The sequence below is a fragment of the Dioscorea cayenensis genome, chromosome 19, assembly GCF_009730915.1.
Source record: "Dioscorea cayenensis subsp. rotundata cultivar TDr96_F1 chromosome 19, TDr96_F1_v2_PseudoChromosome.rev07_lg8_w22 25.fasta, whole genome shotgun sequence".
NCBI classification, from domain to species: Eukaryota; Viridiplantae; Streptophyta; class Magnoliopsida; order Dioscoreales; family Dioscoreaceae; genus Dioscorea; species Dioscorea cayenensis.
In genome coordinates, this window is record NC_052489.1 from 14188160 (window position 1) to 14251994 (window position 63835).

The window sequence follows — 63835 nt, forward strand, 5'->3', positions numbered from 1 at the left end:
GTAAACCTCATTTTTAAAACTGAGACCATATCAAATGAAAGGGGAATTGTACATTATAAATATCACACAAATCATAACAATCGAAAAAACTATTCCGATAGTGTATACAGACGAAAGCGCAAAACAACACAAAACCCTAGCCGAGAAATCTTCCAGCAGACTAACAAAACCCCAGCAGAGAAATCCCACCGCAGACTTCAATATCTTCCAACAAAAACAGGAGCACAAAACAAAACCAAAAAATCTTTCTTTGTAACAGAATAGTTAACATAAAACCATACTCAATACCTTAGTTTGCAAACTGATGAGATGCCAACTACGTGCGCGGGGGACTTCTCCTTCGAGATGCTGGTGGAAACGGAAAAGCTGCAATTATAGAGGCTGCGCCGGTAGAGACAACCTCGGAGACAGCTTCGGAAATGGTTTAACTGAAGACTCTAGTTGAGAAAAAATAACTACAAGGCTCCAGTAAATTCCTCTCTTGGGGTTACCCTACGGAAACCCCCCCTCCCCCCACTTCCCCTCATACCGCCGAAATTACTGCAGTCACGACTCCCCATGCAAGGGCATTTTTGACTATAAAATTTTAAAATAACACCGTTGACATCCGTTACATACTTTGGGGGGTTGAAAAGCATGGAAATAAAAAGGAAGGGGTTTTTGGGGAGTGCAAAACTAAAGGGGTGTTTTTGGCAATAATGCAAACTTAGAGGGTGTTTTTGGCAATTTCCACTAATAATAATAATAACAATAACAACAACAACAACAACAACAATAATAATAATAATAATAATAATAATAATAATAATAATAATAAAAGAAACCAATAGTTTTTAATAAAGGAAAGTCCTAAAATAAATGCCCCCCCAACACACAATCTCAAAGTCCAAGTGTCAGAATAGAATATATTAAATCCTTTCATAATCCTCTTCCTTGTGAAACCCATGACTTTAACCTACTCTTTGTCTTATTCGTTGTAACTCTCTTTTGAGTGATGTGACCATGATGTTGAACAGGTAAAGGTCTCATGAGAAAGATGGAGGACGAGGATGCATAGAAGAGCCGAGAGAAAATGATGGAGGCTGGCATGCTTCTGCACTCGGTCTTGAGGGGAGACTTTCCCTTCAGCCAAATGCTGGTTAGGGCAGCCTCACCGGAGCCAAGTGGGTCTGAAGTCCCCACTAGCCCCCCTTGGTTCTACCACTGACTTTTATCATCTCCGACTTACAATAATTTTTATATCCAATAAAATCAAGGTAAAATAATAATAATAATTAAATTACATTAAATATAAAACATATATGATATATTGGAATCAATAATACTAATTTGAAATACTTTTTCTAATAGCCCAATACTATGGGAGCCAAGATATGTTAAAATTAGTTCGCGAAGCAAAGCAACTTCCTTTGTTAATCCTCCAAATTTATCTTCAAGATATTTATTTTTTCACTCAATTATTCATTCTCCTTTAGGCTTTGCAAATTTGAATTTGCAAACATCTTTGGCGTCACTCCAAAACCCTCTAATGACAAGTGATTTTTTAAAACCAAAAACTATATTAAGAAATAATTACATATTTCCAGAGTATATAAACAATTGCATATTGAATATTTTGCATTCAAGACAAATGTTTAATAGTGATTATATATTCATATGCATTAATAACAACTAAATCAAATTTTAGGATATACTTATATCTTTACTAACCAAAGATAACTTAAAAGTATATATGATGTCATAGGATGCTTGAAATTTTTATAACATTAAAGAATGTCAGAGCATTTTAAAAACAAATGTTTGAACATATGAATAAAAATGTCCTCACATGAAATAAAATTAAATTTTGAATTACTCTTTTTCTAACATCAACATCAATGAACTTTGAAATATAAATTAAAATAAGAAAATCAACCAAACAAATTCTTTAGTTTTCCTCCCAAAGATAAGAATAAAACTTTGAAGCATCCTAAAAGAAGTTATTTAGATTTCATTGTATTTATTTTAAAGTTAATTAGATTAATTAGGATAGCATTTTTTTTCCTAAAAAGATGTTATTTAGATTTCATAGGTTTATCTTATATTTTTTATAATTTAATTAGAGTAAAAAATGTTAAAGTTTATGTATCATAAGAAATGTCAAATATGTCAGCCCGATTGAGCATGACATAGGCCTAGAGTGGCATGGACACTATATGGGCTTGGGCTGGTATGTCTTCTAATCTTGAAGCTCCGGCATACCCACTCGCCCTATGGTCAGCTTTGTATAGCCCATGGCCTATTTAATTTTTAAATTTATTTAAAAATAAAAATCCAAAAAAATCTTAAAATTTTTTTTTAAAAAAATTCTAAATAATAAATAGTGGAAATTGCCAAAAAAGACCCCCTAACTTTACAATATTGCCAAAAACACCCCCTTAATTTGCAATCCCTAAAAACACCATTCTGTTAAAGTCAATGATTTTCAAACCCCCAAAAGTTGTAACCGGCTATAACAGAATTACTTTTGAATTTTATGGATGAAATTGCCCCTCGCATAGGAAGTTGTGGCAGTGCAATCATGTGTCCGGTTTGAGAGGAAGTGGGATGTTATTATTTTGGGTAATCCCTAGAAACAACCATTACTGGCGCCGGTTATACTTTTTTTTCTCTCTTCGCCTCTTCAGCTTTTCCATTTCCAAAATTGTCTTTGCCTGGGCATCCTTGTCTCGAAGAACTTGGCGTTCCGCCATTGTTCGGAGAAGAATTCCAGCTCAAGTATTCGGCATTTCATCAGCTCGCAGTCTAAGATATTGAGCCGAAGTGGACACCGTTGAAGAAGTTATGTTTATGGTTTTTTTAAACAATTTTGTTAGAAAAAGAGATTTTTTGGTGTTGTTTTGTGGTTCTGCTTTTATTGGATGATATTGAAGTCTACAGTGAAATTCATCGGCTAGGGTTTTGTTTTGGTTTTCATTTTCGTCTGTGTACATGATCGAAAGAGATTTTTCGATTGTTATGTTGTGTAATGTTTACAATGTAGGTTTTCCCTTTACGTTGATATGATTGCAGTTTTAAAATGAGGTTTTCATTTAAGTAATGAAATTGTATTTAAACATTTGATGTATCTGTTCAACAATTGTTGTTTTTGTTTAAAATATGAGTTTTCTGTTTAAATATTTATGTCTCCATTTAAGAATTTAGTTTACCATTTAAACAAGTTTACTTTCCGCTTAAATTTGTCTGAATACTGTTTCATATATGGTTATTATCGCAGGCTTGTGATTATGGCGGTCAACCTAGTTAATGGGCGTTGCTATAGAGACGCCGGAGAGATGGTAAGTGCTTTGATAACTAGAGTTTTATAAATAGTGCTCTTTTAGTCAGGATTCTAACATCAAATTTTGAATTTCGACAGCAAAGACTATTTGACTATTGTGTCGATATAGACCTCGGCGAATCAGTGACTCTAGCCTAACCCCTTGTTCACGACACTGACACCCCAAGGCAGAAACGAGGAAGTATTGACTGTGCCGTCTACATCATGCGGTTTATCGAACAGTTGCTCGACGGTGGAAATCTACGGCTACCGCAAGCGGACGTCCCTTACTTGCGCTTAAAGTATGTTACTCGCATATTTAAGAAAGGGAGCGCTACCGGCATCACTGAAAAGGGGGATTCGTCGATAAGGGAGAGAAAAGATTGATATATAATATTGTACAATAGAGTTACCATGTAAATAATATTGTATATCATTTACATATCATAGTTTTTGTTTAAATATCTTTGTCTCTGTTTAAATTCTTAATTTTATGTTTATTTTCGAAGTTAACGTTTAAATAAAAGTGTCTCCATGTTTAAAAAATCATTATCTTTATTTAAATATCTTTGTTATTGTTTAAATATCGTTGTCACTGTGTAAATTATTACAGCTTCTGTATAACTTTTTATTTATTTACAATACCGCTTTTGATTCTCAAAATGTTTAAGTAAAATGTTTAAACGGCAATATCTCTGATTAAATATCAAAAGTTGACACTCAAATAAGTTATTTTCTTTTTAAATAATTATTTATTTACAATGCCTAGTCGGCGACAGTTTCATTGAAAGATCTATGGTTGAAAACACCTTAAAAACGTTGTCCACTATCCAACGAAAACACTTTAGATTGATCTGACGAGGAAGGAAGGCATGCCACACCGTCAAGGTCGCTATGAGATGGAACGGGAGCGCTCGCAGAATCCGAATTTCTGCCAACACTTCAGTTTCAATGGAAAAATGTCAATGTTTTAAACAGAAACATAAAATGTTTAAACGGTAACTAAACATGTTTTTAACGGTAACAAAAATATTTAAATGGTAAGTAAATAATTTAAACAATAAAGCAAATATTTAAACAGAAACAAAATAATTTAAGCGGAGAAAGTAACATGTAAATGGTAACATTATATATTTAAAAGGTAAATGAGATAATTAAACAATAATTAACTTCTACGACTACATAAACATAAAAGAGAAGAACTTTACAACGAGGAAAAATTATTTTCAGTAGGATACGACGATGGTACATCATCTGTCTTAACAATAAGATCAACTACAGCGCATTTGAAGATGAAGTACACGTGACACATGCGCTAGAAGTCAACCTCATTTTCTACAGGACAAACTGTTTTATGTCTATCGGTTGTGATAAACTTCACCCTGACACGGGAAATATCGAGACCCCATCACTCACATATCTCACTAACACTGATTCCCAAGAAGTTAGCGCCGTGAACATTAGCACTCGTCCCTCCCCGTTGTATCTAGCAATAGCACAAAAACTCTCCATAATAGCCATGCATTTTTATAAATTGTTACTCCCTTCACGCAAAATGATCAAACTGAGAGCAACGAAGAAATTATCATCTTATCGAGAAACCGAAAGAACTCAAATCGAACAAATCAAATGAGGTGAAGAACAAGAACAAGAACAAGAACAAGATGTAATGAGCCTTCTAAACTTTGTTTGACAAAAAGCAAGTAGGAAGGCAAAAAAAATGCACAATTGTATGCATAAAGGTCAGACATGATGTGATTGGGCGTTATTTTTCCCACCATTTGCAAGGGCAAAAATGGAATTTCATAACATGGACCCACTTCAAGTGACTGATAAGAGGTAAAAGAGAATTTAAACTATAACAGAAGCGTTGTCTGGGATGTGCAAAAGTTGGAGGGAATTTTTAAGGACTTTTGCATATCATGAGGGGCAAATAGTAATTTTCCCAATAATAAATACTTAAAATTATAGAGTATTTAAAAATTGTCTAAAATAATTATGAAAATAGAACTACTTCAGTAATAAAATAACCTATTAACGAGTGAGAGAGAGAGAGAGAAAAAAAATTCATTAATAAATAACCTATTAATGTGAGAGAGAGAGAGAGAGAGAAGAGGGGTTGGAGGCATGCCATTATTGCCACCTGTACCTATATACTGCCCAACATGGCCCAAGCATGGCATTGTAGCTTGTGCCTAACACAAACTATTTGATATCTCTAGTACCACGTAATAACTTACATTATAAAAGCATCATAAAAAAGTTTTCTGTTTAATACAACCAATGAACAAAATTACTTATTAATTTGTTTTAATGAAAAACCCAAATTCAAAATTGTTTCTAGAAAAGAAATGTAAAGAATGCTTTAATTTGAATGCATTTTAATCTATTTGTTACTTTTATCACCTCAAATTATTTATTGTTGTTATTTATTAATAAACATGGCCAAGTTATAATGGATTTTGTTAGAAAAATTTCAACAACATATTGGAAATATATTGCTTAGTAAATGATGTATCAGTTATCAATAAAAAGATTTCAGGAGTAAGAATGGTAGTTTTCCGCTGGCCTTAAACCTTACATTGAGTATTTTTTCCTCTTCTAACAAAATATGAAAGAGTTTGTTGGGGTTCAACTTAACTTTCACCATTCTAACCAATTCATTGTTAAGCCAATAAAACCAATAAGTAGAATATGAATCCCAATACTAGTCATTGTTTTGATTTATGGAGACTTAATTATTATTATTAATCATGATGATCATCAACAACAACAACAACCTTCCAAATGTTTTTGAGAAGTTACTCAAGAACATCATTAGACACAAAGTCATGACAATACATGTACTTTCATGTCATTTCATTTTTACAAAATGATCTATCTAAACTAAAATTTAGTAGTGAACTCAATCCATCCAAAAGAGAATATTTACTCAAAAAATTAAGCACTACCTGCGTTCAATCTTCTAGGATATTTCAAACAAATGTAGTAAGGTGTCTAATAAACTTTTTAGTTTCACAATTTTTTTTGCACTTTGAGCAAAGCCCTTATGAGTTTTACTCCAAATTTTTGTAAATTCTGCAGAATACATGCTCGGTTTTTTACACCTGTAGCATTTTTCTCCATCTCATAATAAAGAATAATTTCCCTCCCTTACTAATATTCTGGCGTTTGCCCTACATTAATGGGTTTCTTTATCACCGAGGAAAGAAATAATGCCACCAATTCGAAGATTTGGCACAAGGAAAAAAAATGATAATTACTTACTCAGTGGAGAAGCGTTGCTAGTGCATGAGACAAGTTCCCTAAAATCATGAGAAACTTTCTCACTCATTCAAACAAGTAGAAACTACAAAAAAGTGGCCACAAACAATAATTGTGGTAACATCATTGATAAAAATGTGTAAACTTTGTTAACAAATAGTGCATTAGCGTAGATCAGTGCGAATGAACAAAGAACCAATAGTCATCTTTACTCTTCTTTCTTTGCCAATTGCTACTTTGATGGCATTGAAAGTGAAACGAACTACAACAAATAGACAATTGAGCATGTGTTCAGTGATACTCCTAGAGGTTGAATACTCATCTTCATAACCATCACTACTTGTGGTCATATTTACTATCGAGGCATTATTTCTTAAGCCACATGGCTCAAGTATGCATTCAACTAGATGAAATAAATTAGTCTTGGATCTATTACTTTTGCAACACTAACATGCTTAGTGTCTAGAGTAAAGTATGAGGTCCTTCTTGTCAAGAATTGGACTATTTTCTACAAATTTAGCAAAGCCCTTGTGAATTTTACTTGTAACTTTTAAAAATTTAGTGGAATACAAGATCAGTTTTTATACTTGTGGTACTTCTTTTTCTTTCACATAATGAGTGATAAGTTTGCTCGCTTACTCATTTTCTAGTGTTCAATTGCACTAACGGGTTTTTTTCATTCATTGGTGAAGGGAAAATGCCAATAAGAAACCAACTAAAAAATTTGGCACATTGGAAAGAAGGCTGATAATTACTTGCTTAGTGAAGAAACACTACTAGCACATGAGACAATCTGGTTTCTTTGAAATCATGAGAAACTCTCTCACCCATTCAAACAATCAAAAACTATGGAAAAAAAATAGCCAAATAATAATGGTGGTAACATCATTGACAAGAATTTTCAACCTTTGTTGACAAATGGTGCATTGGAGTAGATCAATACGACCAAACAAAGAATCAGTAGTCATCTTTACTCTCCTCCCTTTGTGGGTTGCTACTTTGCAGCATTGAAAGATAAAAGAACTACAATAGATGCATAGTTGAGCATGTGTTTATTTATACTCCTAGAAGTTGAATAATCATCTCCACAAGCATTATTTTTTATGGTCATATTTACCATAGAGGCATCATAATTTAAGCCACATAAGTAGCTCATATAAGTATTCGATTGGATGCCATAAATTAGTTGTGGATCTATTACTTAAGAAACAATGACATGCCTAGTTCCCATGGTGAAGTAGTTACCTACAAAGTCCTTCTTATCAACCACTATTGCCGTTGTTGCTACTATTTATTTATTTATTTATTTACCACTTGATACTTGAGTTTAATTTCAAGCATTTCAGCTAACATTAAACTTCCAATATGTTGAGAACTTGCCCAAGAACATCATTGGACACAAAATCATGACAACCCATATACTTCTATGTCATTCCATTTTTGCAAAACAACCTATTAATGACAAAACAACCCATTGACAAGAGAACTGAGCAGCGAACTCAATCCATCCAAAAGACAACATTTACTAAAAATTGATTATCTGACTGAATTCAATCTTCTCGGTTATTTCCCACCCGTTGTAGCATGGTATCCCAACACCTTTATATTTTTATGATTTTTTCAACACTTTTAGCAAAGCCCTTGTGAGTTTTACTTCAATTTTTTGCAAATTCAGCAAAGTCCAAGCTTAATTTTTTACATCTACGGCACTTGTTTTTTTCAATCACATCGTAAACAATAATTTTTCTCACTTACTCATTTCCTTGGGTATACTTTGCATAATGGTTGTTTTTTCTATTACTAGGGAAGGAAGTAATGCAAACAAGGAACCAATTCGATGATTTGGCATATTGGGAAAGAGATTGACAATTGCTTGCTTAGTAGAGAACACTACTAACACATGGAACAAGCTGATTTCTTTGAAATCAAGAGAAACTCTCTCACCCATTCAAACAAGCAAAAATTATGTGATCAATGACCACAAATAATAATGGTGGTAACATCATTGACAAGACTGTTTAAGCTGTATTGACAAATGGTGCATTTGGGTAGATCATTGTGAACAAACAAAGACTCAATAGCCATCTTTACACCCTTTCCTTTGTATGTTGCTACTTTCATGGCACTAGAAAGTGAACTAAAATAGATGCATAGTTGAGCATGTGTTCATTTATACTCCTAGAAGTTTAATAATCATCTCCACAAGCATCACTACTTGTGGTCATATTTATCATAGAGGCATTATAGCTTAAGCCACATAAATAGCTCAAATATGCATTCTATTGGATGCCATAAATTAGTCTTGGGTCTATTGCTTTAGCAACATTGATATGCTTAGTGCCTATGGTGAAGTAGTTACCTACAAGGTCCTTCTTATCAAGAATTGGACCCCTAATGTTTTACCACTACTACTATGAAACCCGGTCCTAATTTTGGACCTTGGTTCTCATTAGGCATTCATGCATGTTCTAAGGGTAGATTGGTCATTTTGCATTAGTAGCCTTTTTACACGTTGATATAGTGGTCTTCATGTGAATTTTTGGCTAAAGCCGAGGGTAATTGGTTCTTTGGTGCTACAGTCAAGATGTATAGTAACCCGAACCGATATTTTCTTTTCAATTTTTTTGGGCATGGAAATGTTTTATTTTACTTGAAAATGAGTTTGCCATTTATTTTCTTGATTCGACATGTCATTTGACAAGTTTGACCATCTTTGACTATGTTTGACTAGTCAAAACCCAAGTTTGACCAGGTTTGACCAGGTCGAACCTGAGTTTTGACCAAGTTAGAAGAGCTTGACCGGTTTTGTAGGAATGATGACTGCTTGAAACATTAATTCAGCCATTCTTCGGATGTGAATTGAGATTTCAATTCACAAAAACTATTTACTATAGTTATGATAAGTTAACCTTGATTAGTGAGTGTTAAGCTTGGTTTGGTTCTTTGTCTTGGCCGATTCTTTTCCTCTTTTCATCTTCTTCCTTGCACCACCATGCTTAATCCTTTCATCTCCTTCTTCTTCTTGGCATTGAGTTCTCCATCTCTCCTTCATCTTTTCTTGGTGGTAAGTTGAATTTCATGGAGCTTGATTTTGTGTTCATGCTAGATGTATGTTTAGGAAGCCCTAGAAGTTTAGGGTAATCTTGTGAGCTTTTGGCTTGGGTTCAAGTAGTAAAATGGTTGCCTTGTGTTGTAGAGTGTTTATACATAGATTTCCTTTTGAAAACTTGTTGTAGTTTGATCGATTCATGCCCAACATGTTGAGAGAATTCACAGTTTATTGTAGCAGTACTGTAGTATCCAAAACCTTGTTTCATTTCTTCCCAATTTTTGGGTAGAATCATAGATGCTAGTGTCAGGAACCTATTGGTTCTTGTTGTGGGTAATTTGGATGTCGTTTGAGTCTAATGGAGCTCAAATCGCGTGAATTAGGGTAGTCGAGTGTGTCCTTTTTTTGTATTTTGTTGTTTCTATCATTTTCATGTGTGATGTTCTTGCTTGCTAGGTAGAACAATCTCCAGGTTTGGTGAGGAGCTCATGAAAGAGTGGAAATGATTGTTTGGGAGCGTTTGTCAGTGAGTGGATAATAGTGTTTACATAGTAGCATTAGGGTTTTAAAGTTCATTTGTGAATTCATGTAAGCTCTTTATCGATATAATATGATCATGATGCTATCATCCTTTCTAATAAGGTTTTGTAGGCTTCACTAGTGTATGTTAAAGGCCAAACGTGGATTATTTCTTTATTTAGAAATGTTTGGAATTTGAAACTCATATTATGTTTGGATATATGCTAAGTTTCATGAATAACTAACTATATGTCTATTTTTATTTTTGCTAGTTATGTGTAAATTGCTTTTCAAAGTGAATTTATTTTGAAAGATGTATGCTCATATGCGTAAGTATCTACATTCCTAGGGAATATGGTTTGTTGTGTATTTATTTAATTGGGCATTTGTGTGATGAATTCCTTGATTTGGAAATCGGAAAGAATTACATTGTTGTATTTGGCGTTGATGGTGACTACGGACATTAGGCCGACACTATAGTGGGGGGCCCACAGTCTGACCTGATGGGAGGCGGCGTGGTCAACCTTGAGTTTATCCCTAGTCAAGAGGTGCGTAGAACCATTGACAGGGTTCATTTATGTGAGAAACCCGGGGTCACCACACGGGGATCTTAGTGGCCAATGCCAAGGTAGAACTTTTGTTAAAGAACATATGAAAACCTTGACGGGACCTAGCTGTAGCCACAACCAGGTCAGATATGTTTTGGCAAGCTTCATGTTTTACGATTTGGAATGCCGAAGACCAACACCAAGTGGAGGAATTTTTATTAATTGATAAAACCCTTGGCAGACCATGCGAAGAGTTATTGGTCAATGTTGGTTTGGTCAGCTTCTATTAAATGTTATTTTGTGCTTTAAATATATATATATATATATATATTAAACTTGGTTGGATTATCTTGGAAAATTTTTATATTATTCGCATATCAGCATTTTGGAAGCTATATTGCTGCATAGAAAATGGACATGTCTACCTTTTTATCAAATTACTTTAATTTATTATTCTTATTATTCTTCTTTTTATTATTATTATTGTTGTTGCTACTATTACTTGAATACTGAGTATTGATGTTACTATTCTTCTATAACTTTGTTACTCTGATGTGTTGTGCATTTATCCCTCACTAAGTAATGTTGTTACTCACCCACTCACCTCTTTTCCTAGGTTTAGCTTAGTATAGCGATGGTATGTTAGGAGCTGTGCAAGGCAGTCTACATCTGGTAATGGTCTGTTTAGGCCTTACTGTTTTGTTGGAGCATGTTTAGTGGATCCACTAGGCTATAATAGAGTTTTATTGGTTATTTGTTATATATTATTTTCTATTCTTGTATTTTTGACCACTGCATGAGTTATTGTTGTATTCTTTCTTGTATTTATTTGACTGAACCTTTCTGGAACTATTTGTGTGATCTATTATTTTCTTTGATAATACTGAATGGGTATGAGCATGTTTTCTCTCTTGCAAGGCTTGTTGTAATTCCAGCATTGGATGGTGTGTATCCTTCCTACGGGTGGTTGCAGCGATTGTTGCGTCCCATGGGCCCGCGGCTACTACTACTACTTCTAGTGCTATTACTTACTAGGTTATTTCCTACACATCGTAGCATGATGCCCAACAAACCTTTTATTTTTACAATCTCATCTACACTTTTAACAAAGCCCTTGTGAGTTTTACTCCTAATTTTTGCAAATTTAGCAAAATATATGCTATGTTTTTTACATTTGCGGTACCTCTTTTTTCCTTTCTCATCTTAAACAATAATTTTGCTCACTTACTCATTTTCTAGCTTGTGCTCAGCTTGAACAGCTCTTTCCATCACTAGAAAGAAAGGAATGCCAATAAAGAATTAATTCGAAGATTTAGCACATTAGGAGGGACTGATAATTACTTGCTCAGCAAAGAAACGTTGTTGCCACATTTGATGAGCTTGTTTCCGTGAAATTATAAGAAACTCTATCACCCATTCAAACAAGTGGAATTCATGGAAAAAGCGTCTACAAATAATAATGGTGGTAACATCACTGATATGAATGTTTAAGCTTTGTTGACACATGGTATATTGGGGTAGATTAGTGCGAACTGACAAAGAACCAATAACCATCTTTACTCTCCTTCCTTTGCTGGTTGTGACTTTGGTGGCATTGAAAGTGAAGGGAACTTTAACCGATGCATAGTTGAGCATCTGTTCATTCATACTCCTAGAGGTTGAATAACCATCTCTAGAAGCGTCTCTATTTGTGTTCATATTTATCAAAGAGACATTATAGCTTAAGTCACACAGGTAGCTCAAGTAAAAATTCAACTTGATGTTATAAATTAGTCATAGATCTATTGTTTTAGCTACATTGACATACCTAATGCCTATGGTGAAGTAGTTACCTACGAGGTCATTCTTGTCAATGATTGAACTCCTAATGTTTTATGTGATATCAAAAGTAATAATGATTGTAAACTTAATTATAGAACCTCTATAATTAGGATCCATACTTTTTAATAGTGCATAGTAGTTGCTGGGCTATTAAGATTGAGATGATATCTACACCATCATTGATATTAATAATAATATCATTCAATGAGTTACAATCATTTATATCATTAAATTGTGTATATGGAAATATGGGTGAAGCTATGCCAATTGTAAAGCTATTTGCATTTCAATGCCCATCCCTATAAAGGCCTTTTAGTTCCAAAGCATCCCACAATAATATTGGATGTTTAGGTGCCATGTTCATTATTGGTTTGATGGTGACTTATGAGCCGGATTAGTAAAAAAGGATTTTACATCAATGAGCTTTTGGTTGCATCCTCTCTGGTCAATCAAACTCACATACACCTTCCATCTCGCTTGTAGAGATGATATCTCATGATCATCCTCAAATAAAGGATGGTCAGTTATCCACACTTATGTTTATCATGCCAAGGATCATCCCTTTTATTCTAGTTGATGATATTTCAGTCTCCATTTTTGTCACCCATGTATATGCCTAGTAAATTTGGGATGTAAGTTATACTACTACATACAAAGACTTATTATAAGGTTACAATTATAATTTGCATTATGGGTGGAGAATGTAAAAGAAAAAGGAAATCCCCAATGGTGTGCAGAGGAGATTTACATTCTAATTAAGTCAGTGGTTAAAGAGAGAATGAAAGAAGAGTTTATAATGACATTGTTAGTTATCAATCCTAGTTGTCTTTCTATTCTAGTATATACCTAGATTAGGATTGACAAATCTGTGCCTAATTCATAGGCTAGCTTATAGCTATTTCCATATTACTAGACTTTCTTATTAGGACTCTTGTATACATGTATATATATATATATATATATATATATATATATATCTAAAGATGTAATTGATATATTAAAGTATATACAACTTATTGTTTTCCACAATTTTTCTCGTTTACATGGTATCAGAGAGGGTTTATTGTAACCTTAAAGTTTTTTTTATTTCTTGTGAGGGTTAATCAATCCCCTCTTGTGTGATTGATTTCTTGTACCTATGGTTTTGAGGTTGTATCTCTATTTGAGGTTGTGTATTTTTTTGGTACTTGCATTTGTAATTCAAAATGATAGATAGCATGACCAACTTTGATTTACTTGCTTATGTTGGAACTACCGTAAAATTTAATGGCAGAAATTATGCCCTTTAGCCTCAAGCATTTCATACCTTCCTTGGTTTTCAAGGTCATGATCATCATCTAGTTCAAACAATCCCAGACACTAAGGATTCCAATTATGCAGCCTGTCGTCAATCTGATTGTGCAGTGAAAACATGGCTACTAAATTCCTTAGAACCTGAGATTGTTACCTTCATTGGATTAATATCAAATGCTAAGGAGATGTGGGACTTTATCATAGAGATGTTCTCTAATGAAGATAATAACTCTCATATTTTCTCTTTGTTTCAACAACTTGTTGATAATAAACAAGGTGAAAAATCCCTTACTGAATTTTTTGCTGCCTATAAGGAAACCATCAATTAATTATGTAAATTGCAGCCCCTCTCTATAGATTTACAAACTCATAAACGTCAATGGAAAAATCTATTTGTTTGTGGATTTCTTATGAATCTGAATGACCACTTAGAGATAGCACAATGCCTACTCTTTAATCAGCTTTCTCTTGCTTGCAATTAGCCTCTTTAACTATGTCGTCTCTAGTTGTTACTCTTGAACATTCTGCTATGGTTGCACAAGGATGTGGGAACAATAATGGCAAGAGTAAAGATGTCATAGAAAATGTGATTTTTGTGGAAAAAAATCATACTAAAGAAGAATGTTGGGACAAACATGGTAAACCTAATTGGGCTACCAAACATACCAAAAGGCACAACACTCCTAAGACAGCAATTGTTACCTTCACTTGTAATGGATCGGCTTCTTTAGTTGAACCTAAGGATGTTATTTAGATTTCTTAAGTGGAGTATGAATGGTTAATTCACTCACAACCTAATTATTTTGTCTCCCATACTCCCCAAATAGGTATTACTTCACTTGCAACTCTTTCCAGTAATTCTTGGTTAATAGATTCAAGTGCATCAAATCATATGACTGGTGACCAAGGACAATTTTATAATTTTACTCCTTGTCAATCGTTGTCACTTTTTTACTATTGCTGATGGGTATGTTTCGAATGTCTCTGGTTTTGGTATTGTTCATACCCCTTCTCTTACACTTAACCAAGTCTTTCAAGTTGCCAAATTATCATTCAATCTCCTTTCAGTGAATCAAATCACAAGAGCTTTAAATTGTTCTGTAACCTTCTTTCCTACTCATTGTATGTTTCAGGATCTATAGACGAATACATTAATTGGACATAGCTCTGAATTAGGAGGTGTTTACTATCTTAATTCTTCAATTGCTGATGGATTGACTCCTTATGATTGGCATTTCATTTAGGTCATCTTAGTTTTTCTAAACTTAAAAAAATTAGCACCTTTCATTGAGTCTGTTTCTCTAAAAAATTGTGATGCATGTTAGTTAGGAAAACATCACAGAGTGTCTTTTTTGTCTAAAGAGAGACGAAGTTTAAATCCCTTTGATCTAGTTCACTCCGATGTATAGGGTAGTTATCGTTATCCTAGTTTGTATGGTCATAAGTATTTCATTACTTTTTTTTATGATAATTCTCGTATGACATGGATTTATTTGTTAAAAGATAGGTCTTTTGTTTTTGATGTATTTCAAACTTTTTATGATGAAATAAAGGCTCACTTTCTACTAGTATTCATGTTTTACAATCTGATAATGCTTTGCAATATATGAAAACTAACTTCTCTCATTTTTGTTCTGCTAATGGCATTATTCACCAAACATCAAGTGCTCATACTCCACAATAGAATGGCATGATGGAACATAAAAACAAACATCTTTTCGATGTTTCCCATACTATTATGATTCAAATGAATATAGCCAAATATCTTTGGAGTGATGCTACTCTCACTACTGGATTTCTCATTAATCGAATGACATCTGCTACTCTTGGAGGTAACATGTGGGCCCCACTGCAGTTGTGTGCCCCGTCTTTTTTTTTGGTAAATTGCAACATTAATTGGGAAGTTACCTTTAACTTGGTTTAAAATTTTGTATTTTAATTTTTCAGTTTTATTTGAAACTCTAGCCTCTTCACCTCCTTCCGTCTAGATCGCTATTTGAAAAATAAATAAATAAATAAATAAATAAAGGAAACCCTTTTATATTCTATTTTTTTTAGTTTCCAAACCCTAGCCATACGTCTCCTCCTTTCTTCCGATATAGATTCTCATTTGGATTAAGAAAGAGAGAGAAATCTAGCCTCTTTTTTCTTCTCCCTTTTTGGTGTGTGGTGCCAACGACGAGGACAAGGATAGGTCTCTCCGTTAAGGGATTTGTGACACTTTCGTTGTGAGGTAAGCGTTCTCTTCCTAGGATCTAGGGCTAAGTGGTGAAATTCTTTTTATCTCCTAGATCTTGTCGTGGCATTGCTAAATGTTCTTGTTTAGGGTTATGATATGTGCTTAATGGTTTGATTATTGCATGATAAAACCGGCCATTGCACAGTGGTTTTCCTGCATTGATTAGAGTGCTTGTTGTTGCCTTTTTTCATGCACAAATTCTTTATGTTTTAAAAACATTAATATTATTATTATTATTGGGGAAAAATTAGAATTTTTTTCCAAATTTTGTTTTTTCATTTGAATGTGGATTTGCAATTAGTGTGCTGGCGTCCACTAATTTAGCACAAACACAATATATATATATATATATATTCTTTTCATTATAATGAAGCATAGTTTTGTAATTTTTTTTATAATTTTATTAGTTATTAGAGTGCAGATGCTATTAAATTTTTATGATGATAATGTCATTGATTTTTTTTTATCGAAACTATTCTTATACGGTAGATGCTTTTGTGACCCAAGTGTAAGAAAAAAAAAATTAAAAATTTATGTATAGATGACCAATTGAAGTTTTGTGTGCTTTATTTACAATATATATTAAATCGATTTGAGGATTTAGATACTGTGCTTGCTTTGAATTCATAGGGATTAGTGGAGAAGTTTTGTGTGTGAATAGTTAACACACACAGAGATATTCCTGTGTAGGAATTTGATCCACTGTATATTCCTGTGTATTTTTTAACATGTTTAGCGTGTTAATACCTTTGAGATGTGCTCTCAAATATAGGGTATACTGTGGAAGCCTAATTTTGGGGTGCATTTTGTTTTTGGCGTTAGACTAGTAAGTAAACCACATATAAATATCAGTATATGTATATACACTTTTCGACTCTTGTTAAATTATCATTTAAATTTATTCACTTATTTATTTGATAATTACATTTTTGTTATTTATTAAGTTAGTTTGTCAATTAATATCATATCAACTACTGATTATTATTTAATCACCGAAATTATATGAGTTATTTAATATTTCATTTAATTTTGGATTATATATTATCTGAATTATGAGATATTTTATTTAAATTCCGATAATTTAATTATTTGTGAATTATTTGGATCATTCAATTATTTGATCATTTTTACAATTTATCAATTCAAATTCAAATAACTGGTGTATTTTGATATTATAAAAATGGGATCATGCGACTGTTGAAATTGCTTGACAATTTACCCTATATTTTGCTCAATTTGAACTTTGATATTTTGATATTTTGCTGATATTAAGTATTTTGACATAAAAAAATCAGTCCCCAATTAATAATGCACTAACCCTGTCACTGGGGATTAAACACTGACCGTATCGACATGTAATTCTATTAAGAGACTATAGTTTCGCACCGTTCCGTTGATGAAGAATAACAACCTTTGATATTCTGGCTCAGGTCACCGAGGGTAAACAAATGAACTCTGATATTCTGGCTTGTGTTACCGAGGGTAAACAAATGAACTCTGATAGTTTTGTTTTGGCATCAGTTATTGGGAGACATATACTCTTCTGGTTGTCTTATTTATTTGAAATCTTGTTGAGTGTTTCAACTTCTCAATTATGGTTATATATATATATATATATATATATATATATATATATATATATATATATATATATATATATATATATATATATATATATATATATGCTTTGGTAAATGAAAGTTATGTTTATGCTTTGTATCTGTTTTGAACTTTTTGAACTCTCATGATCCCAATATTTTTAGTGGTTATTTATTGGGCTCCCAAGTCATGTTGTTGAATTTTTTTCAGATCCGGAGTGAATAGTGCAACAAGCATCTTAGTGGGCTAGCGAGATATTATGTTCCATTTCTAAATTTGAGTTATCTGTCTGGTTGTGTGAGTATTTTATTTATGTATATGACACTGGCTTCTATTGGATGTTAAAATTCTAAACTTTGTGTTTCCTGTAGTGTGATTAGATTCTGAGGCCTTGCACGCCTACTAGGTCTCTGCCTTGTGGGTGTGCGGCCTTTTGTCGGCGCACCGGATCTGGCGAGCCGGGCTTGGCTCGGGGCATGACATAACATTCCTTTTAAATGTCTTTTCCCAAATTCTACATTACTTTCTTTAACTCCTCGAATTTTTGGGTGTGTCTGCTTCGTTCATTTATTTGAAACTGGTTTGAATGAGTTGTCTCATATAGATGTCCGTTGTGTTTTCTTAGGGTATTCTCTCACTCAAAAAGATTATAAATGTTATGATCCAGTGTCAAAAAAATATTTGGTTTAGCTGATGTCACGTTTTTCAAGTCAAAATCATTTTTTAAAAACTTTAAAGCCAAAGAATCAGTTCCTCTTCCTACACAATAACACCATCTCCAGTAAACCTTCCTCCTTCAAAACCTTTACAAGTTTACACCAGACAAATTAATTTGCAAACTCCTCCTCTCTCACAGGCATGTCCTTCATTGCATTCTACTGATGATCCTGATGATTTGCCAATAGCTCTCCGAAAAGGTAAATGTTCTTGTACCCAACATTCTATTGCTACTATTGTTTCCTTTACTCACCTTGATCTTGTTTTTTGTCATTTAGCTTTATCCCTGTCATCTATATCTATTCCTAATAATTATCTAAAGGCAATTCAAGATCCTCATTGGAAACAGGCCATGAATAATGAAATGGCCATTCTTCTCAGCATACACACATGGGACTTGGTACCTTTTCCTAAAAGAGTTTCACCTGTTTCATGTTGTTGGGTCTTTAATGTCAAATATATTTTATAATGGCTCTATTAACCGATATAAAGCCCGAATGGTTGCCAAAGGATACACATAGATACTAGGCATCGATTTCTTTAAAACCTTCTCTCCTATTGCTAAACTAAATTCTATTCGTGTGCTTATCTCTATTTGCAGTCAATCACGATTGGCCAATGTATCAATTAGATGTCAAGAATGTGTTTCTTTATGGAGACTTAAATGAGGAAATTTATATGGAGCAACCACCTGGCTTTGTTGCTCTGGGGGAGACTCACTTAGTATGTAAGCTTAACAAAGCTATTTATGGATTAAAGCAGAGCCCTGGAGCTTGGTTTGATAAATTCAGTCAAGTTGTTTTTGCAACATGATTTAAGCGAAGTCAAGCTGATCATTCGGCATTTGTGAAACATAGTTCATTAGGGATTGTAGTACTTATTGTTTATGTCGATGATATACTCTTGTTAGGTAGTGATGTAAATGGTATTGAAGCAGTCAACAAGCAATTGCAGCAACAATTTGTCACCAAAGATCTTGGTCAATTAAGATACTTCCTTGGTATTGAAGTTGGCCATGGTAAAGAAGGTGTAGTACTGTCTCAAAGGAAATTTGCAACTGATCTATTACAAGAAGTAGGTTTACTAGGTGCAAAACCATTAATTACTCCAATGGAACCTAATCTAGACTTGTAGAAGGAGGATGATGACTTTGCATGTTGTGGGCTTGATTAGTCAATTTATGGATAAACTTAAGAAGGGTCATTTGGAGGTTGCATGCAACATTTTGAGATATATAAAGAAATCTCCAAGAAAAGGATTATGGTTCGAAAGAACAAGCATGCGAAATTAGTTTGTTATTTTGCTACTAACTATGCTGGTGATAAGAGTGATAGAAAATCTACATCAAGTTATTGTACTTTCGGAGGTGGGAATCAAGTAACTTCGAAAAGTAAAAAGGTAAACAGTTGTATCAAGATCTAGTGCTGAAGCATAACACCGTGCCATGGCTTATACCACATGTGAGCTGATTTGGTTGAAAGCTATCCTTAAAGATTTCAATATCACCTATTCAGATCCTATTCCTATGCATTGTGATAATCAAGCTGCAATTAAAATTACAAGCAATCTTGTTTTTCATAAACAAACAAAGCACATCAAAATTGATTATCATTTTTGTGAGAAATGTAGTTACTTATAAGAAGATTTGCACTCTTTTTACACCTTCAAGAGATCAAATTGTTGATATATTCACTAAAGCACTTAAGAAGGAAGACTTCCATATTGAGTAACAAGTTGTGGAGATAGACATCTCTGCTCCAGCTTGAGGGGAAGTGTTAGCTGTTAATCCTAGCTGTCTTTCTATTCTAGTATTTAGCTAGATTAGGATTGACATGTCTGTGCTTAATTTAAAGACTAACTTATAGCTAATTCCATATTATTAGACTTTCTTATTAGGACTCTTGTAAACATGTATACATATAGATGCAAATGATATATTAAAGTATATACAACTTACTTTTCTTAACAATTTTGCCTGTTTATAGACATAAAAGTTTTATAAATTTTGCCTATTTATAGACATAAAAGTTTTATAAGGTATTGTTTTGGAGAGAAAATGTTAGTTTGATTTGTTAAGTTGTTAGAAATATATATATATATATATATATATATACATATTAGCTAGGCACTTCTAGATGGCATATTACATTGACTATCCTGTACCAACTAGGATTGCAAAACTAAAAACATCATTGAAATAGGAATGTATTAATGGATAATGATCATCTTTACCTTTCACTATTACGAAATTTTGACTTAATTAAATTGAGGTTTGTTAGACAATAGATTGACATTTCATACTTGTATTAATATGGATATCAAAAGTTAGTCACCTCACATTTGTCAAATTAGCTCATTTTAAATTTGGATTAAACCTAATCCATAGTCAATTATGGGTGAAAAATTAAACTAACAACTCTAACATATTTGCAATAATGACAAATATTTCATAAAGTTATATGAAAAAGTGAGTAGTTTTTTATGCAAAAATCAAAGAATTTACATAGGTATATGCAATATAAAGTAGAAAAATTTTAATTGTTTTGGAAAATATTCTAAATAAATTAGATATGAGAAACATTTGTAGAATATATCATGGAAAGGAAATCAAATTATACAACTCAAGGCTAGCTAAAGGTAATTAAAGACTAAAAGCAGATGCCACCTCTAATGTATTTAATAAAAACTATTTTTTCTTTAAATTTGTTTTAACAAATGTTTATGTGATATATTTGTTAATTTTAGAGGCTAGACTTGTCATCATTTATATATCTATTATAGATATAATTTAAATTTATAAGCAAACAATCAACTAGTGGTGTGAAATGGGTCGGCCTGACCCGACATTGCATGGGTCCACTATAGGGCGGGCACTATGCGTGCTGGGATGGCATGGCCCACCTAGATTTTGTGTTGGGCTGACACGGCCCACCTGCCACCAAGATAGGCCCAACACATCCCACTATGTTATATTTATATATTTTTTAAACGCCAAAAAATATAAAAAGAACTCAAAAAATTGCAAAAAAGTTATTAGAAAAAAGCGGAAATCTAGAAACATAAAACTTAAGGCCTCATTAGTTTAAAAACTGAAAATATATATAAAAAGAAGAAGAAAAAAAATCCTTATGTGTGTGATGGCCTGTCTCAGCCTGCGGGCTGCAAACCCCTGGCCCAGCACAGCCGTGGGGTCTGTGCCTGGGCCAGGCATGGCCCATCTCATACTGCGCCTTGAGGGCCTGGGTCGGCAAAGCCCGTTTGAAACCTCTACAATCAACAACAAACACAAAAAGGGAAACAACATAAACAATTTCAAAAACTCCTTATTTATAATAAAAGAATGAAAGTTCGAGTAGTATTAGAAAAACATATTATTTTAAAAAGAAATTATAAAAGACGATAAAAAGAAACATAGACGTTTTAAATAATTGGTTGTGTGAAGGCACGAAATTAAATTAAAATATTTAATACATTAATTTTTTGTTCTAAGTTTTATGAAAGTAACTAAGATTACTATCACAACATTAAGTGAGTAGTTGTGGTTATCCAATTAACTCTTATGTAGAAGGTCGAGGGTTGAGTTCTCTTTTAGAGGAAAACAATATTGGATGGGGCCGGTCTCATCTAATGCTAGGTGATTCTTCAATTCACTCATTGACACCTGGCAGTTAATAAATGCACAAAAAACATTATGGTGAAGAAGTTAACATAGACCAACTAAAGAGTAAGCTTTAAGTAAGAGTGGGAACTTCTAAAGAACAAGCTTAGCATGATAACTTATTCAACTAAATATAAGCTCTCCAAAAGGCGGCACTTTGCAAACTTTAAAGCCACAACAATGGTAGAAGCCGGGAATCGAGCAGCAGCCAGTGTCGGTGCTGAATCAATTGTGGAGTTACTTTCTCAAATGCAAAAACTAATCTCCCTTGCACTCAAGTAAGCCGGACTGCCTGACGATTCTAGAGCAGCCATTGGTGCTTTAAGAAGCCTTTCTGCCATGCCCAAATAAAGAAACTCTTGTTGACGAGGGAATTGTCAAAGTAATGATCAACCTCCTCTACTTTGGCATTGTCCTAGAGTCCAAACAATACTCCACCAAATGACTAATGAATTTTAAGTAACCACAACCTTTGACATTTTATCGTCTCTGGCGGAGCTATCCCAAGCTTACTAGGTTATTGTTAAGTAAATAATCAATCATGATATTGATTTTGTTAAGAAGATATTTAATATCATCAATCACGGTGCCGATTATGTTAAGGAAACATTCATGGTGTTATTTACAACAATAATATAATCATGGTGATATTTATTGGAGATTGTTATGGGGTTAATTATGGAGATAATTGGGATTAACTTCAGGAGAAACTTAGGCTGATTTTTCATTTGTAATCTCTATATAAAGGTTCAAACCTTCTTGTAATTATACGCACTTACAAATATACAATTCAATCCTCTTCTCATCAATTCAATTGCTTTTTTCATATTTAATTTGCTTTTCAGTTATATTGACAACCTCGTGCCATAATAATCCAGATTATCAACATTATGAAACATCATCACCTCCATCCCACCGGTGATCCTCATATCTCTCTCTTTCCTTCCCCATCTCCTTCACACTGTAATAGACAGTTGTTGTTGTTGTTGCTGAGATGGCACCGTGATTGAAGCTTGGTGCAGCGTGACCATCATCCAAGTCGTGGGAAGCATGGTGGACCTCCGTACTGAAGCATGGTGGCGGCATGGATGCAGAATGCGCAGCATGGAGTGAAGGAATGGTGAGGCGATGAAGCTCAGGAGAAGCAGAACACTTTTTGAAGCTTTTTGACTATCAATATAATATAGTATCCATGTTAAGGTTATGGACCAATCAAAGCTAACTTAATGGTGTTATGTTGGCCAATCAGGTTACTAGTAATGTGTTAACTTTTATTAGTTATCTTTTGACTATTAAAAGGATAGAGACTTTGAGCTCATTGGTTAGATGAGCAGCTCCATTGCAAAGTCCTCCTCTTAACTTGTCTTGACTATCAGCTTCTTTGCTTGTTCCCTTTTTCTTCTTTTTAGCTGCTTATCACTCTCCACTCTTCTTCTGCTTCTTTCTCTCGAGCAAGTGATAGTGTCAGAGGCTTGCCGGCGATGTGATCCTCAACAAAGTGGTATCAGAGCTCCGGGGTGGTCATGACTAGCGAAGCTCTGGTGAGTCTCACATAGCACTGTGTTCCAGTCTTTAAAGGTGAGAAGTATGGGAGATGGAGCTTGAGAATGAAGACTATATTTTGGTCTCAAGAGCTCTGGGAGCTGGTAGAGAAGGGGATGCCTGAAGGGAAAGATGAAGTGAAGGCTAGAGAAAGCAAGAAGAGAGATGCGAAGGTGATATGTCTCATCCAACAGGCAGTGGATGGTCCGATCTTAGATCGAATTGCCGATGTAGAGACAACACATGAATCTTGTGAGATTATCAAGAAGTTGTACCACAGTTCTACTAAGATGGTTGTGGTGAGGAAACAAGCACTCAAGCAAAGCTTCGAGACTTTGCAAATGGAGGATGGAGAGAACATTCAAACCTACTTTACCAGAGTTGTGACGATTGTAAACCAAGTGAAAGGACTCGGGGAGAAACTCTCTGAAGCTGAAGTAGTGGCTAAAGTATTACGGAGTTTACCTTCAAAGTTTGAATATGTGGCTGCTATGATGGAGGAGACCAGAGATCTCTCAAAACTCACCTTAGATGAACTCTATGGCTCTCTACAAGTTCACGAGATTCGGGTGAATTGGTCTGTAGGAAAGGTGAATGAGAAGACACTAATTGTGAAAGCTGAGAGCTCAGGATCACAGACCAAGGAGAAAAGCAACTCTACGCCCCATATCGGTTGGAGCCCAACCAGAGGTCGAGGGAGTGGTTTCTCTCGAGGGAGGGGCAGAGGGAGATGGTCTAGAGGTCAAGGGAGTGACTCCAAGGCTCATGTTCAGTGTTTCCATTGTAAAAAATATGGACATGTGAAGACTGAGTGCCAGGAGAGAAGCAAGTCTACAGAGAAGGGAGCATCACTTGTGGCGGAGGAACGGGAAGTCATGAACGTGTTCAAGGCCAGCATTGATGAAGTACCAATCTCAAACTTAGTATGGTTAGTAGATTCGGGGTGTTCAAATCATATAACAGGCCAGAGGAGCATGTTTACAAGCTTGGATGAATTTCAGAAGGACACGGTTTGGCTTGGTGATGATAAGGAGATGGAAGTGCTTGGAATGGGCACAGTTGCAACTGGCATAGAGAGTGGAGAAGCTAAGCAACTTCAGGGAGTTCAGTTAGTCTCTGGGTTGGCTCACAATTTGCTTAGCATCGGACAGCTTCTCACCAAGAGGTATTAAGTGTTTTTTCAGAAGAACAGGTGTGTTATAAGAGATGATAACACAGGAGAATTGGTGATTGAGATACCAAGAATGAGCAATAATATGTTCCCAGTGGATCTCTCAAAAGTGGAGAGATTGTATTTGGCTATGAGCAAGTATGCAACATCTGAGTTGTGCCATCGAAGGCTCGGGTATTTGAAATACATGAGTCTTGAGACACTTGAGTGCGAAGCGGGTGTTGTTGGGCTACCAAAGCTGTATAATGTGACTCAATGTGAAGAGTGTGCAATGTGCAAGCATGCGAGAAACTCTTTCCCGGTAACAAAGTCCAAAAAAAGTCGAAGCTGTTTAGAATTGGTGCATATGGGCATTTGTGGTCCAATGAGCACGTCGTCACTGGGAGCTATGAATTATTTCTTTCTCCTTGTTGATAACTTCAATAGGAAGTGCTGGGTTTATTTCTTGAAAAACAAGGGTGAGGCGTTCGATTGATTTAAGAAATTTCATGCTATGGTGGAGAGGAAGACATGGAGAAGACTGAAGATACTAAGGAGTGATCGGGGTGGAGAGTTTACTTCCCGTGCATTCATTAGATACTGTGAAGAACTTGGAATCAGGAAGGAGTTCTCAGCACCCTATACACCACAACAGAATGGTGTTGTGGAATGTAAGAACAGAACCATTGTTGAGATGGCTCGATGTTTGCTCAAAGATGGTGAATTACCAACTGAATTTTGGACCGAGGCAAAAGCAACCTCAGTATACTTGATCAATTGGTCCCCTACACAAGCTTTAGAGGGAAAGACTCCATTCGAAATGTGGCATGGAGTGAAGCCTGATGTGCGTCATCTCAGGGTGTTTGGAAGTATTGCCTACACTTTAATTCCCTCACAGGAGCTTAGTAAGTTAGATAAAAAGTTACTGAAGTGTGTGCTGATGGGGTATTGCTCAGATTCTAAAGCTTATAGGCTGTATGATCCATGGACCTCTAAGGTGATCGTAAGTAGGGATGTGATCTTTTATGAAAATTCAAGGTGGAAGTGGGATGAAGATAGAGATAAGCTAGTGGTCACAATGAGTGAACTGAGTGCAGATGAAGAAATGGACAAGAACAATGCAGTAGATGAGGTAATTAACAGGAATGGAGATTCTTCAAACATCAGCAATGGTGCTCTTAACTCAAATTCCTCAAAAGAATCGAGTGATGAGTCACCACCAAGAAGAACAAGACTACTAACGGAGGTATATAACTCTTGCTCCTATGCTCTTCATGTTAGTGATCCACAGGTGTATCGGGATGCAGTGAAACATAGAGAGTGGTAGGAGGCCATGGATGCCGAGGTAGCAGTAATTCAAAGCAATGATACTAGGGAATTAACTGAGCTATCATCTGGGAAGAAGGCCATGGGTCTCAAATGGGTATACAAGACTAAACTTGGAGCAGATAGAGAGATTCAGAAGCACAAAGCGAGGCTGGTAGCTAAGGGATATGTCTAGGAGTATGGTTTGGACTATGATGAAGTCTTCTCACCTGTGGCCCAGATCGAAATGGTGAGGATTATACTTGCTATTGTTGCTCAAACTCACAAACCAGTGTATCATTTTGATGTGCAATCTGCATTCCTTAATGGAGAGATCTCTGAGGAGGTCTACGTGTCTCAACCTGAAGGCTATGAGATCAGTGGTGAAGAACACAAGGTGTTTCATTTGAAGAAAGCTCTCTACGGCCTTAAGCAAGCGCCAAAAGCATGGTATAGCAAGATCGATGCCCATTTTAAGCAGCATGGTTATATGAAAAATGATGCCGAGCATACACTATATATGAAGGAAGATGAAGAAGGAACTTATATATTGATATGTCTCTATGTGGATGATATGGTGTATGCCAGTGCATCACAAGGCCTGATCAAGCAATTCAGAAGGGAGATGATAAGCACCTTTGATATGTCGGATCTAGGAGAAATTAAGTTCTTTCTAGGATTGGAAATTTACCAGTCAAGTGAAGGAATTTTTATTTCACAGCAGAGAAACATTGAAGAACTTTTAATACAGATGAATGTGAAGCATTGCAAGCATGTGGAAACCCTGACATGAGTTAATGAGAAGTTCTCAAAAGAAGATCAGGAGGATCTAGCAGATGCTACATTGTATAGGAGTCTCATTGGGAAGTTGCTTTACATCGTGCACACAAGCCCGAATATTTGCTATGTTGTCAATTATCTATCAAGGTTTATTATCAAGCTAAGGGTTGTACATCTAAATGCAGCAAAAAGAGTCATGAAGTATCTTGCAGGAACTATATCGCATGATCAATTTTATTCTAGTGAAAGTAGTGGGCTTCTTGAAGGGTTCACGGACAGCGACTGGGGAGGTTCTCTAAGCGATAGGAAGAGCACCTTAGGAACTCTGTGCAGGATTGGAACATGTTCAATAATCTGGTCATCAAAGAAACAAGATGTCGTGGCACTCTCATTAACTGAAGCCGAGTATATAGCGGCTACCTCAGCAGCTTGCCAATTGGTTTGGTTGAGAAGAATTCTTGGAGATTGTGGGAGAATGAATGAAGGATCCTTTATGCTTTGGTGTGATAACCAATCAACTATAGCAATTGCAAAAAATCCAGCATATCATGGGAGAATCAAACAAATAGATGTTAGGTTCCATTTCATTCGTAGTCTTGTTTCAGATGGGCTGATCACACTTCGGCATTGCAACACAGGGGATCAACTGGCTGACATTCTAACTAAACCATTACCCTCATAGAATCACAAGAAGATGCAAGCTCAACTGGGAATCAGAGAGCTTCAATCAAGGGAGGGTGTTGTTGCTGAGATGGCGTCGTGATTGAAGCTTGGTGCAGCGTGACCATCATCCAAGTTGTGGGAAGCATGGTGGACCTCCGTACTGAAGCATGGTGGCGGCATGGATGCGGGATGCGCAGCATGGAGTGAAGGAATGGTGAGGCAATAAAGCTCAGGAGAAGCAAAAGACTTTTTGGAGCTTTTTGACTATCAATATAATATAGTATCTATGTTAAGGTTATGGACCAATCAAAGCTAAGTTAATGGGGTTATGTTGGCCAATCAGGTTGCAAGTAGTGTGTTAACTTTTATTAGTTATCTTTTGACTATTAAAAGGATAGAGATTGTGAGCTCATTAGTTAGATGTGCAGCTCCATTGCAAAGTCCTCCTCTTGACTTGTGTTGACTATCAGCTTCTTTGCTTATTCTCTTCTTCTTCTTCTTCTCAGCTGCTCTTCACTCTCTACTCTTCTTCTGCTTCTTTCTCTCCAGCAGGTGACAGTGATGGAGGCTTGCCGGCGACATGATTCTCAACACAGTTGACTAGGAAAGCAACAAGACATGGAAGCAATAGTATCATTTATCTCACTGGGAATGAAAAGGCTAGTTTGCGACAATAGTTGCATTGAATATCTAGTAAAAATGATGGAGGAGGAGATTAATGGAGCTAGCCGGGCTTGTTTTGTGCAAGTATTGTGCCATGGGGTTAAAGAATTAAGCATGAGAAGGAAGTGTTGAACTTGGTGTAGTTACTGGATCCAAGCCTAGCGGACAAGATGAATAAAATGTTGTTTTATGTCTATTGAGCATTTCATTAAAGCCGAAAGTGCAAGAAGATGATGATGGCTCATAGAGCCATTGGTTATCTGAAGAAGCTCTCAGAGGTGGGCATACTAAGATGATGTTAGAGAGGTTGGAAAGTAGGAAGCTGAAGAGCTTGCTATAAAAATTCACCCTCTATTCACTCCTCCAACATGCGTTCATGCATTTAATGAATGCCAAGTGTCAATAACTAAATGCCATACTTATGTAGTGGTAGAAGAAGCTGGTTTCATGCAATATTTTCTCCTTTCAAAATATGGTTAGAAATTTAAAATGTAATCCCTGGGTGGGTTGTTATTATATAATATTGATTAAAACATTAAATTTAAAAAATCTAATATCTTAATTTAATTATAATAAATAATATTAGGAAAACTATAGCCTTATCTTTGAGCAATGTTAATACAACTTTTATGAGCAAATATTCATGTAACAATTATTAGTATTTTTTGGAAAGCACCACTTCTTTCACTACCTAGTCACTCTCATCATCATTAGGCCGGATTGGGCCAGGTGGGCTTAGAAAATTGAGATTTTGGCCCAACTCAAGCTTAGATCAGACTAGCCTCATTAATAGTTTGGGTCTTACTGGATCAGGCCAAATTTTAAAATATGAAGCCCATGGTCCAACTCATGGGCTTGACTATTTTGATCAATTATTAAATCAGGCTAGAACGCCCTATTGATTTGGCTTAGTCTGTTGTTATTTTTGTATTTAACTTTATTTAATTAAACTTTATGATGATTTAAAAATAAAAAAGTAAAATAAAAATAAAAATGAATAATTATATTAATTGATTAATATTATTACCTTTTCACTTGAGAAAAATTTTACATCATTACAATATAAGTGCATCCCAATTAGCTTGGCACCTACTTATTTGTCAATCATATGCAATTTTTCTATTTTACATAAAATAGGACCTCTATGTATTTGATTGATCAATGAAAATACAACCCTCTTTCAGGAGGAATCATGGAAGAAGCCGTTATTTGGCATGCATGACTCATGAGACTGGTCCATGACTGTTAGCTACTTAGTCAGTTAGCTTCCTTGTTTAATAGGCTTATCACAATCAATTAATCAATCATTTGTAATATTTTTATTTTTATTATTAGTATTTAATAATAAATCTAATAGGCTAGATCATGGCCCTGCCTTGTTAGATCAGCCCAAAAAAAGTTCAAAAGGGCCGATCCATCACTTAAAAATGATATACATATCAAATCCAAGGTTTTTTTTGGTCGGGCACCCATCAATCATTAACTTTGGATGTTTGGATCAAGCTTGGCCCAGCCTTGGGCCAAATGATGAGAGTGATTGCCTATGCCTTTTTGTATATCAACCCTTATAAATTTATTATGTGGGCATGGTAAGTAGATGTAATTTAAGTGACTATTTAGTTAAAAAATCACAGTTCAAACAACTTACACCTCACACACTTTTATAGTATTTTAATTTACAGTAAAATTTATTGTAAGTTGAAATAATGTAACGTGGCATTCAATCACCACCGTGGTCATTTTACTACTAAAACTATTTCATATGAAATTATTAAAATATTATAAAATATAAGTATACAAATATTTTTGTATTTTTATAATTAAAATATTTTTATAATAAAATAGTTTATGATAAAAATATTGTAAAATATTTAATAAACTAACTATTTTTATAGTTTTATGATTTAATATTTATATAATTAAATATTTTTGATTAAAAAACATTTTATAATTGCAAATATTATAAAAATATTTAATAAAGTAAGTGTTTTTAAAATTAAATTATAATTTTTAAGTAATAAAATTAAAAAAAATTAACTATTTTTAAATTTAATAAATAATTTAATCAATTAATTTTACTTAAATTAATTTTTGTAATCAATAAAATCCTTAATGTAAATAATAAATACTAAGATAATTTCACTAACCCACTTTTCACAAAATAATAATATCTTCAATTTACATCAAACTAAACAATAAATTAAATATAACATTTTATACTTATATTGTGATTTCATTCGCCGATAATCAAACAACCTTTTACAAGTGTATATAAATAATTACAATTTTTGCAGTGTTATGCATACAATTGTAATAACATCCAGAAAAAAAAATTCAATTTTAACTGATGGTTCCGGTGGGGGTGTGATGTGCTAAGTTTACTCAAAAACTCACTCAAGATTAAACACTCACACACAATCAAAGCAAGATAAATGAGACAAGCAAATTGGTAACCCATTCGACACAACCTTGCCTACATTTGGGGGCCAGGCCCGGAGAAGCAATCCTCTAGAAGTATAGGAACAAGGAGTACAACACTCACTCACTCTCTCAATACAAAGAATATCCTCTCAAGATTGCCCGACGGCCACACTCTCAACTCTCACCGAAGAGTCTCTCACTGTTGGCTCATCCTAAATCTTCAAGCAGGATCTCTTATATAGACGCACCGACGTCTAATAAAGTTACATCTTTTAGAATTCTTCGCAGCTTCTTAACTTGGACACATTCCAAAGTTAGATGTTGCAACACCCAGTTGTAACATGGCCCACCTTACTGAACATGACTGAGTTCTAGCCAGATGCACCCGAATCTGCGACCTTCAACCTCCTGGTTCCTTCAGTTCGCCTCGTAGCAGTTGACTCGACCCGAGCTCCTCTTGCCCGCAGCTGCTTTCTTCCTCACGTCACTTCAGAAGGTCTCCATCTCCCAAGGGATGTGCCTACCAAGGCACACGCGACCATCTCACCAAAGATAGCCACCGAAGATCTCCCAATCTTCTTTCCAAACTTGGCCCAAGTTTGGTCTTCCCAAATGATCTTCGTTTGACTCATGAAAATATTGTTACTAAACTTGATCTCATCTTCATCCAAGTTTAGCCTTCAATATCTTCAAGCAAGATCTTCAATCATCCATGCTTGGATCTCCAAATTTCTAATCATATCTTATGCAATCTTCAATCAATCTCCTCATATGACTAGTCTCCATCAATAGTTCCCCCCATAGATAGCTCTTGGATCTTTCTTCAATTAGTGATGCAAAATATGGTCTTGATAATCTCCTTGGCATATCTTTACCTTATTTAGTTTGTGTCTTCAAATAGCTTCACACCAAACTAAACCTTTTGTCTTCTAAAGCTTCATACCAAGTTTAACTTGTGTCTTCTACTATAATCTTCATGATCTTAAACTCTTGCCAATAATAGAATATTCCTCTCTCTTCAAATAGATCTTTCTGAAAAGGAGCTCTATCAAAGATATGAATAATCATCTCGGATCTTACCAAGGATAGATAATCATACCTAAAATAAAACTTACCTTTCTTGAAGAGATCCTATAGTTTTGATGCACTTACCAAAAATAGTTTATCATCACATGATTGTATTGAGAAGAATATCTACTAAATAAAGTCTTCAACCTTAATCTTCATAAAATCTCCACCTAGATCTATATCACATGTCATGACCTCATCCTTTGCCACATCATCATCCTAGTCACCTTTTCTTTTGATGAGTCATTTCTAGCCACGTCATCATCCTCATGCCATATCACCACTTGGCTTGTCATATAATGCCAATCTACGTCTTCAGACTTAACATTAACAAATGATGGATAGATGTGAGGGTAGATAAGTATTTTTCAAGAATACCCTTCCTCCTACTAGACCCGCCAGTCTCAGTCTAGGTGGTGTCAAGGTTTTTTTAATTCAAGTGTACCCTTATAAAACTTTATAATTTCATTTGTACTGCATCTAAATTCAGAATTTTCTAGAAACCTGAAAATGGTAACTTGATTGTTTTTTTTTTTTGGGTCAATCAACCAATTATATTTATTTGCTCAACATTACAAAAACATGGTTCAAAAACCAACACTAAAAAGAAGCTTCACCAGTACAAAATAAAACGGATTATAATATCCTAATTTGTCTCCTCATGGTAATTAATGCAAACATCATACCAAAACATTTAACTCCAACTATTTCTTGTTTTCCTGAAACATCAAACTTCCTAAACCAATCAGATCATTCTTTCCAACTCATCCATATTTTAACACCAGGTAATCTCATTCATGATACATGTATCCCACTATACTTCTCACCAGTCACCTTTTTTTTTTCACCAACCAATACACTTGCTTTGGTCGTTATAACAACCTTTACTAAAGCCCTTCATCTTCATCATTTATTCTTTATCACAGCTTTTCACTTAATTCTTCAGATATACCTCTGTTCAGCTGCCCCGTTCTACATAATTCTTTCAAAAAGATATTTTTTATATTTGAACATCACAATCTCCTAGACTTATCCAAAAGCTTCTTCAGCAGTAATTCTTTTTTCCTGAAAAAGCAGGCAATTCCTTGCTCTCCAAATGATTTAAACACTAACAGCCAAAGATGTTCTTCTAACCTTTGCTAACAAAGATTTCCCACCAGCTTTACGAATAAATCAGCTAATTTCTCTCGCCCATAGTAATTGCTTTCTTCTCACCTTGATTACACCTAGCACCTAATTCTACACTTCACTAGAAAACTTACAGTTAAAAAATAAATATTCCACCTGTTCTCTTTCTATATTACAGAAAACACATATGTCTAAGTTAACAATGTTCCTTTTCATCAATTTGTCTTTTGTGAGCAATCTCTTATGCAAAGCTACTATAATACAAAAGCATGCCTAGGAATATTTGTTGCGTACCACACCAATTTAGTCCAACAGACCTTCAATTAGGGTTGAATTAAAATATTCATATAATTATAAATTTTACAAGCTGTAATTATAATTATAATTATAATTACAATTAGACTTCTTTGCTTGGACTTTCATTTATACCCTTGTGATTCTTTCCAATTTCATGTACACATGTGCCCTAATAAAATCAAGTTTTCTATGTCTTCATTTGCATATAAGTGAATACTTGGCTTTATTTGCTTGCAAAACCTGAAACAAAACCTTATAAAATTCACATTTGTTTTTATGTCATTTTATATATATATATATATATGTATATTATTTTCTTTACCTATTTACTCCTCCAACAAGAGTTAATTAAAATTATATAAAAACTAAATTATCTCTTATATTTTTAATTAAAATTTTAAGTTCGATAAGATTTTTACAAAAAGTACAGAAGTAAAGTACTTCTGAAGGGGTGTCCAAGTAAATTTCCTAAAATTTCAAGGGCATATTAATATAAAATAATTAGAGTTCCATTTATCAGGCAGGCCACACGTGTCATGTAGACTTCGAAAATTCCCAAATTACCTTCGTCAAAATAAAACCCAGGTTGTGTGTTTCGGTGCCGTCGCTCGTGGGCCTGTTTCTTTTTCTTTTTCTTTTTGCTGCTCCGGCGCTCGACTCTCTCCTTCGGTCCTTCTTTGCTGCTCCCGCTGCCATTGCCGTCGAACGCCGCGCGGATCGCTGCGTTCTCCACCGCGATCGCCGCCTCTGACTGTTGATGACCATGATGACCCCGCCCCCTCTCGATGTATGCTTATCCTCAATCTCCATCCGACTTTTGTTCTGGTTTTGATTTGTTTTGATGTTTCTCGCCTTTTGGTCTTGATTTTAGGGTTGATGGTATAAATTATTGGTGGATTGATTGTGTTTTTCTAGGGTTTCGTGTTGTGTCTGGGCTTTGATGAGTAGAGTGAGATCGATGGCCATTTCAATCGGGATTAGTTTTTGGGGTTTTTAATGTGGCAAATGTTGGGGATCCTGCTGGATCTGAACTCTGATCGTGCTTTACGTTTGTTTTCTCTTGCAGCAGGAGGACGAGGAGATGCTTGTCCCCCACTCTGATTTCACCGAAGGTCCCCAGCCTATGGAGGGTAAATCATTATATTTATGTTTTTTTAGTGATTTTATTGAGTGAATACTAAAACAAGTTGTCCAGCGATCGGAGCTTCTGCTGGAGGCTTGTTGATGTTATGCTGTTATTAGGGTTTTGATACATGAATATTGTTCTTTTTGTAATTTTTTGGTGTTGATTTTGTCTTAGTGGCTCAACCAGAGGCTGCTAGCATTGCAGAGAATCAGCAGGTGGATGATCCTCCCACATCCAAATTCACCTGGGCTATTGAGAATTTCTCCAGATTGAACGTAAAGAAGCACTATTCTGAAACTTTCGTTGTTGGGGGCTATAAATGGTTGTTAGATCTTATCATTGACATCCTATGTTAGGAACTATAATTACATGTGGTTTGAGATTGGTCAAGAGAAGCTGATGCGTTTGTTTTTGATAGGCGGATCCTTATATTCCCCAAGGGAAACAATGTAGACCACTTGTCTATGTACCTGGATGTTGCTGATTCGCCGGCCCTGCCATATGGGTGGAGTAGATATGCACAATTCAGTTTGTCTGTTGTCAATCAAATCCATAACAAGTATACAGTCAGAAAAGGTATTTTTTAAGTAATCTTTGTGTTTTCTCGTTAAAGCACACTCTAGTTGTCGTATTTGTGTTTACCTTGTAGCCTAAAGAGCAATGAGGATTGTTAGCTTTATTTTATGATATTGGTACAGGTTCCTACTATTGTGTGCATTTATTACCAAGATCCACATGCTCTATTGTTTTCTTGCGCTTGCTTTCTTCCCTTTCTTCATGCAGATATTGTCGTTTAGTAACAACACTTGATACCTAACTAGGTGTTTCACATCACGACTAGCCACGTGGTGAAAGTAATCATTCAAATTACAAGAGGATCATCTTTTCTTCAATTTAAATGATTGCTGCCAATTCAATAGAGTTACTTTCCTTTTTCTAAAAGAGGATTCTGGTCGATCCATTGGGTGTTCTTCACTTAGCTTGAGCTGACAATGTCCTTAGATTTTGTGTGCCACCTTTTCCTGCATTTTCAATTAATTGCTTTTTGGTCACTGGACAGGATCGACAAATTATCGATCATTTAATATATTTTGCTTGTCAATCTGGACCATTATTCCCTTCTGAGGCTTTAATTGTCAGAACTCATAAGGTTTTAAGTAATCAAATAAAATAGTTATTCAGAGAGCGTCTTCGAGACTTGTTTGGCTCATATTCAAGAGCCATGCAAGTTGTATTTGCTAATCTCCAACATTGGTGCTGCTGACTATTTTGGAAGCTTAAGTGATTCTTCTGTTATCTTTTTTAGTTGTGGTACTGTGCCATTTCTAGATTGATTAATTATATTGACATAACTATTGTTGAAAAATGCTTATGACTTAGTTTTTTTTAATGCATATGCCACACATGTTTAAGTATATTTCCTTGGTATAGTGTTAGGACTCACCTTTGTTACATCACCTGATAAGTTTGGTGGGTAAGTTGATATCTACTTCAGGTTTGCGCTCACCTAGTTTGCTTGCATAAGTAATGGCCATTTTGATTGATATTCTAATGTTACTTTGTCTTAGTTTCCTCATCAAATGTCTTTTCCCTGGCAACTATTTAGTTTTTTTTGTGAAATAACATTTTATTTTGTTTTACTATAATTTATTTTGTTATTCTTTGATTCTCAGAAACTCAACACCAATTCAATGCTCGTGAAAGTGATTGGGGTTTCACATCATTTATGCCTCTTTCTGAACTTTATGACCCAAATAGAGGATACCTTATTAATGACGCATGCATAGTTGAAGCTGAGGTTGCGGTTCGTAGGGTTGTTGATTATTGGTCTTATGACTCAAAAAAAGAAACAGGCTATGTTGGTCTAAAGAATCAAGGAGCTACATGTTACATGAATTCTCTTCTCCAAACCCTTTATCATATTCCGTACTTCAGAAAAGTATGATTATACTTTATACCTCATTTTAGGTTGTATGAGTAATCTTTTGGATTTAATTTGTATATTTGTCTCTTGCAGGCTGTATACCACATGCCGACAACTGAGAATGATATGCCATCCTGGAGCATTCCTTTGGCCCTGCAAAGCCTTTTTTACAAACTTCAATATAGCGATAATAGTGTTGCTACAAAAGAGCTGACAAAATCTTTTGGATGGGATACGTATGATTCATTCATGCAGCATGACGTGCAAGAGCTTAACAGAGTTCTTTGTGAAAAGTTAGAAGATAAGATGAAGGTCTGTTTTAGCTATTGTTTTTCTTCTTAATTCTCGATGTAGTTAATGAATTATGCATCTTTGATGTCGTCCTAGGGAACTGTTGTGGAGGGTACCATACAGCAGTTATTTGAAGGCCACCATATGAACTACCTTGAGTGTATTAATGTGGACTATAAGTCTAGCAGAAAAGAATCATTTTATGGTACGTTACAAAAGAATGTCATTTACCTTGTGAACCATCCTTTTTTTTGTCAACCATATTAACAAGCACATTTGCTTTTGAAGATCTTCAACTTGATGTTAAAGGCTGTCAAGATGTTTATGCTTCTTTTGATAAGTATGTTGAAGTTGAGCGACTTGAAGGGGATAACAAATATCAGGCCGAACAATATGGTCTACAGGTTAGTTGTTTCCATCATAAATCTGACATGAAGATTCTCAGAGAGCATTTAGCAAGGTTAAAATTCTGCTTCCGTTTTGGGCAGAACCATTTGAAGGCTTAGCCTTCTTAATATGTAAAAGCTCGCCATTGAGACAGCTTGTCATACAAATTAAGATTGATTTTCTATAATAATCACTTTAGTATTATAGAGAGTGTGTGGACAAATTTTCCTGCATAATGGATGTATTTGAATCCTGAGGGGTTTTGAGTTCCGTCCTTGTTTCACATTTGGTTCTTCCTTAGCGTTCAAGGCAATTAATTGAAAATAGTGATGATAATTTTCTTTTCAAAGGCAAACTGTATGTCTTCTTTAAATTATTTTGTTTTATTAGATTTTATTCTTTTGCAACTGTCTAAATCCGGTGAAGATAATGCACTATGTTATGACATCTGGTTTTTATGCTACTATCAATCTTGGTAATGCTTAGTGACCTTTATATGATTACAAGGTAAGATCTTTTTTCATGCTTACGTTTCTGTAATAACTATAGATACAAGGATGCATTTCAAAGAAAATACTTAGTGCAGAATGGACTAGCCTGTATAGAACTCCTGTATGTTGGCTCTCTATTGATGTATAAGCTCATTCATTCTCTGCCGTTGGTTCTATTATTCTCATTCTCATGTTATGTCAATGTATCCATGATTTGGCTCAAAAATTTCTGTGATCAAGGGGCTCTTATGGTAACATTGCACTTCATTTAGTTTTATGGTTTTACTTCACCAGCTTTTCTTTTATTGCTCTGTTTGGTGTGTGTTGAATGCGACATTTCTATTTGTCCTTATAATTTGATCCACATGGTCTTTTTTTGGATAAGATCCTTAGGAAGGCAACTATAAATTCATGGCTTTGCAGGAGGCAAAGAAAGGTGTTCTCTTCATTGACTTCCCACCTGTTTTGCAACTCCAGCTGAAACGGTTTGAATATGATTTCATGAGGGATGCTATGGTAAAGGTCAGTATTTTGAAAAATGCTAATTTGTGCAAGGCATGCATGAATAATACATTGTAGTTGTGTGACAAGCTTTTTCTCTTATGTGTTTGGACAACTGGCTTTACTGAATATTCTGAAACTGGAAATGCAGATAAATGATCGATACGAGTTCCCTTTGCAATTAGATCTGGATAGAGATAATGGAAAATACCTTTCTCCAGATGCAGACAGGAGCGTGCGCAATTTATATATGCTTCACAGGTACATGGTTCCATTTAAAATATTTGTTCCAGTGATCACTAAAAATCAGACAACTGTTTGATTATGTAGTTTTGAGCATTATTTGACGAGTTTACCTGGAACATTGTCAAAAATCAACATGATGTCCTTCATGGAATTTATCTTCAATTAAATAAATAAATAAATAGAAGTGGCTTGGTACTTAGTTTGTCCTGTTCAAATGCCTGAATCTTGGTGTTTAACTTTATGTATTTTGGTAGTTTTCTTTTTGGCTTCTTTAATGCTCTTTTCTGGCCGTTGATATTTCATCTTTTATCTATCCTTTTATTTGCAAATTTTAGCTTGGAAGGTTCTTATTTTGGTTTTTGCTGGTTTGTGTTTCATATTTTACTTGCCTCCTGTTGGCAGGGTTTGACTTTGATTCTTTTTTTTGTCTTGTGTGCATGTATGTTTGTGTGCTTTTTCTGGTGTTTCTTCGAGCAGTGTCCTTGTTCACAGTGGTGGGGTCCATGGAGGGCACTATTATGCTTTTATTCGGCCTACTTTGTCAGAGCAGTGGTAAGGAATCGTATGTTGTTTGGTTTTCTATCATGTTTCACATAGCTCTTGAGTTAAATATATTTTTTTTTTATGTTCCTGATCTTCCTGAGAAGGTTGAACATTCTTTTTATGGATGCGGCCGACTTCCTTGCTTTGGTAGATATTGGAACAGATGGACCATAGTCATCAGTTAAACTTAACTTATTCTTTAGGTCTTTAATCGTGTTAAATGTTGATGTGACATATTTACCCTCATAAGATTTCTATATGCTTGCAAACATTTGCAAATTTCAATTCTTACATATATATTCCTGGGTTAAACTGAAACATTTGCTAACATTTACAGTTCATCTGAGATAGTAAAATGGCATTTCTTCCCCTATTTGTATGGCTTACACGACTGTAAGAATGATTAAAAGGGCTTACAAGTTCTTTTACAATATTGATTCAAGTTGCATTTACAAAACATCCAAATTTAACTACAAAAAAATATTTAATTGTTAAGTGTACACATGTTAAAATTTAAACTTTGCAGGGGAATTTTTTTTAACTAAAAGCTTTGCTTGTGTAAGGATATTTTATCAGGGTGCTTACAAAAATATATGGGAAGCCTGCTGATTTCCCTCAAGATAACTGATTTTGATGTATTTTGAAGTTTGTTATTTCCTTCAATAGAAAAAATGTTGTAGACATTTGGCTGAAAGCCTGGAGGTCTATGCAACTCAGATACCTACAAGTTTAGTGATTTTACCATAAATGCAAATCTTTTACTTGGACAAGTGTCCTCAATTCAATTGAATCCTTTCGTCTTTCCAAAGTCTATATGATTGCATAGGAAATTGTAAGTTGCAATGAACTCTTTTCAAGAAAAACAATTAGAAGAATTTTCTAATAGAACCCTTTGATTATCCTCACTTTTTTCTTGTTTTCTTTATAGATTTTTACAGGCAATTGTATTTCTATATGCATGAAACATGAAGCTGAACATGAAAATGATTATGGATTGTGTTATTAGAGTCTCAGGGTATCGGATGTACCTTTTTAAACCTATGATTTGTTGCATGCAGATCACCTTGGTTGCTAATCATTTTGGCATGTATTGGGTATGGATCAGTTTTAATATCAGTATTCGATACATGAAATATATATGATGGTCCACCTATGTCTCTGTTTGAGAAAGCTATTCTAACCCAATGTTTGTTATGAACTGTGCATATCTTCTCATTTGCTACAATATCCAAATATTGGATGCACCATCTTCATAGTCCTTCCAAAGGATCATGAAGCTTATTTTGCCATGCCTGTGCATGTGTCACAGGTATTATCGTATCAGGGTACATATGCTTGGACAGGCCTTTTGAAGTTAAGGAGCTGCCTTCTTTAAGTCATATTTTTAGAATATATCTCCTATCATGTGTACTCATTCAAGAATAGCTATGTTAGCCATGTTAGTAGAAAGCTTCTATTGATTATGTTATTTTGATGTTGGGTGACATTTTCTTATTCTGATAATTCTATTTTTGGCTCCTTTTTTTAATTTTAGCAATGTCCTTGACCTCTTTTTGAAGTTTTCTCTAGCCAGGTTATGGTGAGAACTATTTCTGACTACATTTTTGTGGCAACTATGTGGTTTTAAATTTTCTTTTATGACTGACGATAAATGCTCTGAGCTTGTGACCAAAAGATCATTTGCTCTGTGTGTAGAAATTTTGTTCTATACTCCTTTCTGTTTTTGTAATTTTTTTTATTGGAACTTGAGTAAATCATTTATGTGGCAGAAGAAAATTAACGGACCTGATGAAGCTTTGGGGGGTTTTTCAGGTATAAATTTGATGATGAAAGGGTAACCAAAGAAGATCCGAAGAGAGCGTTGGACGAACAGTATGGTGGTGAGGAAGAGGTAATATTTTGTCATCACAAACTTCTCAAGTATCTGTCCTTTGTGTTTTTGACCCTCATTAATTTTTTTTTCTTGAATAAATCAGTTGCCTCAGGCAAACCCTGGGTTCAATAATACTCCTTTTAAGTTTACAAAGTATTCAAATGCATATATGCTTGTTTATATACGAGAGAGTGACAAGGACAAAATAATTTGCAATGTGGATGAGAAGGACATTGCTGAACATCTAAGAGTAAGTGCAGTTAGGTTTATCATTCTCTTGGTTTTTCATATCATGGTGGTTCTTGGGTTAACTCATTATTTTTCAGATAAGATTAAAGAAAGAACAAGAAGAGAAAGAACACAAGAAAAAGGAAAAGGCAGAGGCACATCTTTACACCATCATAAAGGTTTTTCATTTAATTTTCTTCTGGATTTTATCCTGTATTAAAATGGCCACTTCAATGAAAATCATGTCGTTTTGCTTAATTCTGTTATTTGTTGCCTCTAGGTTGCTCGAGATGAGGATTTAGCTGACCAGATTGGAAAGGATATCTATTTTGACCTTGTGGACCATGATAAGGTCCGCAGCTTCCGTATCCAGAAACAGTTGCCATTCACACTTTTCAAGGTAATGGATTTTTATTGGGTACAGGGAGCAAATTAAGTAGATTATTTTCCTTTGTCTTTCTTAACAGCTAAACAAATGATAATACCTTGTGTAGCTTCAAACCGTCAGAGATCATATTTCCTCTTCTAACATATAAGTTGTGTTGTAGGAAAGTAGAGGTAAATAAAAATGGGATAAAATAAGTTGTCTTTTTTCTTTTATTTTCCTCTACATTTGTTACACTTACACTTGTGCCATGTTCGGCTGGGGAGTAATGGAGGAATCAGGTCTGTTACTCTTTATAGAGAGCCTAACAACCAATTTATTATTCCAACTAGTTTAATCTCACTTGTTCTGATTGAGAAGGTTTATTCTATAGCAAGCTTATATTCTTAGTCCACCCTCTTTCCCAATCAAATTGCTGCTTGATCAATAATTTAATTCAGAATTCTTTTTGTCCTATTTGAAATAAGAATCTCTACCAAGGGCAGCCACTTCCCTTAAAAGGACCAAATGGATCTGTGCCAAAATATCACAATTCCTGTTTTATTTCTGTAGGCATACACAAATTGTGTTGAATATATGTTTCTTATGACCTAGAATGTGACTTCCCTTTTTCTAAATGAAGAGGCCCATTCTTCGAAATGGAATTACCTCTAAATTAATGATGGTGATTCAGTCTGGCAGCAAGCTGAACTTGTCACATTCATAGTCTAGCTTGTTGCAAGGTTTTTATTCTTTCTATGTTTCCATTGTCTACTCAATAATATTTAAGGTTCTCAATGTTGAAGTCATTAACAGGAAGAGGTAGCAAAAGAATTCCGCATCCCTGTGCAATTTCAGCGTTTTTGGCTATGGGCTAAGCGTCAAAACCACACTTATCGTCCCAATCGGCCTTTAACTGCCCAAGAGGAAGCACAGTCAGTAAGTATTATTTTTTGGCACCTTATTTTTAGTATCATGAACCGTAACTTGCTATTGAAGTTCAGACTGATCGAAATTGTATGCAACAATTATCTCTGTATTTATTGTTGTTATTATTATATGTATACATATGTATATTTGTTAGTTACAAGAAATAGGTGCTTTCCATCAAGTAACTGTTTTTTGCATAAATATTTAAATTTTTTTATTAAATTATTAGAAATATAATTCATATAAAGGTAGTTAGATTAGTGGATGCTATTTTTCTCTTTGTTCATCAACCTGACATGTTTAAATTTTATGATCAATTTTGTTAGAGGGTAAAATATTTTGTTCATAGAAATTTTAAATTTGATTGCGAGCGTTAGGCAAGGTTGAACTGAAATGATTGCATTTATGTATGTTTAACTGTCATATGTGGAAGTTGTGTGAGTAGGTTTTAGGTATTAAACAGTAAAGATAGGTTAGTATTAACATTAATATTGTAACACCTAGGTTGTGTTTGCTTTGGGGGTCAAGGGTTGGAGCCAATGCTTATCCCACAAACGTCCAACAAAACACCTTAAGTTGGGTTAGATTATCCCGCCAACCTTCTTTAATTAGATTTTATTATTTTAAAAAATATTGTAACAGATTGATTTTTTAAAAAGATATATAAAATAATCTATTGTTAATTAGAAAGGTATAATTTTAATCTTTAAAGATTTAATTTTGGTTTGTATCAATTAAGTCAAAGTTTAGTTAAACTCCAAATAAAGGTTCTCTCCAAAAAGATTTCAAATGATGAAGCCTCAGTCGTATTATCCCAACCTACAACAAAACACACCCATAGAGTATTTTCCAAACAATTGAAATTAATTTTGCTTTTTATTTTTATGATTATTCAGTTTCTGCTCTTGTATTATTAGCATAATACTGTCATGCTGTAATAGCCTCAACTATTTCTTCAGACTTATTCAAATTGGAAGAAAGTTTTCATTAGTTGTTCCTCTGTAGGTTGGACAACTGAGAGAGGTCTCAAACAAAGCACATAATGCGGAACTAAAGCTATTCCTTGAAGTTGAGCTTGGACTGGTAAATTTGCTTATTAAAAAAAATAATAAGTAGCTTTGTTTTTGTCTTTTTAATTTTTTTTTTGTGGGATGGGTGTCACCAGTACATCTCAATCAAAATCATAAAATAATTGGCGATTTGTAACTCTCAAATTTTTTGTTCTTCAGGATTTACGTCCTCTACCTCCACCTGACAAATCCAAAGAAGATATCCTGCTTTTTTTCAAATTTTATGACCCTGCCAAGGAAGAGTTACGGTATGTGTTGATAATTGCATAGTCATTTTGTTGCGTCAAGTATAGTTTTTGCTAAAAAGCTCTTTTCCTTTGTGTAAAGGTATGTTGGGAGGCTTTTTGTTAAAGCATTGGGAAGGCCACTTGAAATACTGGCGAAACTGAATGAAATGGCTGGTTTCCCCCCAAATGAACAAGTTCAACTTTTTGAGGTTGGTAGTTCATTGAGGCATTTGACCTGGAGGACATTTCTTTTTTCATTCCAAGAATGTGATTGCATTCACTATACATTTTGATTCCCTCCATTATTGATGCTCAGGAAATAAAGTTCGAACCAACTGTAATGTGCGAACACATTGACGTCAAATTTACATTTCGATCTAGCCAGGTTCTAATGGACATGAATTACATTATAATAAATGCACTTTTTTTTTTTGTATTTTAATGTTTGGTGGCATCTCTAATTTCCTATCTGCAGCTTGAAGATGGCGATATCATTTGTTATCAGAAAAATCCCTATGTAATGAGTGATGTTCGGCATAGGTATCAGGATATTCCAACTTTCCTAGAATATGTGAACAACCGGCAGGTACCTATCATATATATTATATTATTAACAGGAATATGTTTATACTATCTTTTCTATTGCAAGGTCCCTTATGGTAGAACTGCTTTCTGCATTGTGTTATTTATTGTTAAACATAACCTATTTTTATTAATCATATTACTTATTCAAATTTATAAGCCTTGCATTGCTGTATATTTGATGGAAAGGGAAGGAGTTGTTTGCTTATTACCTCCTGGAAAATGCTAGCATCAATTAACTGCCTGCTTTTTTTTAGAAATTATCTATTATCTGCTTTACCTTCACTTTTCTGTCTGCCTTATGTGGTTCATCATTGTTATAACATGCATGTGTTGAACTTCCTCACTATATATGCAATGTTACCATTTTGTGCCCATTTCTTTTACTCATGATTTCCAATGTGTTATATGTTCCTACAGGTACCAATAAAATTTCTTTTTATCTGGAATATTCCTGTATAGTTTCTTCTCCTATATAATTTTATAATATCAGCACATAATGTTTTGATCTCTTGTGGAGGTGGTGATATGTGATGGCTAAAAAGTCACAGATTGCAATGTAGATCTTATTAGTAAGAATTGTTTTTATTTGAACAGCTAAAATGACACTACTAAGTGAAGGTTTGGAATCTTCTATGAATAATTTATATGTCTGGATCGATGGAGTTGTGGGTAGTTTGTAGTTGGTACACTATGAGCTCAGTATTTGGAGAACCTTGAGGACCAACAATGTGGATGTGGAATGTACCTCTCTTTGACGACCTTTAGCTTTTATGGTCTAGGAAACCTGTTTCCCAAAAGCTTCAGATGTTTCATTGTTAAATTCCTGATTCTAGATCTTGTAGAGGAGTCATTCACTTATTGCTTCAAGGCTTATTCTACTTTCATTCTGGAACCTTATATTTGGATTGACTTTTCTTGTGCTAACTTTATTAGAAGAAAAGAGATCATTGCGCATGAAAAAAGATTTTATTTGTGTCTTTTTTTTTCATCTTTTGATCACTTTTGCACATCTTATGCTATTCCTACTTGCCCTGACTCCACTATGCCATGGTTTTGAATCTACTTGGAAATTTGATTATAAGCTTCTTCTGCTTTGGATATTCTGTATTTTAACATCATTCCTTTATTATCGGACTTCGTATTTTCTTGATGCCGGGTGTGGTTTTTACTTACCATAACTTCACAATTCCTTGTTCTTGAATCTACTTGGAAAGTACAATTATGAGTTTTTTCTGCTATGGATATTCTGCTTTTCAACTTGTTTTACACGTCATACCTTGTATTTGGTGCTGTAGGTTGTTCATTTTCGGTTATTGGAGAAACCGAAGGAAGATGACTTTTGCTTAGAGTTGTAAGTATTCTGATTGTTAAATATGTTAATTTTTCCTTTTTCATCTGGTAATTGGCCCATTATGATAAAATTTATTTATCAGAGAAGTGTTTTACTATAAAGGTCTAAGGTTTTCACATATGATGACGTGGTGGATAGAGTTGCTCGCCACCTTGGTTTGGATGATCCTTCCAAAATTCGCCTTACTTCCCATAATTGCTACTCTCAACAGCCAAAACCCCAACCAATTAAGTACCGTGGTGTAGAACATCTTTCTGATATGTTGGTCCACTACAACCAGGTTAGTCTCTTAGACCTTAAATCATTTCATTTTATATATACATATTATATTTGGGGAATTGATTGGTTCCAAACATGTTGGCATGCAGACTTCTGATATACTGTATTATGAGGTTTTGGACATTCCTCTTCCAGAATTGCAAGGATTAAAAACTCTTAAAGTTGTATTCAATCACGCCACAAAGGATGAGGTTGATTTTTGTGCTGGTTCTGTTCTAAGGCCATTAGTTTTGAACTGGTAATCACTGCAATGTGTATGTTTATCTTCAGGTGGTGATTCACAGTATTAGACTCCCAAAAAATAGTACTGTGGGCGATGTAATCAGTAACCTAAAAACCAAGGTGACTTTTGTTTGAATCAGTTTGAGGATCTGGTCTCATACAATTCTCTGAAATAAAGAATTTCTCATGGGTCATTTGTTTTATGGCTCTACATCAGTTAACCTTCACCTTCTTGACACCTCCTTGAAACAGGTTGAGCTCTCCCATCCCAATGCAGAACTGCGATTGATTGAAGTCTTCTATCACAAAATTTACAAGGTATTCAATAAGTTATAACTAATGTTTGCAGTGTATTCTTATATGTTTATTTGTAAAGATTCAGTGTAGTGTTTTGAAAATGTCTAGGGTGGCGTACCAAGAAAAATACAACATTGAAAGATATGAGTCAGTTATAGTTTGTTTCATTATCAACTTGACTCAATTGTGGTTTATTGTATTTGTTTTGGATTTGTTCCAGTCTCGTCTGTTGCATTGTCATCATTGTTTAAATGTTCTGCAAGACTAACACTGTTATTTGTTTGAAAGAGTTCTTTGAAATTGTTTTTTTAGTTGCCTATTTTGGCAAGTGAAGATCTGTGGATGGCATGGGGTATTAATTTGTATGTTACAGTTACCTGATCATTATTGTGTTTGTTTCTTGCAGATCTTTCCACATAATGAAAAGATAGAAAATATAAACGACCAATATTGGACTTTACGAGCGGAGGAGGTAAGTCAACTAACAACTCCAGGTTGATAGCTGTCAGGCTTATTAATGTTTGGGTAGTTCCACATGTCAGATGATGTTGTGGATTTCCTGATAGCCTGCACAGGTATTTTTTCCTGAAGTTCTGCAATTCTGCCTCATTACAGATTCCTGAGGAAGAGAAAAACCTTGATCCCCGTGATCGCTTGATTCATGTGTACCATTTCATGAAAGATGCGAATCAAAATCAGATGGTATGCTTTTGCTGCTCCATATTTATATGTAAAGTTTATATCTGTCCAGTGCATTAAGTTTATATTGTGGATCCCATGACCTTTTACATGGAGTAATGGGCAGTAGTTGTAGTCATGGAATGAATGGTCGAGATTGGAAATAGAGCGAGTATTGGAGGTCCGGCAATAATATGTTCTGCAATCCATGATACCATTGACCTTTCTTGTTAGTCTCAAGTTCACTATTATTGTAAAGAATCTTATGAGCCACATTTGGTTTTAGAATAGCATTCGAGGCAGGCATCTCTGTATGGTTGTTTTTGTGGAACATTAAAAATGAGCTCAATGGTTGTTGCTCTTCCAAATATTCTTCTCTATATCTAGCTAAACTAGAGTATAAAATATAAACTAGTCAAATTAAGTTTACTTGAAAATCTAAATTATGTCCTCATCATCCTCTATATGTTGATTTTTAAAAGAAAAATTAGATATTTTAATTTGGCTTGCAAAATAGCATTGTCTAATTTGTGTGGATTATGTCTTCCATCTCCCCAGCAGATTCAGAACTTTGGTGATCCTTTCTTCTTGGTTCTTCATGAAGATGAGACTTTAGCTGAGGTAAAAGGGCGTATTCAGAAGAAACTGCAGGTTCCAGATGAGGAGTTCTCTAAGGTATAACTTGTCCTTTTGTGTAGATATACCAAAATATTGATTTGAACCATTTTTCTACATACTTCAATCTTATCTTCTTGTTTCTCCTTTTTGACATAATAATTTTTTATGCTTCAAATTTGTCAATTTCCATATATAGGTAATTCTGCTTTTACTTGGCATCCAATTGTGATTTTCTCTGCTTTAGTCTTCCTGGTCTTTGATTTTCCTTTTGCTTAATTTGTCCAGTGGAAGTTTGCATTTTGTTCACATGGTCGGCCTGAATACCTTGAAGATGCCGATATCGTCTCCACTCGCTTTCAGGTAGATCCCTTTCCTTTCTGTACTTCTTATTTGGTTAAGCATTTAACTAATCCAAGCTGCTGCTTGGTCTGACTTTGCCTCTTCAGAGAAGAGATGTGTATGGTGCTTGGGAGCAATACCTGGGACTTGAGCATGCTGATACTGCTCCAAAAAGGTCTTACACAGTCAATCAGGTACGCTGCCATTTGTTTTCAATCCTATTTGACCCATGCTCCCAATGGTGTTACTGGTTTCTATTTCTAACATGTTATACTGCTGATTAATTTTGTTCTCTTTTCACCATTCACAGAACCGCCATACATACGAGAAACCTGTTAAAATCTACAACTAAATGGATGGCGAAACCTGTTCCCCTCACAATCATGAGATTTCTGAAACAAGAGTGAACAGGAAATCGATGTTCTCAAAACAACATCCTGTTTAGATTCAGCAGGGTCATAATCTTTGTTGTTCGGGTATATAATCAAATTTCAATGCTGACTAGGGAGAGGTCCGGGATGGTGTTGAGGTTTCCCCACCAATGCTGTTTCTCAGTTTTCCCTTATGCTGGTTCTCTGATAAAGGCTCCTCCATTAGAATAGTGGATCACCTCAACCTTCATTTCCAGTGTAATTTAGATGGTATATAAAAAAAAAGTTTTTGGAATAGGTGTTGTATACAGGTTATATAGTTGAAGCTTGTTCGGAATTTTTTTGTTTTTGTTTTTGTTTTTGTTTTGTGGGTTTTTTTCTTACCAGTTTGTTTTGCCTAGTTGGTTCAAAAGTGGGGCTGTATAATATATGGTCATTGGTGCTGGGGATTGCTGAGTTATGACATTGTCATATTTCTTCAGATACAGGTAGATATGTCCTCTTTTATTTATTTATTTATTTTTTTGGAAAATTCATAATTGCTTCAGATTCCGGTTCTCTCGCAGGCCATTAGTGAATGGCAACAGGATGAAAAACTAGTGTTAACTCATATGGGCCTTGCTTTTATTTTTATTTTTATTTTTATTTTTATTTTTTTACCCCTTGACAATGTCAACTGCTTGACCGTTCAAGTGGACTTGCTTCTCTTTGCACAGCAAGACAACCGTATGGTTGGTGATTGCTTACGATTTAAAGTGCTTTAAGTTGTTGGAAAATGGAAATATCCATATATTCAAATTTATAATTGAAATGTTTATAATATCACAGCATTTATAGAGTAATTTTTATTCTTAAATTGAAACTTGAATGATAATAAAGTATAGACTTTGAAGTTTTTTTTAATCATTGATATATGTGACGAAACAAACAAAAGATATCCGTCATGATTTAGAAAATAAATTATAAATTTTTATAATTTACATGTTCATATATATATATATATATATATTTATTAAAAACATAAACAGACGATTTTATGGTGGGAGCCTAGAAGCGAGGAATATATACTTATATGAGTTCTTAACAAAAGTGTAGAATGCGCATATTTATTACTGGAGTTCAACGAACACAAAAAAAGTTTAGAAAATAAAAGGCCTGATATACATATCTCGAGAAATATTTTTAACATGAAAGAGCAGATTGGTCAGTGGGTTAAATTTTCTTGATGATTTTGCCTTTGCATGGGTCTTCATGAGGAGTTGTGTTCAATATATAAGAATTGGTTGATGCTTTTGATGGAGGTGTAATGGCAATGAAATCTAGAAATAAGTATTCTTGGAGATACCTGACGGACTTTATAATAAGTAGAGGCGTCAATTGATCAAGTATTTTGTGAGCAACTCAGTTTCAATTTGGCAAAAACTTAGAGCTCAAGTTGAAAAATTAATTTTTGCAAGTTGTGCTCAAGCTCAGTTTTTGAGCTTAAAAATAATTTTAAGCCACAGTTAAGGGAAGTTGGGCTCAATTTAACATTTTGTACTTTATATACGGTTTTTTTTTAAAAAAAAATCAAGTCATAAATGAGACTTTAGTTTCAAATTAAATTTACCCAAATTTCAAAAGTAAATATAGTTAATTTGTAAATCTAATTGAGAACTTAAGGTTTTTAAATTATAATCAAGCTAAACTTGAACTTGAGTTGGGCCCAACCCAATCAAGCTTAGTCTTTCTATAACCCTACTAATGGGGTTATTCATATTAACCCTCATGTAACAGCATAATATATATATATATATATATATATTAGTTCATCCCTTCCAATTGTTTAATGTCGGTTCCTAATCCACTTAGTTAAAAAGGACTTGCTAAATACACTTACTATGATGCCTATTCATTTAATGAGAGTTGACTTAATATTTAAATTACTAAAAATATCCTAAAGAATATAAAAGCTGAATTTTTCTTTGCATAAGATAAAAAATTAAAACTTGAATATCACACAGATATTTAGTTGAAAAGATCTTTATGATAACGATGGATGTTAAGTAGTTACAACTATACACTAAACAGGTGGTGCAATATCTGAAGTATGTAAGGTATGTTGTTAACCACCAAGACAACCAAACTAACTATCTATAAAAATATATTAAGCATTTTATAGAAAGATTCTTAGGGATATTTGGTTGCCCGTATTGTAAATTACAGTGTAAGTGATAAACGCCTAAATGTATATATTTTATACGTTTGTGTTGTTTACTATTTACACACATTTCGATAAATCAGGCCCTTTTATAGTTTAATTGGTTCCGTTCATGTTACAAGCCTCAAGGAAGCCTAGGTGAGCTTGACGACGCAATTCAAGAAGAAATCAACATCGAAAACGGGGGTTTAAAGCCCTGGGCATTGTACCAACACTGTAGCAAGTCCTGTAGTACGAAGAATTAGAGAAATGACAAACTCTCGGGTTTTGTTGATGGATAACCTGACGGCCATGAAGACTCCCGTAAGCTAGCTGAAGAAGTAGCATTTTATTGTAGCAGTCATTGTAGCACTTTCTGTTCCGGAAATTTCGGCAGAAATCCGGAGGTTCTCATGAGCATCCTTGCACTCATGAACCATGCCGTGAAGCTATCCTGAGAAGGCCTTTAAAAGAAGGTCTAGGGCATTTGTTCATCCTCTTTTTCCTTTCTTGAAGCTGCCCATTTCCCCAACTTGGATCCGAGGTGAAGAATGACATTTGAGGCCATTTCTGAGGAGGAAATCGACGGGAGAAGCACATTCCGACAAGATCTACCCTAGATCCCTTTTGTAGAGGCTTGAAAACGACAAAGGAAGCCGCCCTAGAAGCGGTGTTTGTGGAAGCTCTCCACCCTATCCAAAGCGTCATTCAGCTTCAAATCTTCGAGGGAGTCTTTATTATGCTTGTTTTAGTTGTTCCTATTATATTGAACCTCATATTTTCTTGTATGGATGGGTAAACCCCAAGGACACTGGATGACGGTGAACCTTGGGGTGAACTTGCTTGCTTGGATGTTTTGATTACTTTAATGCATTTAATTGGTTTGTGTTTTAAGCCTTGTGTTGTTTAATGTATCAAATTACATGAAAACTTTGTGTTTGATTCCTAGGTTGTACTTGGTTGAGTGACCATTGCCCTTGTACTAGACTTACTCGGTTTAAAAGAGATTCATGTATGAATATGCCATGGCCATTGAGTATTTCGTACTCCTTCAACCATTAGGGATGAACCTAGGTATTGTGTTTGACCCTAATTAGAGACTTCCCTAAGCATAATGCAATCGTATGAGGAGTTGATCAGAAGAGATTCCGAGCCAATTCTTGTATGAGATTAGGGGTCTACTGCTGTGACCATAGGGATTGACCTACTTTAGGTTGTTTCTTGGCCCAAAACCGTCATTGCTTTGTAATCTTAACATCCTTCTAGCTTGAGTAGCCCCGAGGGGATCCGTGTCCGTAACCACTGACACATCCCTTGCGTGTGTGTACCGCAAGTGCACGGGTTGTCGAAGTAATAAAGTACCCCGGTGAGTGGGTAGTCGTATCCACAGGGAATAATGCTCGGAAACACAAGAATTGCTATTTAATTATAGTGAAAATGATTGAGGAGTTGTGTGAACAATATCAACGCAAATAAAAGTAAAGAAAAGAATAGAAGCTCAATAGGGATAAGGAGAGGTAATCAATAGAGAGATGGGGCACCCGGATATTGCTCACCCTAGGACTATTATTTCAAATGTAAGATTAATCAGTATGCCTCCTAACTGATGCTTAATGAGTCGTGGACATCCAAAGACACATGGTCCCAAACCTAAGGTCAATCGTGACTAACCCTACACTATGTCCCGGTGGAAAGGGATACTCTCGACGCCTCACACTGTGTGGGGTTGCATGAAGCTCTAGGGACTCCTAGTGGTAAGCCCTATTCTCTAAAATGCATCTAACCTTTGGTCTAAGCGAAAGACCCTTAGTCACAATTAAGCCCCAGCACTAAGGATTACTTTAACACTTCACCCTGTTTCTTGCACAATTAAGCCCTAGTGGAGTTTATCTCTTAGCACTTCACTCTATCATGACCGCAAAAAACTCTTGGAATGTGGAGGTAGGATAAACTACATCGGAAGGGAGAGGGGACGTTCCGCTACATCTCAACTCACCCTCTTAACCCACTCCAACCTTGCTTTGTCTAATCCTAATGGAGTGTCACTCATCCACAAGGATTACCAAGATGGATTCTCAATCCTAGTGCCACTCTAAGGGAAAATCAATACAACAAGCATTCAAGGATGTAACTCAATTGAAACATTAAATTAAAGAAGCATAACAAGAGTCAATGAAACAAAGTCATCCTAGGGTTTACAAGTCCAAGCACCCACTAGGGGTTTAGCTCTAAATGGAGCAATACACAATCAATAATGAAATCGAAAGTAAAAGCATGCAATCCATAAGTAAAATCCCCTTCTAGTTAGGGATGGCAATAATACCCAAACCCGACCCTACCCAACCCGACCGGACCCGAGTTTGACGAGTAAAACCTGCTTTGACCGGGTTTCGGGTCGGGTTCGGGTAAAACCCTACTTGTATGAAATGGGTGCGGGTGCGGGTACGGGTATGGGAATTCTAATACCCGACCCATACCCGTACCCATACCCGACCCGAAATTAAAATTACTAAAATATTTATATAATATATATATATATATATATATACTAATATGTTCGACAACTTAACAATTTAGGGGTTTTTATTTTTCCTCTTTGTTTAGTCTTGTAATTATATAATAATTTTATTTTATTTATAAAAAAATTATAATTAATTTTAAGTTATTTTTCTATAAAAAACTATATTTTTTATTAATTTTTTTTAATATGGAGGCGGGGGCGGGTATACCCGCGGGTATCCGATTACCCGTTGGGTGTGGGTGTGGGTTGGAGTTTTTAAAACCCGTCCGGTTCGGGTATACTAGCGGGGTAGCGGGTACGGGTACGGGTATGGTAAAACCCGCACCCGACCCGACCTGTTGTCATCTCTACTTGTAGTTCGTATCGATGGTCTTGTGGAGCCGCCTCGTCTTCTCTAAGGGTTCCCTTATCAAGCCTAAGGCATACTTCACTGAATTAATGCCGACGAAAGCTCCCCCAATAACTCTCCTCCAAAGGAGCGTGATGTCCAAGGCCAAAGAACTGCTCCAAAGACCTAGCCAAAGCCTCTCCAAACCCTAGCCGCGAGCGCCTCCAAAGGTGGAAAAAAGATGGGGAAAAGATCCTTCAATAACTCTCAAAATACGGAATTTATAGGGGCTATAATCAGGCATCCACACGCCCGTGTAAATTTTCAGGTCTTCATTTCCTGCGTAATGTGAACAGTACCTGATACAGTAATTTTGCTATAGTAAACTGCTACAATACTTTGCCGAAATACTCCCGAATCCACTCTTTTCATCGAGGCCACATGAATGGACACACATCCATGCGGTAGATCTCGTCACGTCTTCAATGAAACCACATTGACGAATCTCTTGCTAATGTTTGCACAAGTCGGAACATATGAGTGTGACTGCCTTTGTACCCCTACACTTTGTGTATTTTCTTGAACACAATAGAGGTTGGCATACACCCACATGTCTTTGAGTACAACTCATGCCTTCACCTTTGTTCAACCCAAGAACATTAACAATTGCATCAGCGATCTACTTTTGCTTTCTTTCATTCAACTTTGTCTCCATAACCCTATATGCACAAAAGAACACAAACACACATGAATAAGTAATAAAATTTGATAAAAGTGATGCTCAGTGTAAGAAAAGAATACTTCGTATTACTTATACACAAGCACTTATCAAACTCCACCACACTTAAGATTTTGTTTGTCCTCAAGCCAAAATAAACATTCAAGCATATACGAAGGAAAATTGGAAGTGCTTGGCCTTAGGTTCACCAAAAGCATGCAAAAGAGGCATTCTACAAGTAAGGAAAAATTTAAACATTGAATAAGAGAAATCAATGCTCTAGCTAAAAACTTGAATAAAAAAGAACAACAAACCTGATATTGTGTGGTGTGTGTAAACTCACTCAAGTCAACCCAATATGTACTCCTCAAAGCTCTAATTGAGAGGGACTTATTTATGTACAAAAAGAAAAGAGAAGGTAGTAGCTTCACACGTCCTCTAAGGTAGCCTTTACTAGGCTGCCGCTGAGGTGGCTTTTACACTTTCGAGGTGGTAGCTCTTTCTACCGGGGTAGTAGCTTTCACTTATCCCATGAGAGAGCTCCTTTTTCTCATTAGGGCATAACTAGTATCTGACTTATGAAAGTAGCTTCATACTTCATAAGTGGTAGCTCTTTCCACCCCCAATGTACAACACAAACAAACACATATTTTTTTTCTTTTTCTTTTTTCTTTTTCATTCATCCATTTTTTTCACGGAAATTAAAACAACAAACAAACTAAAAACAGTCCCTTAAACATCGAACTTGAGTTTCCACAAAGTTTAATGAATGAGTAGTGCACCAAGTGTTAATCGGGCAAAAATTCCTAAAAATTCAAGTAAAAACTAGAGCATGATATTATTCAATGTCAAAAATTCTCCTAAACATAAGAATACAACTATTGCAACTGAGGTGAACCGCCATTGGCTACATGAGCAATAACAATGAAAGCATAAGTATAAAACATGTGCAATGCGTACTCCCCCACACACACACACACACACACACACATTTAAGATGTATATTTCCCTCAATGTACACATGCAAGCACACTAAAATATAAAGCAATCAAAACACATGTATGGAGAAGGGCAATTGAAACAATACTCCGCTGAACTCCTAATAGTACGTTTGATGGAGCTATATTCATTGCGAGTTGAGTTCCAACGGGTTGTGGAGCACACACGGCCATTTGAATACCACATTGACCATGTCCATGACTATTTCTCACATTCCAGACTCACAAGACCATCTGCATGTATATACAAGGGGGTTCAGTGAAGCTCAATAGAAAAAAAAACAAAATAAAATCTAGTCTATAAAGATATAGAAATGAGATACAGCTCGAAACAACTGAAAATAAAAGATAAACTCCGAAGAAATATCCTTTCTAAGTAATACAAGTCTAAAATAAATGCAAAAATAAAATACGGAAAACATAAAAGTATATAAAGTAAAGACGCCTTAAGCGTCAGTGTCAAGTGTTGTCTTGGCTGCTGCTGCTGATGATGATGCTAGTGGTGCAGATGATGATGCTGATGCTGCTGGAGGAGTCGGTGTAGCTCGAGGTCTCATCACAAAGGGTGAGGTCGTGTCTCACTCGAGTAACTACTGTAAAGTGTCGAGATGCGCCGTCACCTATGCATAGTTCACGGCCTGTGTCGCACGAACCTCAGTCAGCTCTGTCTGTAGCACCCCTATAACACTCTCAAGCCTCTCAAAATGATCATAGGCTCAAGATGGAGAAAATATACGAACTGGAGGTGGCTCCTGTGCTGCAGATGGTGCCTCTGTCTCTATGTGCTCCTCCTGTGGCTTGGGAGCAGGCTGAGACCCCTCGGTTGCATCACCCTCACTCTTGGCAGGCTCTGATAGGGGTATAATCATCACATAGATGCCGTCTCTGTACCTCCGGATCATGCCCATGAGTCTCATCACCTCTAGGCCGAGGGGAGATGGTATAATCGTCTTCTCGGCCCCTCTGATAGCATCTAATAGACCCATCCCGATGATGAGTCTAATAATGTATGGGCCTGAGAAGAGAACTCTGACCCGGGCATATGGACCGTAGTGCCTCAAGTACTTTTCCACAATGTGGTGAAGGTGGAGTGGCTCACTCTGTACCATGTAATAAAGTTAGAGTAACTCCTGCCGGCTCAAAACTCCTATACTGTTGCCACGACCGTTCACTAACCTACTTAGAATGGCGTGGATGTATCTTTAGGCCGATCGAGAGAAGCACGTCGCCTTGAACACTCCCGGATCATACTGACCCTAGCCACATAATGCTCTATAAGCGTGTTGAGGGGTCAAGCTACCGGGATAATCTGTCGGGAGCTGCTCGTACTCCTCAGTGTCAGTGAAGGCCTCTTCATATAGCCCAAGTCGGACCGAGAACTGTGTAACACTCATACTGTAGTACTGTCCGAAAACTCTAAACTGTAAGGCGTCAATACTCGAAAAGCTGGTGTACGGATAACTGGCTCTTGAATAGACAACAACTGCCACCAGCTTCCCATAGATAAGAGCTCCTCGACCTCATCTGCCATCTCATCACCTAACTAAATCTCCCTTAAAGCGCTCAAATCTGGAAATCTCGATTGTCCAAACTTGAGCTTCAACAAATGCTCAAGACGGGCTTGATGTTGAGGTATAGCGAACTCAAGCTGCTCCAGTGAAGGTTCGCGAGGACGTTTGCCGGCTGTCTTCTTTGATCGGGGAGCCATTCCTACAAAATTTGAAAGAACTAATCAAATCAAACTTGAAAACCTAGTTCTGCAGGAATCCACATGATTGTGTGGAAATTTTACAAGCCTGTGTGGATCTTCGGGGCATGAGAGCCTCACGACTAACTCACAAAAAAAACTCCAAATACAACATAAAATCATTCGAAAACATTCTAAAGTCATTTACCAAGCATTTAAATATGTAATCGAAGCAACATTGACCAATTTAAATAGAATAAATTAGATTGGCGAAGAAGAAAGGGGATTTGAGGCTTACCAACAACTAGAGATTGAAAACTTTAAGAATAGCCAGAAAGCAACCCACAAAACCCTTATATAGATGCGGAGAAGGTCGGGAGAGTGAATGGAGGCATTCTTTGAGCATTTGGGAGTTTTAGAACGAAGAGGGCGTGAGTAGGTTTTAAAGAGAAAATGCGCATCTTGACGTTCGGTGCATCCACACGGGCGTGTGGAAATTACTCACGCCCCTATGACTCCCATAGGGCCTCCGACAGGGGCAGACACACGCCCCTATGTGCTCTTGGGATAGCTTTTCTAGCCTCTGAACGCATCCACATGGCCGTGTGGAAATTACCCACGCCTGTGTGCCCGACCCACAGGGGCACCCACACGCCCCTGTGCCTTCTCCGTTCTTCTGAGAAAAATTCTAAGTGTTCCACACACCCCTGTGAAAATTCCACACGGGCGTGTGGATGCTCACAGGGGCACTCACATGGTCACTCACACATCCTTATGTGCTCTCGGGAAGGAAAATAAGTCTCTGCAGAGTTTCACACGGGTGTGTGAAAATTACCCACACCCGTGTGCCATTCACAGGGTCATCCACATGGGCATTCACACGCCCCTGTGTCTTCTCGGGATGGAGTCTGAGAACTCTGCAGAGATTCACATGCCCATGTAGAAATTACCCACATGCATGTGACCATCACAAAGTCGCTCATAGGGGCGCTCACATGCCCCTGTGTCTTCTCGGGATGGAGAAATTGAGCTCTGAATGGAAACACATGCTTATGTGGAAATTTCACATGCCCGTGTGTCTTCTCTGGATAACTAAAAAAAATTACAAACTCTGCAAAAAAATGTCTACAACACTTATACACATATAAAGACTGCCTATACATTAATACACAATCCAAAGAATCATGAAAATATGCTCAAACGACCTAGAAACTCCGCCAATCACAATGAAGCACACTAAAGCAATAATAATCCACAAGAAAACCACCGCAATAGCATGTAAAGATCAAGACACCAACGCTAAAGCTTTTACTCATGCAAATACTAAACTAAAACCTACAAAAACAGTAAAGACTTAGGTTGCCAACCAAAAAAGCGCTTGTTTAACGTCACTAAGCTTGACGTACCTGACTTTACCTCACAGGGGTTTATGAATGAAAGTTTCCCTCTTACCTACAGCTTGAAAGCATGATGAACATAATTGTTTCAAGGTAGAGGGGGAGTTGTCGAGTTTGTTACCACACAAGGGTTCGTCACCCTTACTCCATGCATGGACATTCCCATTACCATTGGGGCACTTCTTGTGACATCTCCTTGCTCTTTTCAACTTTTGGATCATCCTCTTCATGACTCCCGGGGTAGGTTGCAAATTGTCCTCTAGACCAAGTAATAAGGCTTCTTCATTCTCCACTTCTTGATCTATCAACCCCTCGAATGGATCTGGACACATCATTTCCTGCTCGTATTCATTAGTTAACTCATCGTAGTGTCAAGAAAATACAAAGTATCATCAAAGTTAAGATAATATCGCATGGCTTCGGTGAGGCGGTATATCAAATTGTTGTCACCAACTCTTAATGTCAACTCCCCACCATCCATGTCAATAAGAGCCTTGGAAGTGTGCAAGAATGGCCTCCCAAGTAACCATGGAACCTAGGCATCCTCATCAACTTCCAATACCACAAAGTCCAAAGAAAATATGTACTTATCAAATTTCCTAAGTACATCTTTAATGATACCCCTCGGATGTCTAACGAATCGGTCGGCCAATTGAAGTGTCATCCGGGTGAGACTAGGCTCTCCCAAGCCTAACTTCTGAAAGAATGTGTAAGGCATGATGTTGATGCTAGCCACTGAATCCGCCAATGCCTTCTCTTCACCCAAATTGCCAATGTTACATGGAATGATGAAGCTCTCGAGATCTTTCTTCTTGTTTGGCATGTTCTTTTGCAATACCGCCGAGTATGAAGCATCTAGAATCATAGATGCACTCTCCTTCAGCTTTCTCTTGTTAGTCAAGAGGTCTTTGAGAAACTTTGCGTAGAGAGGCATTTGGGACAACACCTCCACAAATGGGATGTTGATGTGCAACTGCTTGAATAGACCCAAGAATTTCTTATATTACTCATCATTTTGGTCGTTCTTCAATCTTGAAGGGTAGGGAATTCTTGGCTTGGAAGGTCGGGGTGCTACTTTCTTTTCTTTAGCTCTCTCAACTTCATGACCACTTTTCAAAGTGATCGCCTTCACATGCTCTCTTGGATTGGTCTCCATGTTGCTAGGCAAACTCCCTTCAGGTCTTTCCAAAAGTGACTTTGCAATTTGGCCCACTTGATTCTCCTAGTTGTACAATGATACGGTGTGGTTGCGAAGTGTGGCTTTACCATATTAAAATCTCGTATCTGACGATTGAATGAACTTGGTCAAAGCCTTCTCCAAATCAGTCATCCGATTCTCCAACTGTGAAACACTATTCTCCATGTTTAGGGCTTGTTGTTGTTGTTGTTGTTGTTGTTGGAAACCCGGTGGTGCCATAGCCTAAAGTTGCCCTTGATTACTCCAAGAAAGGTTTGGGTGGCTCCTCCACCCTGGATTGTAGGTGTTGCTATGCGGATTCCCTTGACCTCTCATTACATTACCTATAAAATTAACCTATTCCACGGAAGTGGTACCACCAATAAAAATCGAGCAATCAGATGGAGCATGTCCTTCCCTACACCAAGTGCAACTCATCACTGCAGCCCCTCTAGGAGAAGTTAGAGTGTCTAACTTCTTGCTCAATAATTCAACTTGGGCAGCTAATGATGTAACTGCATCAATCTCATGAAGTCCGGCTACCTTCATTATGTCTCGTGTGTTCCACTGATAACTGTTTATAGCCATCTCTTCAATAATATATCGGGCTTCTTTGGGGATCTTGTTTCCTAAGGTACCTCTTGCTGCAACATCAAGTAATTGATTTGTACTTGGGTTCAAACCATTGTAGAAGGTTTGGATGATCATCCACTCGGGAAACCCATGCCGAGGACATTTCTGCAAGAGATCCTTGAACCTATCCCATGTCTCAAATAGAGACTCCAATTTCGTTTGCACAAAAGAAGATATCTCATTCCTAAGCTTCGCAGATTTTTCGGGAGGGAAATATCGGGCAAGGAAAGCTTCTACCATTTCCTCCCATGTAGTGATCGATGCTCTAGGTAATGAATGTAGCCATTGCTTTGCTCTCCCTTTCAAGAAAAAATGGGAAGACCCTCAACTTGATAGCATCATTGACAGCGCCCCTTGCTTGTTACCCGCAAGTGCACAGGTTTGTCGAAGTAATAAATCCCAAGTGAGTGGGGTATCGTATCCACAGGGAGTAGGGAATAAAAATACTAAAATTGCTACTTAACCAAGTAAAGATGAATAACAATTTTGTTGATAAGATATGATGCAAACAGAAATAAAAGAAACAAGAATGAGAGGCACAAGTAAGTGATAGGATAGGCAATCGATAGAAGTGCTGTACTCGGACAATGCTCCCCTAGGACTAATGTTTCAAGTGCAAGACCTACTATTATACTTCCTAATTAATGCTTATTGAGTCGTGGAAATCCTAAAGCACACGGTCCCAAACCTAAGGTCAACCGTGACTAACTCTACACTATGTCCCGAAGGAGAAATCGCTCAGTCCTAACACCTCACACTGTGTAAAGTTGCAAGAAGTTCTAGGGATTCCAAGTGATAAACCCTATTCCTATGTGTAGATCTACCCCTGTGGTCCAGGCGAAAGACCCCTAGTCACAATTAAGCCCCAGATACTAAAATCACTTCAACGCTTCACTTAGTTGCTCGCGCAACTAAGCCCCAGCGGAGTTCATCCTTTAGTACTTCACTCTATTGCGACCGCAAAGAACTCTAGGAAATGGAGGTAGGATAAATCACACCGAAGGGAAAAGGGGACGCTCCTCTATCTCTCGACTCACCCTTTCAACCCTCTCCAATCTAGCATTGTCTAACCCTCATGGTATGTCACTCATCCACAAAGGCTACCAAGATGGACTCTCAACCCTAGTGTCACTCTAAGGGAGAAATCATTCAGCAAGCATTCAAGGTTGGAAATCAATTAAAAAAATCAATTAAGGAAAACATTATAAAAGGTCAATGAAACAATAACATCCTAGGGTTTACAAAATCCAAGTACCCACTAGGGGGTTTAGCTCTCCATAGAGCAAGATACAATCAATAATGAAATCGAAAGTAAAAATAAGTAATTCATAGGAAAACCTCCTCAGTATTCGTGTCGATGGTCTTGTGGAGTAGCCTCTTCTTCTCCAAAGGTCCCCTTGTCCGGCCTAGGACACACCTCGCCGGATCGGTGCCGAAGAAAGCTCCCCCAATAACCTTCTTCCAAGAGAAGCGTGGTGTCGAATCCGTAGGACCACTCCAAAGACTTGCCAAAAGCCTCTCAAAACCCTAGCCGACGGCCTCTTAAAAGATGGAGAAAAGTTGGAGAGATGGGTGGAAGATTTTCCTCAAAATCGGGCTAAATCGTGGCTTAAATAGGGCTGAAATCGGGTATCCACATTCCCCTGTGGATTCTCTGGAAACCTGATTTTCGGCCGGCTGTGAACAATAACTGATGTATTATATTGCTACAGTACTTCGCCAAAATACTCCCAATTTCACACTTTTCATCGAGGTAACATAAACGGACACATGTTTATGCCATAGATCACAACCTTTCTTCAATCAAAGGCCTCATTGGTGGAGATCTTGCTATCAATGTACAAGTCTGAATACGTAAATGTGACTGTCTTTGTACCCTTCCAACTCATTATAATGACTTGAATATATGGACGTTAGCACACATTCACGTATCTTACAGCCCCACTTGTGTCTTCGCGTTTGTTCCTTCTAATATTCTACCAAATAGTGTGTTCACGATCTACTTTTGGCTTTTTTTCTTAATACTCAGCTTCACAACCCTAAATGCCCAAAAAAACACAAATACACATGTATTAGCGCTTAAACCTGATAAAAGTAATGCTCATCGTAAGGAAAGAACACTTCGCATTCTTAGCACAGAAGCACTTATCAATCATTTGTGACACCATTAATCTTGAGCATGTAGCACACTTCCAAGAAGTTCTCAATGTGATTGTCTGGATCCTCATCAGCCAAACTATTAAACTTTGCCGACTGCTGTAACATCTGGATAAAGCCTGGCTTGAACTCAAAATTCTGAGCTGTGATCGGTGGCCGCACAATACTGGATTGCGCGCCAAGAACTGTGGGTCTGACATAATCTGAGAGTGTCCTCTACTGCTAATGATGTTTTGCCATATTATCAGACTATTTACCTTCTATCTAAGCTTGATTTGACTGTTCTTGCATAGGTTCTTTTCCCCTTCTATGAATTCTTCTTCTAATATCCAAATCACCTTCAACCAATGTCGAAGGGTTTCCTCAGGTCATAACCCAGAGCTGCAACCAAAGAAAGAAAAACCAATCAGAATGATGGAAGAATAAGAAAGTGTGAAATAGAATAAGTGATGAATAGCTAAAATAACAAAGTGCAAAATGCATCCAAAACGCCTACTCCCCGGCTATGACACCAAAAACTTAACACACCCCTTATGTGTGTGTACCGCAAGTGCACATGTTGTCAAAGTAATAAAGTATCCCGATGAGTGGGTAGTCGTATCCACAGGGAATAATGCTAGAAAACACAAGAATTGCTATTTAACTATAGTGAACAATATCAACGCAAATAAAAGAAAAGAAAAGAACAGAAGCTCAACAGGGATAAGGAAAGGCAATCGATAGAGAGATGGGGCACCCGGACATTGCTCACCCTAGGACTATTATTTCAAGTGCAAGATTAATCAGTATGCCTCCTAACTGATTCTTAATGAGTCATAGACATCAAAGACACACGGTCCTAAACCTAAGGTCAATAGTGACTAACCCTACACTATAGCCCGACGGAAAAGGATACTCTTGACGCCTCACACTTTGTGGGATTGCATGAAGGTTTAGGGACTCCAAGTGGTAAACCCTATTCCATAAAATAGATCTAACCCTTTGGTCTAGGCGAAGGACCCCTAGTCAAGATTAAGCCCCAGCACTAAGGATTACTTCAACACTTCACTCTGTTGCTTGCACAACTAAGCTCCACTGGAGTTTGTTTCTTAGCACTTCACTCTATCATGACCGCAAAGAACTCTTGGAATGTGGAGGTAGGATAAACCACATCGGAAGGGAGAGGGGATGTTCAGCTACCTCTCTACTCACCCTCTCAACCCTTTCCAACCTTACTTTGAATAATCCTAATGGAGTGTTACTCATCCACAAGGATTACCAAGATGGATTCTCAACCCTAGTGTCACTCTAAGGAAAAAAAAAATACAACAAGCATTCAAGGATGGAACTCAATTAAACATTAAATTAAAGAAGCATAACAAGAGTCAATGAAACAAAGTCATCCTAGGGTTTACAAGTCTAAGCACCCACTAGGGGTTTAGCTCTAAATGGAGTAATACACAATCAATAATGAAATCAAAAGTAAAAGCATGCAATCCATTAGTAAAACCCCCATTGTAGTCTGTACCGATGGTCTTGTGGAGCCGCCTCGTCTTCTCAAAGGGTTCCTTTATCAAGCCTAGGGCATACCTTGCCGAATTAATACCGACGAAATCTCCCCCAATAACTCTCCTCCAAAGGAACGCGATGTCCAAGGCCATAGAACCGCTCCAAAGACCTAGCCAAAGCCTCTCCAAACCCTAGCCGCGAGCGCCTCCAAAGGTGGGAAAAAGATGGGGAAAAGATCCTTCAATAACTCTCAAAATGGGGAATTTATAAGGGCTAGAATCGGGCATCCACACTGGAGTGTGGAAATTCCACACGCCCGTGTGAATTTCCAAGTGTTCATTTCCTGCGCGATGCGAACAGTACCTGCTACAGTAATTTGCTACATCATTTTGCTATAGTAACTGCTACAATACTTCACCGAAATGCTCCTGAATCCACTCTTTTTATCATGGCCACATGAATGGACACACATCCATGCAGTAGATCGTATCGCGTCTTCAATGAAATCACATTGACGAAGCTCTTACTAATTGTTTATGTAAAAAAATTGCATGTCATGATTCAAATCGAATAAAAAATTTAAAAAAAG

The 63835-nt window shown here is 36.2% G+C and overlaps 1 protein-coding gene and 1 non-coding gene across 5 annotated transcripts; both read left to right on the forward strand.

Annotated features, from left to right (window-relative positions):
* Positions 1-33647: 33647 nt before the first annotated feature.
* On the forward strand, positions 33648-48444 carry LOC120283564 (ubiquitin carboxyl-terminal hydrolase 12-like). Of its 4 annotated transcripts, none has more exons than XM_039290272.1 (32): positions 33648-33809; positions 34089-34152; positions 34323-34470; positions 34567-34724; positions 35822-36087; positions 36166-36384; positions 36460-36568; positions 36652-36767; positions 37665-37763; positions 37894-38003; positions 38466-38540; positions 40326-40422; positions 40508-40654; positions 40731-40811; positions 40913-41032; positions 41813-41935; positions 42932-43009; positions 43156-43244; positions 43324-43432; positions 43540-43608; positions 43699-43809; positions 45104-45159; positions 45262-45439; positions 45528-45629; positions 45709-45780; positions 45913-45978; positions 46364-46429; positions 46573-46659; positions 47194-47310; positions 47539-47613; positions 47700-47786; positions 47903-48444. In XM_039290272.1, the coding sequence occupies exons 1-32, from the start codon at positions 33780-33782 to the stop codon at positions 47942-47944; spliced, it is 3366 nt and encodes a 1121-aa protein (XP_039146206.1). In that variant the 5' UTR covers positions 33648-33779; the 3' UTR covers positions 47945-48444. The 4 variants fall into 4 exon arrangements, with proteins under 4 accessions (XP_039146206.1, XP_039146207.1, XP_039146208.1 ...); XM_039290273.1 differs by having other exon boundaries at positions 47197-47310; XM_039290274.1 differs by having other exon boundaries at positions 40344-40422.
* Positions 48445-59686: 11242 nt separating this feature from the next.
* Positions 59687-59793, forward strand: LOC120250770. Its single transcript, XR_005533108.1, has one exon. It is a non-coding gene; the product is annotated as a small nucleolar RNA R71 (small nucleolar RNA).
* The last annotated feature ends 4042 nt before the right edge of the window (positions 59794-63835 follow it).

Excerpts from the sequence above, each read along its gene's own strand:
- LOC120283564 (XM_039290272.1), top strand. The coding sequence starts at position 33,780 with ATGACCATGATGACCCCGCCCCCTCTCGAT. Across the intron at positions 34,153-34,322 it reads AGGTCCCCAGCCTATGGAGG|TGGCTCAACCAGAGGCTGCT; the intron begins GTAAATCATTAT and ends ATTTTGTCTTAG. Across the intron at positions 36,768-37,664 it reads CCGAACAATATGGTCTACAG|GAGGCAAAGAAAGGTGTTCT; the intron begins GTTAGTTGTTTC and ends ATGGCTTTGCAG.